This window comes from Acinonyx jubatus, chromosome A1 (assembly GCF_027475565.1).
Source record: "Acinonyx jubatus isolate Ajub_Pintada_27869175 chromosome A1, VMU_Ajub_asm_v1.0, whole genome shotgun sequence".
NCBI classification, from domain to species: Eukaryota; Metazoa; Chordata; class Mammalia; order Carnivora; family Felidae; genus Acinonyx; species Acinonyx jubatus.
The window spans coordinates 91,524,493-91,596,581 of record NC_069380.1 but is presented as its reverse complement, the minus strand read 5'-3'; the positions used below and the strand labels follow the sequence as shown (position 1 = coordinate 91,596,581).

Sequence of the window (72,089 nt, the reverse complement as noted above, 5' to 3'; positions counted from 1 at the left end):
TCTCTGTATCCATGCCCATTGGCTATCCCCCCCCCCCACCCCCCCCCCCACACACATACTGACACTGAGCTTGACTATGTGAGTTGCTTTGGCCAATGGAATATTAGCAAATGTGATACAACAGAGGCTTGAAAAGTGCTTGCTTACAAGGAACTTTTCCACCACCATGGGAAAAAGCCTAGGTAGCTTTTTGAGGGGTGTCACAGCATGTAGAGTAAGGTCCCTGCTTTTCCAGGCATCCTAGCCATGCCAGACATCTGAGCCAAAGCCCAACTGCATGTGTGAGCCCAGCCTTCAACTTGGGGAACAGAAATGAACTGTCCCAAGCTGAACCCAGTCCATATTGTCAACTTATAGAATTATAAGCAAATAAATGTTTGCTTTTTGAGCCTGTAAGTCCTGCTATATTGATACGTGTACTATAATTGGTAAAACCCTTAGACCTTCGATGGGGATTAAAGAGCACACATATCATGATGAGCACTGAGTAATGTATAGAATTATTGAATCACTATACTGTATACCTGAAATGAATATAACACTGTATGTTAACTGTACTGGAATTAAAAAACTGAGAAAAAAACCCTCATAACTTAAAGTGCCTACACCACTTAGTGTACATAGTAGGTGACCAATAAATGCCTACTGAATTTCTTAAAGAAACTAATCTAATTGTGCTGGTCATCCATTTGAATTACACTAAATGCATCTGCAAAATGATTTTTCCCATGGAATGTGAGAAAAGATAAAACATTTTACTGCAAAATTAATTTTGGTCCCCTTATTTTATTCAGGAGACATATAGGATGTCATCTTTCAGTTAGTCTAGCCAAGCTGTAAAATAGGACTTAAATAACAAATAAAGTAATTGACCTAAATGCTTAGTTCAGTTTCTGACCCTTGATATATGTTCTTGCTGATGATGCTGAGAATGACTGTGAGCTCCCCAAGTATAGGGGCTGTTTTAGTCCATCTTTTATTCATGGTACATTACTTAAAGTAGCATGGATATATTTTTAAAATATGAGGTTTGCGGGGCACCTGGATGGCTCAGTCGGTTGAGCATCCGACTCTTGATTTCGGCTCAGGTCACGATCTCACCGTCATGAGATCATAAGATTGAGCATGAAGCTGCTTAGGACTCTCTCTCCCTCTCCGTCTGCCCCTCCCCCCTCTCAAAAAGCTAATTCATTAATTAACTAATTAAATATGAGGTTTGCAATGAAGAGGATGATATATTAAATAACGGGAATAGTAGGGGACAGGGTTTTTTATTCTACTAGGAATACACTGTGATTCTTAAAATGTGACTTCCATCTTTCTTCACGTAAAAAATTCTTATCGCTTCAAACGTTATCTCTTCTCCCTTCTCTTTCTTGCATACTTTATACCGCTTATCCAGTCATCTTTATCTATGAGCTACTCTTTAAAAAATGTTTTTATTTGAGTAGAGTGGACACACAATGTTATGTTAGTTTCAGGTGAACAACAGAGCAAATCGACCAGTTTAGACATTGTGCTGTGTTCACCACCAGTGTGGCCACCATCTGTCACCATGCAACAACGATTGACTACATTCCCCATGCTGTGCCTTTTATTCCTGTGAATTACTTGTCTATTGATTGCTCTTTGCCTCTTTCCATCTTATCTGTCTGACACACTAGGGATTTCCCTTTAATGTTAGTTACTTAACTGATTCTCTCTTCTTCTGTACCTAATCCCCTATTTCACTCATCTCTCAATCTGTGAATTTCAAGGACTGCATTTTTGGTTTTTTTACACCTACGCATCTGTTCAGTTCCTCTTTCCTATTCCACCTGCTCTTTTTCGTACTATTTTGTTCCTTCATGGTGTGAGTGAATACTTTTTTTTTTATCTGTACACTCATACTAAATATTATCAGTGTATAATTTCTCTCTAATTTATGTTTGCATTTTTGGATACCAATTATTTTGTTGGTTGGATCTGCTGGATCTCAGTTATGTAATCTGTCAATTTTAAACACGAGTTCATCTTCAAGGATGAATATTTATTCCTTGGGAGTCCTATGCACTCTGGTTTATAAAATTTCTAGAACAGAGTGATTCTATCCTTGCTTATGCTTAGAGAGCAAAAGGTTTCAATGGTTCTGAATCAGTTTCTTTTTTTTTTTTATTATTATGTTTCTTTAGTTTTGAGAGGCAGAGAGAGACAGAGCACAAGTGGGGAGGGGCAGAGAGAGAGAGAGAGAGAGGGAGACACAGAATCTGAAGCAGGCTCCAGGCTCTGAGCTGTCAGCACAGAGCCCAACGTGGGGCTCGAACTCACGGACCACGAGATCATGACCTGAGCCGAAGTCGGACATTTAACCTACTGAGCCACCCAGGCGCTCCTGGTTTCAATGCCCAAGTACCTGATGGGGGCCCAGCCCTTTTCAGCTAAACTCTGGACACAATTCCCAGGCGCCATTCCAACTGCATACCTCCACAGCTACCTAACATAGACAAACGTATTCCTCCCCTCTCCCAGATCACATATCTTACACTCGCTGTCATTTCTAACACACTGACTCAGTTTCCACCACAACTACCCTTCCTCCCATGCTCTAGTCGATTCTTTCTTCTCCTCCATCTTCAGCTTTTTCCTTCACTTCCTGCTTTTTTGGTGACAAGTTTATCCAACCTGGTCTTCAGCTCTACCTCCAGGGCCTTCTCAAATTCCTCCTACTCCACCTAAAATATTGCAATGACTTCCTAAAATTCTATTTTAGAATTGTGAAGATATAGTCAAATGACTCTGCTCTCACACAGGAGTGCACACAGAATACATTTAGAATCATATGTACTTCATTATAAGATTTATTTACAAATCTAAAACTAACTTTTCTTGAGAACCTACTTAATAAAATCACCCTCCGGCCTATTAGCCTTTAATCTACTTCACAGAGAGATTGCCAAAATAATGGTTCTACAATGTTCTATGTTTTAAGGGGTAGAAGAATGATGGTGGCTCCAGAAAAACTAAACACTAAAAACAAGTCACTGTTCTAGAAGAATTTTTTTGCCTTTTCATATTTTTATTTAAATTCTGGTTAGTTAACATACAGTGCAATATTGGTTTCAGGAGTAGAATTTAGTGATTCCTCACTTACATACAACACCCAGTGTTCGTCCCCAAAAGTGCCCTCCTTAATGTCCATCCCCCCAATGTCCCTCCATCAACCTTCAATTTGTTCTCTACTCTTAAGAGTCTCTTATTGTTTGTTTCCCTCTCTCTTCCCCCCCCCTTCTCATATGTTCATCTGTTTTGTTTCTTAAAATTCAGATATGACTGAAATCATATGGAATTTGTCTTTCTCTAACTGATTTATTTCACTTAGCAGAATACATTCTAGTTCCATCCACATCATTGCAAATGGCACAATTTCATTCTTTTTGATGGCTGAGTAATATTCCATTGTATTTATATACCACATCTTTTTTATCCAGTCGTCAGTTAGGCTATTGTTGATAATGCTAGCAAGGTGCTTGAAAAAAAAATTGCACGGTCATGCAAAAGGGACCTAATTCTCTAAAATGACGGCAGTTATATTTCCCATTAAGCAAACTCACTAGAAATATAATAAGCATACTTTGTACTGTCTGGGCAGTGAAAAAAATTTTTTACTGAGTTTCTGAACTCAGTAAACTGATGTGCACAAAGCTCCAAGTCTGGAGGACCACCTGGAGATTTCTTGTTACTAGACAAGTCTTGAAAAAAGAAACTGAGTGAGTAAGGGGGATGTCAGGACCAAAGCAGAGGTCTCCATGCCATTATGCCCCATATCTGGGAGGAAGAGAAATCATGGGCAGAAACCCTCCTTGTGCAGGCACAGGAAAGATCCAGAGAGTGAAACGTCCAGAGATGGTCAGGGATGTGTCCATTCATTTAGCAACACCGAGAACCCACTGTGTGTGAGGCACCACCATGCCAAGCAGGACAGAAGATGTCAAGCTATTTCAGACTAAGGGTCTGACCTCTGTAATATTCTAATCTAGTGTAAAACAAAAAAAAGTCACAGAGAAGTCCCACATGAGTAATACCGCTAAAAAGCTTAAAATATCCAGCAGGTTAAGGGGTACCTGGGTGGCTCAGTCAGTTAAGCATCCGACTTCGGCTCAGGTCATGATCTCGCAGTTGATGAGTTCGAGCCCCGCGTCAGGCTCTGTGCTTACAGCTCAGAGCCTGGAGCCTGCTTCAGATTCTGTGTCTCCCTCTCTCTGCCCCTCCTCCCTTGCACTCTTGTCTCTCTCTCTCTCTCAAAAATAATTAAACATTAAAAAAAAAAAAAAGAAATCAGCTCCCTGGTCTCCTTCAGCAACTGCTCACATTCAGCCCTCTGAAAATCACCAATTTCTAGGGTGTCATAGGAAAGAAATAAAAAGCCTTACAAGTGCTTGTAAAATTCTGCAAGACCCTATCCAATACCATCATCCTGCCAGGGATCCTCCACCCTGATGGAACCTGAAACGGCCTGCCAGCAAAATTCAGCCTGGACTCCTCCCCCATCCAGCTGTGCACCTGCCAGACATAGCATTTAACCTCTCAGCTTTCCTGCCCAGGGCGCAGACAGCAGCACAGCCTAGATTAGCTCTAAAACCCACCTCTTCCTAGATCTTATTAGGCTAGGAGAGATTTTGAGGTAGCCAGTTAACGTCCCTTCTCTTCCCGTTCATTTGGTGACAATATTCATATAAGGTAATTTCAGTAAAACCACAGAGATACCGGAGCTGTCTTAGACAGGAATTTACCATAGACTTGGTTCTTTTCTGCTTTTTCCTGGATGTTCATAGCCACTGCCCTGCCCTCTGCTATTGGGTAAATGAGTACCATTTTTCTCCCTGAATCATCACACAGAAAGTCTCCAAATCCAAGTGCAAAATGGTGGCCCCTCAGAGGCAACACCATGCAATTATAGGTCTGCAGCTTGACATATTCCAAGCAAGCAATTTACAATGTCAAACAGCGTGCAGTTTCTTTGTGCTGCATAAAAAAGACACCCTATCCATTTGCAGAATTGCTAGTAAATCAACATAATTTGCTTTCCCTGAGACTGCGTTCTACTAGGGAAACCTCCCTCAAAACTGCTGAGATGACTACAATTATATAAAATTATGGCATCTCACAATAAGGAACTTCCCTATAATTGGTCATGCAAATGAAGGACAATAATACATATATAATTTAGACACAGAGGATTATCCTTGAAAAGCAGTCTGTTGTTCCCAAGCTAATTTCTCCAGGGTTCCCTCCGCTTCATAAAATCCCTGAATTCTACAATTCAGCAGCTATTAGCAGGGAAACACTCTTTGCTTGGGGGCAATATATTCATATATTTAGAACATAATGTACGTCAAGTATTTGCAGTATTTGAACGCAAACCCGCCATCCCTGATGATGTCTGTCACTGCAGAATGAAGAATAATTAGGCTTGGTTTCGAAGCGGCTGACAGGCAGATTTTTTTTTCCTAGAAGTCTAACAGAAAGCCTGAGGGCAAGTCAATGGTATCTAATTCCACACACTTGGCATCACCAAAGAAAACAGATCAGAGCCCACATTGGGGCTCTTTGTAATACACTTTCCCTGAGAGTGCTGCCCCAAGACAAGGAAAGATTCACCCTTCCTTGTACTGTGTTGGTTTACAGATCTGGATATGGCTTTCATCAAAGAATGTCCTTGAAATTCAAAAAGGAAGTTTATTCCGGGAGCAAGAAGACTTAGATAAAACGCAAGCAGCCTGGATCCTAGCACAGCTTTCGCATTGACTAGCTCTGCGATCACGATCAAGTCAATTTGCTTTACTACCCCGTCTCCTCAAGTGCAAAATGAACGAATTGAGGTATGTAATCCCTTTGCTATCCTTTCACTACAAAATATTATGAATCCGGGTGCCTGGGTGGCTCAGTCGGTTAAGCATCCAACTCTTGATTTCAGCTCAGATCATGATCTCATGGTTCGTGAGATCAAACCCTGCGTCAGGCTCCATGCTGACAGTGTGAAGCCTGCTTGGGATTCTCTCTCTCTCCCCCTCTCTCTGCCTCTCTCTCTCTCTCTCTCTCAAAATAAATAAACTTAAATATATATTATGAATCTGTTAAGAGGTTGCTGGGTTCTTGGCCTAGATTCAGCAAAGAATTGGAGACCCAAGACCAGAATGGTGAGACAGAGTTTGAGTAGGTAAGTACAGCACACTTTGCAAGACTGAAAGCGGATGCACTGCTGGAGTAGGAATGACGGTGACCCCAAGGAGCTCCACCTGCATTCTTTTAAGTCTGCTTTGTGTACACATAAACCTGGCTTTGGTTGACATTTTTGCTTGGCAGCTGGTGGTTTTTTCATAGTTTGGCTTCACGCATGAGCCTACCCATGAGGCATTCTGTTATAACTGGATGTACTCGTGTGCTGTATTCTTATGAGTGCCTAATGAGCTTCTGTTGTGACCTTCAAAGGTATTTAAGGGCTTACTTGCACCCTTTCTGTGCATTGGCTCAGCTCTTGGAAGTCCCCTGGTGGCTTTTGAGCCAGCTCTGTGGCTACTTAACCTTTCCTGTCTGGTTAGCCCTCAGATGTGGCTCTGAAGGTGTGGCTGTAACCCTCAGGGGGTGGCCTGAGGGTGTGGCCATCACCTGCCTCATCCCTCCTCATTCATGCCTAACTGCCTAATAAATGTTGGCTACCACACAAAAGGTCACTTTGTAGTTACAGCAAGAACGTGGCCTCAAGACGGACAGGCTGGGGGCTGGATCCCAGTTAGGGTATTAGCTACATGAATCTATACAAGGAAGCTCCTTAAACCTTAGCTTCTTCGTCTAAGAAATGAATTTAGGGGGGAATTAAGTGTGTACCTGATATATAATTACCATTAAAAATCTTAGCCTACACTCCGGGATAATTACAGCAACCCTAGGCAAAATTGTGCAATAAGTCAGGATGAAGCCCCTCTCCCTGGATTTTTCATTGTCCTTTAAGCTTATACTCCTGCTTTCATGCTGCTTCCTTCTTGCAAAAGGGATTATCCAGCCACACTAAAATAAGGGAGATACAATGTTTGAGCAGTATTTATTTATTTTTTATTTTACTGTAGTTGACACACAATGTTACATTAGTTTTGGGTACTTAACATATGATTCAACATCTCTACACCTTATGCTGTGTATGAACTGTATCTCTCTTTTTTTTTTAAGTTTATTTATTTGGAGAGAGAGAGCACGCGCGTGGGAGAGAGAGGCAGAGGGAGAGAGAAAAAATCCCAAGCAGGTCTGTGTGCTATCAGCACAGAGCCCAATGCGAGGTTCAAACCCACTAATGTGTGATCACAACCTGAGCCAAAACCAAGAGTCGGACGCTCAACCAACTGAACCACCCAGGTGACCCTGAACTGTATTTCTGCACAACACAGCACAGAGGCTAATAGCACAATACCTAGATTCAGACAGATCTGGGTTCGAATTCCAACTTCATCCCAAGTCACCCTGGGGAAGTTAGTTAATTTCTCCAAATCTCAATTTCTCCCTTTGTAAAAATGAGGATAATATTCTCTGCCTGTATACATTTGGTATAAGGACTAATGACGTTGATGTTCATCAATATCATGCTGACAGGCACGGTGATGTTCACGACAGGCTTAGTATTATGCTAGGTACTAGTGAGCATCTGATACACGATGGTGCTGGTTCTTATTCCCTCATCCTGATAATGGCTCAAGTTTAGCTTGTAAATAAAGACAAATTTGCTGTCTTCACACAGGAACTTGAACCACACTTCCGCTCTCTGCCCAGTTGTGTAAAAATTCATTGCAGTCTTCAGATTCTACCTTTTTCAAATTCACTTTGTTCTTTTGAGCCCTCTGTTTACTTCCCTTACTCTCTCTTCCAGTGTTCCGATAAAACAACAACAACCACAATAGTCTCTCCAGTCCCATTTACATAGGATTCCATCCTCAAATTTCTAGGTTCAAATTTCTAGGAGCCTGACACAGGGTTCGATCTCATGAACCATGAGATCATGATCTGAGCTGAAATCAGTCCTTTCTCATTCATTCTTCCACCCAACCAATCACGAGTACTATGATGAGTACTTTCATGAGTCTTTGGATGAACACCTCCTATTTGCCAGTCTTCGTTAGAAGCTGGGAATAGAAAAACAGCAGAGACTGTTTGTAATGGGCAGGTAATGGGCAGAACTGACAGAAGAGGCATACTTGAGAGACATCGAGGGGGCAACATCAACAGGACCTGAGGGTCCATGGATATGGCAGATCGGAAGTGAAGTTCACTCTCTTTAATTCCTCCCCAGGTTCTTCTAGAAGCTTTTGTCTGAATATGCTTTTGTCTGCATATCCTTCTCTACCAAGCACCATTGTAATGTAGATTGTACGATATCAGGAATATTAATGTAAGGGGGAGAAATTTTTTAACTTTTGGCAATTTGAGGAAACAAACTTTCCACTAGCTAAAACCGGCAGAAACTGATTTAGGGAAGGCAAGTGTCAAGTATTTGACTCCACTTAGTAATTTGGTTTGGGACCTTCAAAGTCTTTTTTTTTTTTAATTTTTTAAAAATGTTTTTATTTTATTTCTGAGAGAAAGAGAGAACATGATTGGGGGCGGGGGCAGAGAGAGAGGCAGACAAAGAATCTGAAGCAGTCTCCAGGCTCTGTGCTGTCAGCACAGAGCCCGACATGGGGCTCGAACCCACAAACTGTGAGATCATGACCTGAGCCAAAGTCAGATGCGTAACCAACTGAGCCACCCAGGCTCAGAACCTTCAAAGTCTTTAAGAATAATTCATTCTTTTAAGAGTCAGGGCTGTATTGATTAAAAAAAAAAAAAAAAAAAAAAAAGCCAAAACAGAACATCTAGATGTGCTTTACTCTGCAAAGGAAAACAAATGCTATTCTGGAACCACAGTTAAGTCAACAAGCAGCCACACTTAAAGTGTAAAAAGCTGACAATCTGGACATGGATTGTTTATTTGTTTATTGCTTCCTTATAAGGCAAATAAGGAAGAAGGTGGGGGCCTCTCGAGACCCCAAAATTAGAGATGAGAAAGTGCGCAAGAGACCAATGGCCTCCAACAACATGGCGGAAGTCCAGGAGCAAGAAGGAAAATGATCAGAAGGGGGCCCGTGTGCTGTGCACGGACAGACTCCAGAAGCAGCAACATGGATACCCAGTTTTGTCTTCCTTTCCTGCAGTGTAATCCACTTCTCCCACTCCTCCTTGTTGTCCTGACATCCATACAGTCTATCTAAAATCTCTCGTATCCATTGGAAGGGCTGTACCTATGCACAGAGAAACAGCTCAACAATATAGAAAAGCTTTCTGGAGGCAGGAAAAAAAACTGCAAGAGAATCCCCTACCAGTGACATCTCTTAGAGATACATGATGACCTCCCATCTCCAGAGAACCCCATCAAAGAATGACAGAAGCCCACATGACTGCCGTTTTTAAATAAAAAAGCAAACTGGAGACAGGTTCAGAACCAATAAGAAGGCACACTAAGAAGATATACACAGCTTCACTTTTAGATCACAGTTGTCCCAATTGCATACTCATTTTGAAACCTTCTTGAGAATGTCATTGTTCATTAATGCTCAGCGTTGGAACTCTCTATCAGTTGTATGCATCTGCTGCGTGCTGAAACAGTTAAGTGCTCAATTCTGTCAAACAGTGTTCTGTTCTTTAAAAAAAATCCTGAAATATTAAAAAAAAAAAATCCAGTTGTTAGAGTTGTTGCTCAGGGAACCTGCCAAACAGGGCTGTAATTTAACTGCAAACCTAAAAGCACAGTGATGGTCCAGGAAAGCTACTCTTGTTCTGGCCCAGTCACTAAGGACATCCATGTGCCCGATCTAATGACACTTTCTGACTTCATCTTATTTGACCCCTCATCAGCCATGCCCAAAGGAATCCTTCTTTGAAATAGCTCTTCCCTTCCCTTGCATACTTTAGCTTTCTCTCTTCCCCCTCCTCTATTCCTTCTTGTTCTTTGTCACCCACACCTCCAACTCTTCTTGTAAACTTTGACTCCTTGAGTTTCTCAAAGTCCATCTTGGGCCGCCTGCTCTTCTCTTCTTTGAAGCCCTCCCTTCTATGGTTTTAATTACCACATATGAGCCAAGGGCTTCCAATGCATAATTTCAGTCCAGACTTTTATTTGATGCCCCATAAAAATATAACTAACCAACTGTTGACAGCTCCATTTAGATATCTAGCAAGCAACCCCAACTCTACGTGTCTCAGACTGAAGGTGTCACCACTTTCCCCACAGCACACCCCTACACCTGGCAAATCTGCAAGCTGTGCTTCCAACATCTTCCAACATGTCCAGGCTCCAGAGTTGCTCTTGCAAGAAACCCAGAACCATGGCTGATCCCTTCTTCCCTGCACCCCTACAACTAGTCACCCACTTCTGTTAATTCTACTTCCTAGATTTCTCAAATACATCTATTTCTCTCCACTTTCCTTGCTCTGTCCTTGACCTCAGCCATGGTCTCCTCTCCCCTGGACTTCTGGAAAACCTTCTAACTGGTCTACCAGACCTTTTTTTTTTTTTTTTTTTTTTTTTTGAGAGCGGGGTCAGAGGGGGAGAGAGAGAATCTTAAGCAGACCCCATGCCCAGCATGGAGCCCAATGAAGGGTTCAACCCCAAGACCCTGGGATCATGACCTTAGCCAAAATTAAGAGTTGGATGATCAACTGACTAAGCTACGCAGGTGCCTCTCCCAGACCTATTCCTATCCTCTCCAATAAATCCTTCTCCTTGAGGGCAGGGTGATATTTTTAAACACAGTCACAATGTCACTCCCTTGCTTAAAACCCTTAAATGGATTTCTATTACATTTAGTCTAGAAGATCCAAAATCTTGAACATCACCAGTATGATATGGTCCTGCCTAATCTGGCTTATGTCCATTCCCTAACATCAGCTCCCCCAACCCTGCTTCTTTCGTTCCACATTACAGCTACACTGGACATTGTTCAGTGCCTCTAATGAATCAGGCTCTTTTCCACCTCACAGCCTCTGTATACATAGCTCCTTCTGCCTGAAATGCTTTTCTGCCTATTTCTTTTGACTACCCTCACTCTTGCTTAATGTGTTAGCTTAAATAAATGTCTCTTCTTCAGAGAAGTAGCTCTTGATCCCTACACAGAGTGTGGCAAAGACCATATCACCTACTACATATTCCAAGTATTCCCTCCACATTTTTCCAGACTTCCTTGCTGTAGAATAGAGTTTGTTAACTAGCTTCAGTCCACTGGCTGGGAGGAATGACACGCTCTGGTCTTTAATAGAAACTTCGCCATATGCTCTCATTAATGTAGCTGAAAGCAAAGACCTTCATGATAGTAGAATTGTAAGGTGTTACAATTTACTTATTTATTTTTGTTTATTATTTTTGAGAGAGACAGTGAGAGCAGGTAGGGGCAGGGAGAGAGGGAGACACAGAATCCGAAGCAGGCTCCAGGGTCCGAGCTGTCAGCACAGAACCAGACGCAGGGCTCGAACTCACGAACCGTGAGATCATCACCTGAGCTGAAGTTGGACGCTTAATGGACTGAACCACCCAGGCACCCCTTGAATTGTAAGATTTTAACATGAGTGAGAAATAAACCCTCGTTGTGTTAAGCCATGGTAAACTTGGGGTTTTTCAGCAGAACGTAGTTTAGTCCATCCTGAGTAATAGTCTGTTAGATTGTCTCGGTAGTCAATCTCACATCATCTTGCTCTGCTATGTGGCTGGCATCTAGCACAGTGTCTGACCTCTAATGGGCCCTGAGAAAATATTTGTTAAATCAGTAAATGGGTAAAATGCCAGAGTGCATACATTGACAATGATTTCCTTTCAAAGAGATTAAAAAAGATTTAAGACAAAAAAGATTTAAGATTCTTTGCTAGCATTCCTAGAAGACTCTGGAGATTCAAGGTCATCTGCAATGTGACCCTGAGCACTTTACTCTTCTTCCTGGGGTTAGACAGGATAAACGACAAGGACACCTGAAGTTACAATCCCTGAGAGATTCCCTTTTCAGAAGATAGAAGAAAAAGGCACCACAACCATTGTATATCTTATGCCCGCTTTGCACGAAGACATGTCTAGATTAACAATGCTAAGAGAGAGGTGCCTGGGGGGCTCTGTTGGTTAAGCATCTGACTTTGGCTCAGGTCATGATCTCATGGTTCATGAGTTCAAGCCCCACACCGGGCTCTGTGCTGACAGCTGGGAGCCTGGAGCCTGCTTCAGATTCTGCATCTCCCTCTCTCTCTGCCCCCTCCCCTGCTTATACTCTGTCTCTCTCAGGGGGAAAAAAAAATGCTAAGAGGGATTTCCTGAGTGAGGGGGAAAAATTATCAACTTTCCTTTTCAACTACAGACAGAAATATAAAAGACTATGAATGAAACTATGGTTTTTTATTCTTTCATTTATTACGATATTAGCTTAATACAAAAGTCTCATCGATCGTGTTAATAATAAAATAATAAATAATAGAAATAAATACCAATACTTTCTTTTGGCTTGAAAATAGTACAAATTAATATGGTACCCCAGGATTTGGTTTCAATAAATTGTTGCTCTAAAAGCACTATTTTGGTTCATCGTAAGTTGGGGAAGTCTAGCCATTTTGTTCTTAAAAAGTAGTATTTCGAAGTGTGAAGATACAGGGGAGCAGTTCCACTTCCTCTGGGAGGCCACCCACCAAATCTTCAGGTACACAGAGGCCTGGCTGTGCACCTGCCTCCGGGAACTCTGTCGAGCCCTCTGGAGAAGCACCAGGATCTCACAGTAGCATCTCTCTAAAAAAACCTGCAAAATTAAGACGACAAATGGACAGCTAATGTCACAGTGAGTCAAGCCCCAGAAAATATAATTAAGAGAATTACTATGAGGAAAAATGTGGCAATTACAAGCCAACATCACCCTGTAAGGACACCATGTCGAAGGCTGCCATGCCCATAGTAACCATACACAACCTCAAGGAAGTAGGGGATCCATTCCCCTTGACATCTATGAGCAAAGAACATAGGCAATTCTCCTCCTTTAGCAGCACAAGGAGTAAATATATCCTGCAGGCAGCCTATGCATAGAGAACATGTGCAATTAAAAGCAAAAACAGTCCGGGCTATGATACAGCAGCAAGGAAAGATGGGCAGACCGTGAGACTGGGAGTGAGGAGACCTGGCTTTGGACATGTTGTAGCTACTAGCTCCTTGTTTGACCTTGAGCACTAGACTTCCACTCACTGGTTCTTGGTTTTCCTGTGTGCATGGGGAGAGCCTTGAAAAGGACCCACTTAGGGCACCTGGGTGGTTCAGGCACTTAAGCATCCGACTCTTGGTTTCACCTCAGGTCATGATCTCACAGTTCGTGAGATGGAGCCCCGTGTCGGGCTCTGTGCTGACAGTGTGGAGCCTACTTGGGATTCTCTGTCTCCCTCACTCTCTGCCTCTCCTCTGATCATGCATACATGTTCTCTTAGTTAATTAATTAATTAATGGACCCACTGTTTTAAAACTGTCCTCAAAACTCCAGCCCCAAATTCTTGGAGGCCTCCATACTTCCTTTCCTCTTCATCCCAAGCAGCTCCACCTTCACATGTGAAGACCTGGAACTCAAGGTGGAACTCCATTTGAACAAAGGATGTTTACATAACCACCGTGTTAACTAACGGTCTTTTTTCTTCAACAAGATTGACTTCATCTCATCCCCCTTGGCCTCATATAACCGGCTGACCCAGCATCCTTCACCGGATGAGTGGAGTCAGATTCAGTTCAACTAGGCCAGCCCCCCAAAACAAAACCTAGAGAGGATACCACCCCAGCCAGAAGGCTGGTCTTTGATTTCAATCCATCTGTGTGAGCACCTTCCTACAATAAGCTGCCTGGGGTGACAAAGATGTAAAGATTATCCAAACAAGCCTACCTTACTGAGAGGCCCTACTTGGGCTGTGTATCTTCCATTTGCCATTTTAAGTCCCCTCTTCAACCTTCTCCACCCAACTCTCTGCTCCAAGAGGTAGAGAGCCTACCTCTTGGAGCAGAGAGTTGGGTACCTGTAGCACGGGTTCTTTGTTACTGGTTGGACTTAGCAAATAGAGGGTCCCAGCAGGAAGTGATAGGGAGGAAAGTCACACTGGAATAGGTATCTTCCTTCTTCCTCCTTGTAGGGTAGAACCAAAAGTTACAACTCCTCACAATATGGCTTTTTCTTTTTTTGTTTTTTAATTTTTGTAAGGTTTCTTTTTGGTTTTGAGAGAGAGACAGCGCACGAGCAGGGGAGGGGCAGAGAGAGAAGTAGACACAGAATCCGAAGCAGGCTCCAGGCTCTGAGCCATGAGCACAGAGCCCAATGCAGGGCTCAAACTCAAGAACCATGAGACGATGGCCTGAGCCGAAGCCGGACGCCCAACCAACTGAACCACCCAGACGCCCAACCAACTGAACCAGCCAGGCGCCCCACAAAGAAGGCTTTTTCTAAATGACTCTCTTCTTCTGGTTCCAGGGGCATTTCTTTTACCTTTTTCACTTTTTATTTTAAGTTTGTTTTTTGTTTTTTTTTTTTTTAGAGAGAGAGAGCGAGCATGACCGGGGGAAAGGGACAAAGGGAGCAAGAGAGAGAGGGGGAGCGAGGAGGGACAGAGAGAGAGAGAGAAAGAGAGAATATTAAACAGACCCCAAGCTCAGCATGGAGCCTAACACAAGGATCGATCCTACAATCCTGGGATCATGACCTGAGCCAAAATCAAGAGTCAGATGCTTAACCAACTGAGCGACCCAGGTGCACCCCCTTCTTACTTTTTATATTTTTATTTTATTGTGGTACCAACATTTAACATGAGATCTAACCTTTTAACAATTTTTTTAATGTTTATTTATTTTTGAGAAACAGAGTGCAAGCAGTGGGAGGGGGCAGAGAGAGAGGGAGACACAGAATCTGAAGCAGGTTCCAGGCTCTGAGCTGTCAGCACAAAGCCTGACATGGGGCTTGAACCCATGAACCGCGAGATCACGACCTGAGCTGAAGTCAGATGCTTAACGGACTGAGCCACCCAAGCACCCCAACCCTCTTCACAAATTTTTAATAACAAAGTGTTCAGTACTGTGTTGTTAATGATGGCACACTATTGTATATTAGATTTCTAGAAATTCCTTCTCCTCCAGCTCCTGGTAATCACCATTATACTCTCTGGTTCTATGAGCTGGACTATTTTAGATATTTCATGTAAGTTGCAATCATGCAATATTTGTCCTTCTGTGACTGCCTTATTTCACTCCGTATAATGTGCTCATCCATACTGCTACATATTACAGAATTTCCTTCTTTTTTAAGGTTGAATAATATATAATTATAATCTGCATAATATAATATATATTTATCACATTTTTCTATCCATTCATCTGTTCCCGAACATTTAGGTTGTTTCCACCTCTTGGCTATTCAATGCAATGAACATGGGAGTGCTAATATCCCTTTAAGATTCTGATTTCAATACTTTTGCATAAATACCCCGGAGTACAAAACAGGTACTGTTGGATCATATGATAGTTCTATTTTTAACGCTTTGAGGAAACTCCGAACTGTTTTCCATAGCATCTACACTAATTTGCATTCCCACCAACAGTGTACAAGGAAGTATTCCAATTTCCCACATCTTTACCAACACAGGTTGTCTTTTGTAATTTTTATAACAACCACACTGACAGGTGTGAGGTGATATCTCATTGTGGTTTTGATTCGCATTTCCTTAATTGTTAATGACAATGAGCATTTTTTCATATACCTTCTGGCCATTTGTATGTCTTCTTTGGAGAAACATCTATTCAAGTCTTTATCCCATTTTTAAGTCAGGTTATTAGGGGTGTTTTGCTATTGAGTTGTAAGTGTTCCTTACATATTTTGATATTAAGCCCTTATCAGGTGTGTAGATTGCAAATATTTTCTCCCATTCAGTAGGTTGCCTTCATTTTTTGATGGTTTTCTTTGTTGTGTAGACGATTTTTAGTTGGATGTAGTCCCACTTGCTTGTTTTTGCTTCTGTTGCCTTTGCTTCTGGTGTCAAATCCCAAAAAGTCAATGCCAAGACTGATGCCAAGGAACTCAGCCCTATGTTTCTTCCAGAAGTTTTATAGTCTCAGGTCTTCAATTTAAATCTTTAATCCATTTTGAGTTAGCAGTCCAGATTCAGTCTTTTGCATGTGGCTGTCCAATTTTCTCAGCACCATTTATTAAAGAGACTGCTCTTTCCCCATAGTACATGCTGTAGGCTTTCATACACACCCTTTATAATTTGAGATAATTTCCTTCTATCCCCAGTGTTGTTGAGTTTGTTTGTTTGTTTTTTGAGTTTTTATCATAAAAAGGTGTTGAATTTTGTCACATACTTTCTCCGCATCTATTGAGATATGGATTTTTATCCTTCATTATTATTATTTTTTTAAATAGGCTCCAGTCCCAGCATGGAACCCAACATGGGGCTCAAACTCATGACCTTGATATCAAGACCTGAGCTGAGATCAAGAGTTGGATACTTAACCAACTGAGCCACTGGGGCATCCTATCCTTCATTGTACTAATGTAATATATTGTGTTTATTGATTTACCTAATTTGAACCATCCTTGAATCCCAGGAATAAATCCCACCTGGTCATGGGGTATGATCCTTTTAATGTACTGTTGAATTTAGTTTGCTAGTATTCTGTGGACGATGACTAGTATTTTTGTTAGCTAGTATTTTGCATTTATATTCATTAGGAATATTGGCCTGCAATTTTCTCTTCCTGTAATGTCTTTGTCTGGCTTTGGTATCAGATAATGCTGGCCTTGTAAAATGAGTCTGGGATGTTCCCTCCTTTTCGATTTTTTGGAAGAGTTTGAGAAGGACTGATGTTAATACTTCTAAAAATATTTGGAAGAATTCACAAGTGAAGCCATCTGGTCTTGGACTTTTCTGGGATGTTCTGGATCACTGAATCAATTTCCTTATTTATTATGAATCTGTTCAGACTTTATTTCTTCATGATTCAGTCTTAGAAGGTTGATGTTTCTAGCAATTTGCGCATTTCTTAGAGAATATCCAGTTTATTGGGGTATAATTGTTCCCTGTAGTCTCTTGGGATCCTTTTTAATTTCTGTGACATCAGTTGCAATATCTCCTCTTTCCTTTCTGAATTCATTTTAACTCACTCTCTTTCTTAGCTAAAGGTTTGTTAATTTTGTTTATCTTTTCCCCAAAATAACCACCTCTTAGTTCTGTTGACTTTTTCTATTTGTCTTCCTATTCCCTCTTTCACTTATTTCTGCTTTAATCTTTATTATTTCCTTCTCCTAACTCCTGAGTTTAGTTTGCTCTCTTTTTGCAAGTTCCTTGAGACATAAAGTCATTTACCTGAGATTTCTTTTATTGACATAGAGTTGACATATGACATTATATTAGTTTCAGGTGTGCAACATATTGATTCAACAACTCTATACAGTACTCGGGGCTTATCACAGGTGTACTCACCATCAGTCACCATACTATTTTATTACTCTATTATTGACCGTGTTCCCTAGGCTGTACTTTTCATCCATGTGACTTATTTATTCTATGACTGGAAGTGTGTATTGCTTAATCCCCTCCCCCCATTTCACCCATCCCTCCACCTCCTTCCCTCTGGCGGCCACCAGTTTGTTCTCTGTATTTATGAGTCTATTTCTATCTACTTTGTTTGTTTTTAGATTCCATTTATTTATTGACTCCTGCTTTGCCTTTTCTTTGTTACATCTTTTCTTCTGATTTTCCATGGGATGTTTTTTCAAAGGTCTTGAGTAGAATGCGTAATTTATTTCCATTCGTCCTTGTTTAGGAAGAGTGTAAAGCTACAAATTCTCTTCTGAACTCATAAGTGGCCTTTGCTAGGAGTTTCTATATGGAATGTGACAATGATAACTGTATTCTTTTTTGAAATTTTCAACTGTATGGGAGAGGTTTTTGTTTTGTGTTAACTCCTACTTTTACTGCATTGTGATCTGAGAGTAAGATCCCACGATTTCTATGTTTCCATGTTTTAAAAAATTTATCAAGGTTTTCTTTGTGACCTAACAGAACCAGCAAGGGTAAGCCAGAAGGCCGGAGACCCAGAGAGGATCTGTAGTTTGAGTCTGAAGGCAGTCTGCTGGCAGAACCTCCCTCTTTAAGAGGAGGTCAGTCTTTTCTCTGTTAAGGCCTTCACAGGACTAGATTAGGTCCACCCCCATTAGGAGGATAATCTGCTTTACTCAAAGCCCATGGATCTAAAACATTAATCTTATGTAAATATAGCACAGAAATATCTAGAAACATCTAGAATAATTTTGAACCAAATATCTGGGTACCGTGGTGTAGTCAAGTGGAGGTATAAAAACCATCATATCCATACTTCCGAACAATCTAAAGAACATATTCTTCCAGGCCTATGGTTTTCAAACTCTACCAAATGAAAGATTTACCTAGAAAATACATTAAATGGCACACTCCCAGGCCTAGAAGACGCATAAGCTCCTATTACTGGAAGCTACTATCAAGTTACTATGTTAGTAACAAGTTACTAGCCAAGAGAAAACTATATTTCCTCAATATTTTCATACACGAGAAGCTTGGTTAAAAAAAATATTGATCTTAGGGGTGACTGGCTGGCACAGTCAGCAGGGCATGTGACTCTTGATCTTGGGGTCTTGAGTTCAAGGAGTAGAATCCAATGATTCATCACTTACCTGCAACACTCAGTGCTCATCCCAACAAGTGCCCTCCTTAATACCTGTCACCAATCTCCCCCTCCCCCTTCAACCCTCAATTGTTCTCTGTATTTAAGAGTCTCTTATGGTTTGCTTCCCTCATATTTTTCCTTCCATATTTTTTTTTCTATTCCCCTATGGCCATCTGTTAAGTTTCTCAAATTCTACACATGAGTGAAATCATGTATATCTGTCTTTCTCTGACTGACTTATTTCACTTAGCATCATACCCTCCTGTTCCATACATATTGTTGCAAATGGCAAGATTTCATTCTTTTTCATCGCTGAGTGGTATTCCATTGTGTATATGTACCATATCTTCTTTATCCATTCACCAGTTGATAGACATTTGGGCTCTTACCATAATTTGGCTATAGCACTGCTATAAACACTGGGGTGCATGTGCCCCCTTCAAATCAGGACTCCTGTATCCTTTGGATAAATTCCTAGTAGTGCAACTGCTGTGTTGTAGGTTAGTTCTATTTTTAATTTTTTGAACCTCCACACTGTTTTCAGAGTGGCTCCACCAGAGCAACCCAATTTCTAATGGCAGGGAAAGGCTCTGGGGCCGTTGATCCTTTCTTCCCCAAACAGGATCCTCTTCCCATGCCTCTATAGTTAGCTCCTTCCACTGAATCAGAAGATTCCTTCCTGCAGTTGTGAATGAAGTAGTCTCAGTAGCCACACTGAAGGGAGGTGACAGAATACTACCTGGTTTGCATCGAGTACCAGAAGCTGCATTCCTGGGGAACAAAGTACTAGGAAGACCCATGGCTTCCCAATGCGCTAGCCCTGCTGGGCACCATTTGCCCCGAGGTGCATGCGCATGCAGCATGGTAAGATAATGCAGGTGTTAGACCTCGCTTCCAAAGATGCGTTTCTTGGCACATTGGGAAACCAACAACCTTAGAGGTCAGTGTTCTGCTAACAATGACAATGGAAGCCTGTAAGCTAGCTGTTGATATTATCTTATTACTTCACATTTCAATAGCCACAGAGAACAAAGGCCCTTGAAAATGTCTGAGAAAATGGAAATAATACTACTCTACTGCCAGTGACACCCGGACGGCCATTAAAAATTCAGTTGTCAAATAAACAAAGTTGCAAGGGCGTCCTCCTCTTTCAGAATAAGCCGGGCAGGAGGTACTATTTAAATCTCTTCGCTGGAAATCTGTCTTATCAGCTTTCAGTGACATTGGATGTATGCATTTATCTGGAAATCAGAAGTGATTTCTGTCAATCCCTTGCTGTAGTCACATTTCAATTAAAACTCTAAAGGAGCCCTCTTATCAGGCCCTGGCATTCGTCTGAGTCATCACCAAATACACTTTCCCTGGAAACAGGATTTGTATTTTCTCTTTCATTGACTACCGAAGTTATTCCAGCTTAAATCTGGTTTTGCTCACCAATTTACTTCTCAAAATAAGAGATAAGGTTTTTAGTTAGCAGGATACATTGCCTTCCTCTGCCAAAGTAAACCCAACCGCTCATGAATATATTTTACATAAACTCCAGAAAAATTGAGATTCACTTAATAATGATTTGTTGAAATAAATTAGTTTTGTTTTAATTTTTTAAATGTTTATTTATTTTTGAGAGAGAGAGAGAGAAAGAAACAGAGTGTGAGCAGGGGAGGAGCATAGACAGAGAGAAGGAGACACAGAATCCGAAGCAGGCTCCAGGCTCTGAGCTGTCAGCACAGAGCCTGATGCAGGGCTCGAACTCAGGAACCAGGAGATCATGACCTGAGCCAAAGTGGGACTCCTAACTGACTGAACCACCCAGCACCCCAAAATAAATTAGTTTTTATTAACTTAGGGCATTTAAATGCTGGCCCTTAGCAAAGCCCATCAACCCAATAAATAAAAATGATCATTATTTTTATTTTTAATGTTTATTTATATTTGAGAGAGAGAGAGAGAGACAGAGTGCAAGCGGGGGAGGGGCAGAGAGAGAGGGAGACACAGAATCTGAAGCAGGCTCCAGGCTCTGAGCTGTCAGCCTAGAGCCTGACTTAGGGCTCAAACCCACAAACCGTGAGATCATGACCTGAACCTAAGTTGGATGCTTAACTGACTGAGCCACTCAGGCTCCCCAAATAAAAATGATTATTAACGAGAGTACCTACTTGTTCTATCACACAGAAAATGTATCTAATATTTATAATGTCAATTACCAAATAATTACCAAATGTTCCTATATTTTCAAGGAAAGCTACTGTTAATGGCATATTGGGAGGGGGAGGTTTCCAAACCTCACAACTTCTAAAATCTTGGTTAAGTCTGTAAATATTCAATACTAAAGAAGATATTCTATACATCTATATTCATACTCATGTACATATTCACATGTAAATAAAGCCCTTTTACTTTTGAACATACCCACTCGATCCAGGGTATTTAAATCAGGAGGAGGGATGCCAAGAATGTTACTTCCCTGCAAGATTTTGATGAGTTAATCTTAGAATTCATAAAACTTAGAGCCTCAAGGCATGGAAAATCTTGGTAAGCTTACTGGCCAACTTTAACGACAAGAACACAGAGACTCAGCAAGATCGTATTTGAGATATAGTCAGACGAGAGCGGCAGCTTCCAAGCCTAAAGGACCTACCTGGGTTCAGGTCCTTCATCTACCAATCAGTTTGGGCAAGTTACAAAAACCCCTCAGGCTCAGCTTCCTCATCTATAAAACCAGGCTAATAAAAGTTAACTTAAAAGTCATTTTAAGATGAGGAGAGGTCCACCTGGGCGGCTCAGTAGATTAAGTGTTGGACTCTTGATTTCAGCTCAGGTCATGATCTCATGGTTCATGGGGTCAAGCCCTGCATCCAGCTCTTCCCTAACACTGCAGGGCCTTCTTAGGATTCTCTCTCCCTCTCTCTCTGCCCCTCCCCTACTCCCGCTCTCTCTCTCTCTCTCAAAAATACACATCAAAAAAGAAAAAAAAAAAGATGAGTAGGAACATTAGTGAACACAAGCTCTCAATTAATTATGATACCAATTATTATCACATGTGCCTGGTAACCTAGCAGGTGCTGCTACTTTAAGTAGCAAAGTGGCAAAATATAAGTGCAAAGGGAGGCTAAAAATAACTTAAATTTTTTTTCATTAAGGTATCATTGACACACAATGACATTAGTTTCAGGTGTACAACACGTTGACTCAACTTCTCTGTACTTACGTGGTGCTCACCGCAAGGGTAGCCGCCATTTGTCACCGTACAATGCTATTACAATACCACGGACTGTATTCCACCGTTAAGAAATTTTATTGGATCTGAAGTTGAGAAAATATTGGATAAACTGTGAATGGGGTGGTGACCCTGAACGAGGAGAGTAACTTTGAGACCGGGAGGAGAAATGGCTTTTTCAGCTCCTACAAGAAGCTTAAGAGATAAGGCCTAAAGCCCAAGTAGTCTCTGATTAAAACAAGAGTAGACTGACCTCCACCCTCTATGTCCACGGTACATCCCCTGGCCTCCTGGGGTGCCGTGTGAGCTCATTTTCCGTCCAGTTCCATGCATTGTGTTTCTCAGTAACCGTGTGTATCACTAACCACAATTTTACCAGGATTAAACCTGCACCGGGCTAGACACAGGCCCTGACCCTGATCATTTTTCACATTGTTGATCCTGATTTCTGTCTGGTACTTTATCACTGACCCTAACGGAAACTGTATGGAGCCATTAAAATCATGGAGGAACTGAATGTACTTTTCCCTTATTTGCAAAAGTGCTAATAAATGAATCTATACATTGCAAAAGGTAAGAAGACTGAAACACTCCAAAAGAAAGGCTTTTTAAAGGTTATTTATTCTGGAGAGAGAGAATGCAAGCAGAGGGGCAGAGAGAAGGAGAGAGAGAGAATCCAAAGCACTGTCAGCACGGAGCCCAATGTGGGGCTCAAACCCAAGCACTGCAAGATCACAACCTGTGCCTAAAGTTGGATCCTTAACTGACTGAGTCACACAGGAACCCTATAAATGTTTTTTTTTTTTTTTATGAGGATTCTTTCTGTTGTCTGTAAAAGATGCTTTTTAAATGGAGAATACTGCAGTCAATTAAACATTTAGAACATACTATGGGCTCAATATTCTAGAAAATATAGATCACCAAAGGATAAGCAATTTCAGGATGTTTACAATCTGACTGGAGATAGGACTAAGACACAGAAAAACATTACTGAACTACTAAACTCATTAGGATATCCAGTGTGAGTTAAAGAGATAAGACAACAATGACACCACTTTCCATGGCTCTTTTACATATTATAATTTCAGTTGACGTACATAAAAACCCTGGGAGCAGTGCATTAATATTCCCACTTGACAGGTGATAAACTAACTCAAATCACTTCAGGCTGTGACTCCAGCCTCAGGACACCCAGTTCCGAAGGGACCACGTAATGTAAACACAGAACTTTCCTACCCAACATCCATCCCTGCCCCTTTTTTCTCCTGAAAGCCAAGATTTTGTGTATAGAAGGGTCTTCTGGGAAGCTGGTCCCACCCCACATCCAGGGTACACCTGACAGCTTTGTGATAATACATTCCTTCACCAGTAACTCATCCAATTCTGTCCAGTCCTGCTGTGATGCCTGCCTCCTGTGATTCGTAAGAGGGAATTAAAAGACACATAGTCTCCCTCTTCCACTGGTCATTGCTGGATGTGAATGCTGTGTCCAGGAACACCATGGCCATCAAGCTGCTGGGCCTAGGATGCCATTAACACAAGGGTGGAAGAATGGAGGGATGGCAGGACCTAAGTTCTCAACTGCATCTTTGAGGAGCCAACCGCCATCTCTGAAGCCCTACTCCCTTTGGGAAGTCCCATTACAGGAACTGAGGAATTACCTTATTGGTAGACGAGTTGAGAGCGCTTTCATGTGTTCCGATTTTTATTTCAACTAGCCACTAAAAGCATCCTAAACTTTTCCTGAAACACAGAACCAGGATTCCAGCACAGGCCAACAGAGAGCCTTCCACCTGTTTTCCCACCGTTCAATGTTCTTCCTCCTCCTTGGAGTTAACACGACGCTCACTGGTGGGTCAGGACTGAGAACGTGACTTTGAAGCTGACGATGGGTATGCCTGCAGGTGGAGGAATCAAAGGGCTGAGGGTGAGTTAGGATCATGAAGCCACAAGCACCATGCTCTGGGCAACCAACTGAGCATTTCCTTTGTCCTGAATTGAAGATTCTGAGTAACAGGCAATATTATGTGCTTTTGTTTATTGCCATCACCAGAAGATTTCAGTCTTTTTTACTCCTCCTTCTCTTTCATGAGCAGGCTGGACAGATTGTGTTCCTGTTCTGCCAAACTGAACAGGAGTTGGTGAGTTCATCAACCAGCCACTGATCCCACAGTATCGCTTAAAAGCCACATCTCATGTTGGGCACTATGAATGACTACTATTGAGAACACTATCTGTACCCTTGGGGAGACCATGCTGTGGTCAAGACACAAAATGGCAACGATAATAAAAATAACCCTCATTTGGGGCACCTGGGTGGCTCAGTCGGTTAAGCATCAGACTTTAGCTCGGGTCATGATTTCATGGTCCGTGAGTTCAAACCCCACATCGGCTCTGTGCTGACAGCTCAGAGCCTGGAGCCTGCTTCAGATTCTGTGTCTCCCCCTCTCTCTGCCCCTCGCCACTCCTGCTCTGTCTCTGTCTCAAAAATAAATAAACATTAAAAATTTTGAAAAAAATACCCAAATAAAATTAATTTTTTTTTTAAATAACCATCATTTATTGGTTCATACTAAGTGCTGGATATAGTACCAGGTGTTTTACCTACATTTCTCCCTCATACACACGTGGTAAATGGTAAATATTAGAAGAATATATATAAGCATTTAACACAGTGGCTCTTCATACTGATATTTAGACCAAAAAAATCAACATCTGTTCCCAAAAATACTTATTGCATAAGGGCATGGAGATGGTGAGTGATTTACTACTTCTTTTTTTTCCAAATTTTCTGTAATGTTTTATTGTTGGGTTTTTTGTTGTTTTTTCAATTTTTTTTATTTTTTTTTAATTTATTTTTGAGAGAGAGAGAGAGAGAGAGGCAGAGTACAAGCAGGGGAGGGGCAGAGAGAGAGGGAGACACAATCCAAAGAAGGCTCCAGGCTCTGAGCTGTCAGCACAGAGCCTGATGCGGGGCTCGAACTCATGAACCGTGAGATCATGACCTGAGCTGAATTCAGTCGGAGGCTTAACCAACTGAGTCACCCAGGTGTCCTTATTATTGTTTTTAAAACTAAAAATGCATGAATCTGATTCATTGTATGAGTAAATTTCTCTGAGTCGTTTCATCTGAAAAATGAAGATGATTCTCAGCTACTAGGTATTTGTAAGGAGAGTTTTACATGATAAACTACATGCAAAGAGCTTATATAAGAATAATGAATTCTTAATCAACATTAATTCCCTTTCCTCTCTGGCAGAAGACAACATTTCATTATTCTCCCTTGCAAAAATGCCAGTACTAAATTTGGATAATCCAATATCATTGATTCCTAATGGAAAGCATTAGCATAGATGAAAGGAAAAGCCAACTTTTTTTTTTAATCCATTGCAAGTGTTTAAAGCCATGAAGCACAGCAGGGGGAAATAATCTATGACAAGAAGAGGTTTCTTGATTGTCAGTGGTAGTTCCATTTTTTAAATTTCCTCTCAAGTCAGGTGATTTCTCTTACCAAAGCATAGCTGCTAGAACATCAACACCATCAATATACCAACAGTACATACGTATGCCGAAAAACCAGAGGATCATCTCAACAGGTACAGAAAAAGCATCTGACAAAATTCAATAGTCACTAGTGGTAAACAGCTCTCAGTAAACCAGGAATAGAAGGGAACTACCCTAATCTGATAAAGACTACCTTTAAAAAAAGTATAACTAATATTGTACTTAATGGTGAAAAAATGCTCTCCCCCTAAGAGCAGGAAGAAGCCAATGCCTACTCTTACCACTTTTTTTTTTTTTTTTTTTGAGAGAGAGACAGCATGAGTGCGGGGAGGGTCAGAGGGAGGAGAGAGAGAATTTTAAGCCAGCTCTATGCTTGGTGCTAAGCCCAATGTGGGCTCGATCTCACAAACCATGAGATCATGACCTTAAGCAAAATAGGCATTCAGCCGACTAAGCCACCCAGACGCCCTTCACCATTTCTACTTAACATTCTATTAGAATTTCTAGTCACCTTAATAAAGCAAGCAAAAAAAAAAAAAAAAAGACAGAGAATGGAAAGAAAGAAGTAAAACTGTCTTTATTCCCAGACAGCATGATATCTGCATAGAAAATCCTAACACGTCGGGGTGCCTGGGTGGCTCAGTCAGTTAAGCATCTGACTTCGACTCAGGTCATGATCTCACAGTTTGTGGGTTTGAGTCCCACATCAGACTCCGCACTGACAGCTCAAAGCCTGGAGCCTGCTTCAGATTCTGTGTCTCCCTCTCTCTCTCTGCCCCTCCCCGGCTTGCACTCTCTCTGTCCCTCAATAATAAACATTAAAAAAAAATTTTTTTTAATAAAAGTAAAAAACAGAAGAGGGGAAAGTGGGTGATGGGCATTGAGGAGGGCACCTGTTGGGATGAGCACTGGGTGTTGTATGGAAACCAATTGGACAATAAATTATATTTAATATAAAAAATTAAAATTAAAATAAAAATAAATAAAATCAATTTTCATTAAAAAATAAAAAATAAACAAAAATCCTAACACGTCTACAAAAACTTTTTAGATCTATTATACAAGTCTGCAAGGTCGCTGGATACTAGGTGAATACATGAAAATCAATTATACATAGATTAGCAAAATGTGAATTAAAACAGATTTTAAAAAACCATGAACAATATAACCGACATCAAAAAACAAGAAATATTTGGGACCGATGTAACCAACTCTGTGTAAGAGCTGGACCCTGAAAATCAAAGATCTTGGTAAGAAATTCTAAAAGACATAAATAAATAGGGGCTCCTGGGTGGCTCAGTAGGTTAAGTACTTGAGTTCATCTCAGGTCATGATCTTATGGTTCATGAGATCGAGGCCTGCTTCTGGCTCTGTGCTGACGGTGTGGAGCCTGCTTGGGATATTCTGCACCCCCCACCCTCCATGTGCCTTCTTGCATGCGTGCACTCTCTCTCTAAAAAAATAAATAAACATTAAAAAAAAAAAAAAGATTCTCTCTCTCCCTCTGCCCCTGCTCTTCAAGTGAGCACATGTGTTCTCTCTCTTAAAAAAAAATTTTTTTTAATTACGTTAAATTAAATTAAAAGACCTAAATAAATGGAGAGTTATGTCCAGAAATGGAAAGATTCAATGTCGTCAATTCTCCACAAGGTGATCTGAAGATTCAGCACCCCAAGGAAGCCAGGGGGCTTCCTTTAGAGATATTGACAAGTTGATTCTAAAATGTATATGAAAATCTAAAGAACTTAGAATAGCCAGACTAATTTTTTTCAACATAAAGTTGGAGGACTTACACTAATTGAGTTATGAAAAAGCTACCTGGGTCAAGACAGTTTGGCATCAGGGGAAGATCCAACACAGAGATCAGCAGAACAGAGCTCAGAAATAGACCTGCATATATACAGGCAACCTATTTCGACCAAGATGCAAAGGTAATTCCGCAAAGTATGCTGTAACAACTGGATGTGCCAAAAAAAATTAAATTAAAATAAAGAGCGTTGACTCTTAACTCACACTCGTTCGGTTTCCAAAATAAATCAGTTGCGACTTTAGGAACCACCTCCAGTAACTTAAGCCTGACTCTCACATAGCTTAAACAGAAAGACCTTTCTTTCTCTTCTTAAGTTTTTAAAGTATGCCTTACTCACTTGACATTTAATGTCGTCACCTACGTTCTCTCCTGTTGTTGTTATTGTTGACGTTGTTGTTTTCAAAAATGCAAATTATAAAAAAGCCCAGGCAATAGGCTTGAGTGACCAGTTATTTTCACAAATTGCTATCATGCTGAAAGGTATGTCTTCTTGGGCTTAGTTTTTTGCTCATGTAGGGAGAGGCTGACAGAGATACCCAGATGCCCTCTCTTAAACTATCTCACAGGCTCACCCACATGGTTATCAGGAGAGCACAGCTAAAGTTGCTGTGCTTCCTTTGGTGTGACCCTCAGAGTGGTGGCTTTCTCTACAATCAGAACCAAGCTGTGGTGCTTTCACATATTTATTTTTAAAGACTTTATTTTTAAGGAATCTCTACACCCAATGTGGGACTCGAACCCACAACCCTGAGATGAAGAGCTGCATGCTCCCCCCGCCTGAGTCAGCCAGGTACCACCTGAGCTGTGATGCTTTTAACACTGCCTGTCTGAACTACCCTATGACCCAGCAATTGCACTACTAGATATTTACCCAAGGGATACAGGTGTGCTGTTTCAAAGGGACACATGCACCCCAGTGTTTCTAGCAGCACTATCGACAATAGCCAAAGTATGGAAAGAGCCCAAACGTCCATCGATGGATGAATGGATAAAGAAGAAATCTTGCCATTTACAACTACGTGGTTGGAACTGGAAGGTATTATGCTAAGCGAAATTAGTCAGAGAAAGACAAATATCATATGACTTCACTTACATGTGGAATTTAAGACACAAAACAGATGAACATATGGGAAGGGAAGCAAAAATAATATAGAAACAGAGAGAGGGACAAAATATAAGAGACTCTTAGTTACAGAGAACAAACTGGAGGGGTTGTGGGAGGGGGGGATGGGCTAAATGGGTCAGGAGCATTAAGGAAGACACTTGTTGGGATGAGCACTAGGTGTTATACGTAGGCGATGAATCACTGGAATCTACTCCTGAAATCATTATTGCACTATATGCTAACCAACTTGGGTGTAAATGAAAAAATAAAAATAAATAATAATATAAATAAATAAATAGATAAAAAGTAAAACTGCTGTCTGAGTCCCACCCGGAGTTACTGAATCAGAGTCTCTGGGGATGGCTTTAGGCATTCGCATGTACAAGTTTGTCAGAGAGTTGCTTTTACTCAATAACATTTGAAAATCACAAGAAGGTTGGATATATTAAACCATGATTACATGAAAGGATCTTATTTTTAAATATCTTCATGTTATAAAGATTTGTTTATAAGTAAAAACAAATATGTTTATAAAGATATGTTTATAAACATAAACGTGTATTGACAGAAAACAGACCACAGAGTAAGTCCTCTGTTGGTGGGACTCATCTGGGGGCCTGGTAACATTCTCGCATGCCAGGCTCTCCAGCTTGGACTTTATTTTGTGGGCCAGTTGTTCTCAAACTTCAGCATGACTCAGAACCACCTGGAGGGCTTGTTCAACTAGATTGCTGAATCCCACTCCCACAGTTTCTGATTTAAGGGGTCTGGGGTTAAGTCCAGTCATTTGTCATTCTAACAGGTTGCGGGCAATGCTGAAGCTGTGCAGGACCACACTTTGAGAACCACCAAGAAGCTTTAAGATACTAAGAGTGGGATGCCTGGGTGGCTCTGTCAGTTAAGCGACTGACTCTCGATTTCAGTTCAAGTCATGATCTCACTATGAGATCGAGCCCCGAGTCAGGCTCTGCACTGACGGCTCAGAGCCCGGTTAGAATCCTCTCTCTCCCACTTTCTCTCTCAAAATAAAATAAACATTAAAAAAAAAAAAAACTAAGATATCAAGAGTGAGTGTGACATAATCAAATTTACATTAAAAAAAAACTCTTTGGTGCAATGATTTTCAACTTTGGCTGCATATTATATAATCACTTAGGCCAGGAGATCCAAGAGCTCTTAAACAGAAGCCCAGGGCACCTGGGTGGCTCAGTCTGTTGAGCATCTGACTTCGGCTCAGGTCATGATCTCACATGAGATCACATGATCTGCTGTCAGCACAGAACCCACTTCAGATCCTCTGTCCCCCTCTCTCTCTGCACCTCCCCCACTCATGTTCTCTCTCTCTCTCTCTCTGTCTCAAAAGTACATAAACATTTAAAAAAAAAACAACAGAAGCTCTTGGTAGTGGGGGAACAAGTCTCAAGCGTCAGTATCTTTTAAAGCTTGCAGGTGATTTCAATAAGCATCCACATAATAACAACCATGCTTGCTCTGTAACAAAGGTGTTGGAGGCAAGTAAGACTGGCCCATGAGAAGCCACCTGAGACACTGCTTTATAAACCGAGTTGTCCAGAACGTAGGGATAGACACATGGGCAGGACTCCAGGCCCATTTCCATAGTTACAATAAAGCAGTTCTGCTTTCCTCTTTTCAAATGTTCACTCAAAAAGGGTCTGTGGCTCTAACCCAAAATGAACAGGTTTGGGCAATCACAGAGGCAGGAGTGTGTCAAAATAAGCTTGGCTCCCAGATTGTCTGGAGACATTAAGAGTCGCTCAGGGTTGCTGGGATTTTATGTCTCCTGAAATGTCGACCAGCAAAGGGCAATTGCCAAGGGAGAAACTCCGTCTGCAATGAGGAGCTCAGGCAGGCTACTGCCAAGGTCTGGCTCAGGCACTGTACTTTGTTATCATTCCCTAGGCAGGATCATCAGCACTAATGGAACTGAGGGTCGGGCAAACTGTTGGAAAGGAGGGTTTGGAGATTTCATGTCTGTTACTGTGGCCATTTATCCAGGGGCCAGCTTTAGATATTACGGAGGCATTTTCCGGGTAAATTCCACAGAAGCGGAAATTCCTCTGGTGCCAGGAATATGACCATTTTTCCTTCTCATAAGACAAGTGAAGGTGAATTCTGTAAGCGTTATTCATCATTCCCAAGGAAAGTGTGCCAAAGTCACAAAACTTTCTATGAATGATAATTACGTATTTACCTTGAGGAAAACATATAACAAATAAGGATATTAAGGATATTGGTGGCTTGCCCTACAGCAGTGGCCTGCAAACTTGAAAACACGTACATTTTGAGGGCTATTAAGTTTTTCCAAGGGAAAAACGAGCGACCAGCATGGTGGGTTTTCAGGGAAATCCATCCAGACTCAATTCTTACCTCTTGTTTCATAAATGGATCAGCTGACTGCAATATATACAAATACTGAATCCTCATGTTGTACACCAGCAACTAATAAAATGTTCTAAGGCACCTGGGTATCTCAGTCAGTTAAGCATCCAACTCTTGGTATTGGTTGAGGTCATGATCTCACAGTTTGTGAGTTCAAGCCCTGAGCCGGGCTCCATGCTGACAGTGCAGAACCTGTTTGGGATTCTCTCTCTCTCTCCCTCTCTCTGTCCCTCCCCCCTCCAAATAAACTTAAAAAAATTTTTTTAATAAAATAAAATGTTCTATATTAATTATATCTCAATTTTAAAAAATGGAGCAGCTAAGAATGTGTCTCGATTGGAGACATCATGCTGATTCTCTCCTTTCGACCCTCTTCCTCCTTCCCAGTCACCCTTTACCCTTTACAATTGGAAAGAGTATCTCTCACCCCCAATTCTACTAGGGTGCATCACTTCAGGGTTTAAAAAACTCTAGGAGGGGCACCTGATAGGCTCAGTTAGTTAAGCATCCAACTCTTGATTTCAGCCCAGGTCATGATCTCACCATTGTGGGATCAAGTCCCGCATCAGGCTCTGTGCTGGGCATAGACCCTGCTTAAGATTCTCTCTCTCCCTCTCCTTCTGCCCCTACCCCCCCAAATAATAATAAATAAAATAAAAAGGTCCAGGATGCCCAAGGACATGACCTCTTCTTTTTTTTGTTGTTGTTTATTTATTTTTGAGAGAGAGAAAGACAGAACATGAATGGGGGAGGGGCAGAGAGAGAGGGAGACCACAGAATCTGAAGCAGGCTCCAGGCTCTGAGCTGTCAGCACAGAGCTCGATGCGGGCTCGAACTCACTAACCGTGAGATCATGACCTGAGCTGGTCAGATGCTCCAGTGACTGAGCCAACCAGGCGCCCTGGACATGACCTCTTCCATGCCCCACAATTCTGTCCTCCCTGAGAGGGAATCCCTAGAGATCAAGGCCAGGAGGACACTGTACGGAAGACTGCAGATCCCAGAGCCTTACTGCCTCTGGGCACTTTTAAAAGTATTAAACCGACAGAAGTGTTCTTAAATCAATAATATTTCTGTTTTCCAACGCTTTCTGGGGCTACATTCAACAAGGTCCCAAAAAGTAAAGAATCATGGGTACAATTAACAATCATTGGTAAGTCTTGATAAAGTTTTTTTTGATATGCATTCCTGAAATTGGGAGGGAGGATAGGTCTAGTGAGCAGGTAATAAATCCACCTGGAAGGAAATCAGATAGTTTTCCGTTCCTCAATTTCAACAAAATTGAAGTGGCACCTAATCAAGTTATCAGCTGGTACGTTAAAACTTTATATATTATATACTTATAATTTATACATTAAGATTAATTTTTGATGACCTATAACTAACTATGTGATTTGGATGCACAATTTGGAAGGAATTCAAAAATTCATTGCTATACACATAACACAGCTCCTTCTATATATTTATGGGATATGGGTATGGGAACAGGGCTTTGGTGCTCGTATCTAGAAAAGAAAAATATAAATAAAAGTGATGTTCAGTCCTATTTTTATTCCAGCAATAAGTAATATTTATCGATACTCATACACGAACTGGACAACAAGTCCTATTGGTTTTATTAAGAGAAAAGTGTCTTCAAAAATATTATCTTTTGTGTTTACAAGTCACACATCAATATTTTTATTTATTTTATTTTGATTAATTGTGCAGAAATAATCAAGTTTGCGGTTAAATCAATCTGAAAGAAACTTTTTTTTCCCCAGAAATCATTCACAAAGAATATCATAGTAAAGTCAAATTTAGGAAGAACAATTTACTTTCAATTTATATAAATATTTTCTTGCACAGACATGTGGTAGAATGATCAGTAAAAGAATTCCAAGCCTAAAATATACTACACTGGGATAAAATTCCCTGCAGGAAGTATAATGAAAATACAAGTCCAGAATAGATGGAGCAACAGATGTGAAATTCCTGTTAAGGAAACTTCTTGCCCGCGCCTGGGTGGCTCAGTCGGTTAAGTGTCCGACTTCGGCTCAGGTCATGATCTCACGGTTCAAGAGTTCGAGCCCTGCGTGGGGCTCTGTGCTGACAGCTCAGAGCCTGGAGCCTGCTTCATATTCTGTGGTCTCCCTCTCTCTCTGCCCCTCCCCCATTCATGCTCTGTCTTTCTCTCTCTCAAAAATAAATAAACATTAAAAAAAACTTTTTAAGCCCAAGAAAAAAGATGCCAGGCTCCCGCGTGCATGATACATTGCCTTACTTTATATGAGGGAGAAAATCACTTTTAAAACACTCCCGAAAAACCCTCTTTCTAACGAACAAGTACTTGTACCCCTGTTGGGTTAAAGCTTGGTCTGGCAAAATTTCCCTCTCTCTTTTGCTGGAGACGGGGGACGTATGTGGCTTCCTTTCCTAACCTTGCTGCTGATCAAAGCAGAGAAAAAATTCCCCTGTGGTTTTACTGCTGCACATGGCAAGTGACTCCTCCCCCCCAGCAAAAGGCCGCAGAAAATGATACAGGATTCACTTGTAATTAAATCTGTAGATAACAGGTCAGGAAAAATAAATCCAAACCTTCATCAGAAGATTGAATTGACAGAATGGAAAAACATACCACCAAGCTACTAATATATCATTTTCTCAAAAACAATTATGAGGCAGCATATTGGTCCTGGCTATAAACAGAGAACCAAATATAAATAGATAATTGACTTTTCTAGGATCTGGTTTATAAGGGGGGGGGGGGCCTTAAAATACACATTCTACAACATCTGCATCCAGATACAAAGTAGATTCATCCAGACGAAAGAAGGAAAAAGCTGACCGACCAACGGGATAAGAGAGAGAGGACTGGAGATTAAAATAAGAGAGGAAAGCCAGAAGGGATAATATGAAGAAGACAGAGCAAAGCACCAGCCAAGCTTGACAACAGGTGGTCATTTGTGTCCCAGTGAAAGAAAAGCAGAAGAGGTTTAAGGAAGGTTTCTGCACTACTTTGAATTTCCAAATGGATTGTGATCTCCAGGTTAAGGGAACATGCTTGAGTGGAAACCCAGAGGAGCCAGCGGGCCAGCTACCTCCTCCTGCCCACCGGAACCAGGGCATAGCAAAGAGGGAACCACGAGGAGAAGGAGGAGCACCAGTGGCCCAGCATGGCCGCTTTGTCTCTGTTTCCTATTCCAAGTGTTACCATGTAAATAGGGAACCGAAGACTGAGCAGATCAGCTGACCCTGAATTTCTCTTTGCCTCCAGAAGAGAATCTCATCATTGAGTCTTACTGAGGGACTATGCCCAGGGGATGGATGCCCATGCATCTTGGGATTTTTAAAAATTTCTCTTAATGTTTATTTATTTTTGACAGACAGAGACAGACAGAGCATGAATGGGGGAGGGGCAGAGAGAGGGGGAGGGAGACACAGAATCCAAAGCAGGCTCCAGGCTCTGAGCTATCAGCACAGAGCCCAACGCAGGGCTTGAACTCACAACCATGAGATCATGACCTGAGCCAAAGTCAGACACTTAACTGACTGAACCACCCAGGCGCCCCAACCTCGGATTTAAAGTATTGTCAGGGCACCTGGGTGGCTCACTTGGCTCACTCTTGATCTCAGCTCAGGTCATGGTATCGCGGTTTATGAGTTCAAGCCCCACATCGGGCTCTGGGCTGACAGCACAGAGTCTGCTTGGGATTCTTTCTCTCTCCCTCTCTCTCTGCCCTTCTCCCCCCTCTAAAATAAATAAATAAATATTTTAGAAAGTTACAAAATAAAGTATTGTCAATAAACAGTACTATGTCATGAGTCTGAGGATGTCCTGTGTCGGAATACTTCTGCAATCGTATGGGAGGCTGCTTTAAAAACTGTGGGGAGGGGCGCCTGGGTGGTTCAGTTGGTTGAGTGTCTGACTTCAGCTCAGGTCATGATCTCATGGTTTGTGAGTTTGAGCCTCACGTCGGGCTCTGCACTGACAGTGCAGGGCCTGTTTGGGATTCTCTCTCCCTCTCTCTCTCTCTCTCTCTCTCTCTCTCTCTGCCCCTCCCCCGCTTATGCTCTCTCTTTCTCAAAAATGAATAAACATTAAAAAAAAAAAAAACCTGTAGGGATTATCTTATCAGTATCCTAAAATTTAGGATCACTGTGGGAGTTTCCCGGGATTGTGTGACCTCTGCAGTCACGGCAGCTCTTGGGCAAAGCTATAGTTATTATTTCATGCTAGGGACTCAGGTCTGCGTTTATGATGAGGGAGAGTTTCCCTGTTAACAGAATTGAATACATCTCACGAACACCACGCTTCCACCCATTGATTTCAGGGAATATCCTGGACAGGACTGGTAATTACTTCCCAGGTCCCTGACTATAGCTTTTCATTTTCCCTACAATCGTTGCCCATAACTTCAGCCTCTTCCTTCATCAAACATTAAAATCCATTGGCTTAATTAAGTCACTCCAGCATTTACAAAATGAGGTGTCTGCTTAGCTAATAAGACATAACCAGCTGTTTTGAAACCCAGTAACTTCGAAATTACAAAACAAGACGTACTTAAAAGGCACCCTCTGTTCTCCCTATATTTTCTGTCTCCACAATTATTCTGATCTGAGCTGTTTCCTGAGACTGACTTTGGACCTTCCCCAGTTCTTCATGCTCCTCGCCTCAGGGTCCCTTGAGACCCCATGGCTTTGCAATGGGACTGTTGTATATTTACATATCCTTTGGATGATATCACCTCCCTCATGGAGATCATGACCCACAGCAGCTGGCATCTCCAAGCATGTCTAGGCCCTGCTCCTTGGGCAGCTGTCTGCATGCCCACATCTGAGGGGAATAGCAGAGTAGCTCTGCCCTGCTCAGGGTCACTCTCCACCCCATTTCCTTCACTGGGAACATGGAAGTGAGACTTAGGGGCTGTAAGCCTGTGAGCTCTGACTTTAGAGCTCCCTAAATATGCAAAAAGTTTGACCTACCTACTTGATCGTGTCCTCCTCCTTCAATCCTTCAGTGCACTACCTCCTAGGTGCAGAGCCTGTGAACTTGTGCGTGGCCCCATCTGGCTGGTAGCCAGCACTTGGAAAGGCAAACTTCCACTCTCTGTGATGTCACCATCATACTCAAGAAACAAGGTATGTATCTAATAAAGTGGGAGTAGAGTGTCTTGATGACTAATATGCCTTTCTGAAAGATTTTCTTTCCATTAACAGTTGAAACAAACCAAACAAAACCAAATGGGATAGTTATTCCTGATTCATTTTGACAAGTAAAGAATTTATCCTTGAAAACTCACTGGATACTTAAAAAAATTTTTTTAATGTTTTACTTATTTTTGAGAGAGAGAGAGAGAGAGAGAGAGAGACAGAGTATGAGTGGGGGAGGGGCAGAGAGAAAGGGATACACAGAATCTGAGGCAGGATCCTCAGAGCCCTGAGACATGGGGCTTGAACTCATGAACCACGAGATCATGACCTGAGCCGAAGTGGGACGCTTACCCGACTGAGCCCCCCAGGTCCCCCAAGAGATTTTCAATCCCATTTGAACTCATCACATATGTCATTAGGAAATGAGGAACAAAACTTCTGCAGCAAAGCCAACAACTAGACTGTTAGACCCCAGGACCCTTAGTATTTATAGTTTAAGCTGAGCGGGGAACAGGTGCCAAAAACTTTCCAGACAAAACAGTGCATTTCTTTCATGAATATGGCTTCCATGTTCGGCATGGAAGGAAATAACTAACAGTTGCTTAGCAACCATAAAAGATAGACAGCTTGGTGATTATTTGTTGAGAACTTCCCTTTGCCCGAAAAGTATTTTTCTTTTTAAAAACTGAGTATAAAACAGAAAAAAGAATTGAGGGAAGTCCTAGGATTCCTCAAAAGCTTAAATATCTGTTGTTTCATGTAAGCTGACAACAGCATCGTTGGGCTACCTCTGTCGGTAGTGCACTGGCAAGCGAGGAATCAGGGCTCGGAAAGGTGAAAGTGACAACACCAGAGCACACAGAGAGAAATGTACCGTCTTCCATTTCCTCTTTACATCCTAATCCTTGAAACATAAAATGGAGACCAAACAGGAGCCCACATTCCCCAAAGCCAGGTACGTCACTTTCCACTACCCGACAAGGGTTCACTCTTACAAAGAGCTCACACTTAAATTTAAAGGTATTTCTCATGTATGAGCAGCGGATAAAATAAATGTTTGAATTATATCAACTTCTGTAGCTTTTTAAAAAATTTTTGTTAGTGGTTTCCCTAGAGTTTGCAGTATACATGTTCAATTAATCGGAGTCCACTCTCAAACGGCATCTCATGGAGGGTATCTCATAAGAGAGCATTCACAATCCTCCTTCCCATCCCTTGCAACGTGGTCTCCATCCTTCCACTTACCCATATCCTATATTCAACTAATACATTATGCTATAATTACCTTGAGCAGTTATCTATTAGACTATCTTCTACACTTCTGGTGGATGAACCAAAACACATTCCACATGCCACGTTATGGGCCCTAAATTCCAAGGGGGCAGAAGCTCCTTTGGTCGGGACCTTGCCCTATGTATCTCTTTATGTGGCTATTGATAGCATCTAATATCATTTGTACTAAATGGGTACTCTAGTGAGTAAATGAGTTTCTGGAGTTCTGGAAGCTCCCCATCTGGAACTCTCCAAACCACACCCTTTTGGGTTTCTATGGAGGCTTCAATTGGCATTGTTGCTTAAAATCATCGGCCACTGGTGACTGATTGGAAATCCAGCCCTGTTCCTAGTCCCATGGTTGGTTTCCCCAGCAACCAGCCTCCCCCTTCATTTGGGGTCCAAAAGTCACCTAATTAACATAGCAAAAGACTCCTCTCTATATGGGGTGAAGACCAAATATATATTTCTTTTTTTTTTTAAGTTTATTTATTTTGAAAGAGAGTGTGCAGGGGAGGTACAGAGAGAGAGAGGGACAGAATCCTAAGCAGGCTCCATGCTGTCAGCACAGAGCCCAACACGGGGCTTGATCTCACAAACCATGAGATCATAACCTGACCCAATATCAAGAGTCAGATGCCTGGGTGGCTCAGTCGGTTGAGCAACTGACTTCAGCACAGGTCATGATCTTACAGTCCGTGGGCTCGAGCCCCACGTTGGCCTCTGTGCTGACAGCTCAGAGCATGAAGCCTGCTTTGGATTCTGTGTCTTCCTCTCTCTCTGCCCCTCCTCTGCCTGCACTCTGTCTCTCTCTCTTTCTCTAAAATAAACAGTAAAAAAAAAAAAAAAAGAGTCACACACTTAACAGACTGAGCCACCCAGGCGCCCTAATATATTTCTTATTATAAAGTTGTTTATTTGTTTTGTTTATTTTTTAGAATCCAAAGCAGGCTCCAGGCTCTGAGCTGTCAGCACAGAGCCTAATGCATGGCTTGAACCCACGAATCATGAGATTATGACCTGAGCCAAAGTCATGACCTGAGCCTCAGCTTAACTGACTGAGCCATCCAGGTGTCCCCAATATATTTCTTATTATAAATCACAATATTACAACAGGTAAAGTTTCCCCCACTCTGGCTTCATTCAATATTCTTTCTTTGGCTTTGGCTTTCTGCAGCTTGAATACGGTATGTTTATGCATCAATTTTTTTTTTTAATTACTTATCCTGCTTCTCATTCTCTGAGCTTCCTGAATTTGTAGTTTGGTTTCTGTTATAAATTTTGGGAAGTTTTAAGGTATTATCAGTTGAAGAAAGAAGGAAGGGAGGGACAGAGAGGGGGTAGAAAGGAGAGAGAGAAATGGATTCACAGAGAAATGGATTCAGAATGTGAGGCACAAAGCAGACAGGAATACCATTTAGGACATTTGGCCAAGATTGTGTTAAGCCTCACATAAAAGCAGAGCCCTGACAGAGCCATAGCGAGGGCTCCCCAAAGATGCCCCATCTCCCAGGGTACCTGTCCATCCTTCAGGATCTCTTTGCTTTGTTGATTCTGAGTTTACTTGACTGACAGCCAGGTGAAATGAGTAAGGGGGACAGTCTACAGTGGAATATAACTAGCCCTCCCCTGCTCACTACAGCACAACTAAGTTGGCCTCTCTCCTTATCCTGAGTCCCACCTCAGGGCCATTATCTGTGCTATTCTTTTTGTAGTAATGTCTTCCTCCACCCACATACTTTGTCATTATATATGTTATTTGCATGCCTGTTGGATTTCTGTTTTCCCCACTACGCATAGCCTCCAGGACGAGCCACTAAGTCACCCACAGTGCATGAAACATGCTAAGAACTTGTGAGTATTTCATAATGAATGGCTAAGTTGGCCACTGTGCTAAGTGAGAATTCCTGCCCCTTTTGCACAATCACCAGAATAGGCCATGGGGTGAAAGATACCATCAGAGCTGAGGGAGAAGAGGGAGGGAAACTGGGGGAGGTGGTAAGGGTGTGGTAGAAGGAGAGTCAAGTGACAGCTGAGACAGACTGGAGCATTTGTCAAGGAAATGAGGTACTGGAATAACCATGAATGCACTGATAAAACTAGCCATGGTTGGGAAGCCAAGAGAATTGAGAGGGAATAGAATAGATAGAGTATGGAATGCTTAGGATAAGGGTCAGATACCCAAAGGCCATACAGTGCCAGGTGGGGGGGAATTTCTTAATGGCCTACAATTGCCAAGCCACCAACAGGTCAGGTTTCCATTTGATTTCATTGACTTCACAAACTCATGTCGCCATGTTGGAAAACCAAATTCCCCAATAAGATAACTAGAAACACAAAGACTTGGCCTGGAGGAAACTAAGGGGTATCTCATTTTCCATAGTAACAAACATAAGTATCCTGTTGAGAAAAGAAAAACTAAATCTTTGAATGAAGTAAGAGTACCTCAGGAAGAGCGATAAAGCTCCTTCCAAGTCAGAACTGCCTAGTGGCATTATTTGAACTTGGTTATCAAGGTTGGAACTAGAAAAACTTTAAATCTCTCACCTAGATTGCTGGTCAGTTAAATGTACCTACTTATTAAGATAATTGAGCTTAAAAAATTAATTGAAAAACTAAAGTTTGATTTTATTGAGTCAATCCAATAAGACTTCTGTCTATGATACTGCCAATGTTTGACTCCGGTGAAGTCAATTAGACACTAAATCCTTGAAGTCCTGCTCCTGACATACACAGAAAGTAAATTTCTCTCCATATTATTACATATTCATTAGTTAGGAAATATTACATATATGACCTCTACTAAGAGCCTCTAAAGGATGGTTATCCAAACCGAAGGTATTATGTATATGCATACCTAATGAGTAACTTTTTATCCCTAAATTGAAAAATGAAAGTCCAAGGTTACCCAGCTACTAAGTCCCCAAATCACATTTCATCGGAATCAGGTTTTCCCATTTTGTCATTTCAGAATATCCTCATATCACACATTTAAGGTCATCAGTTGAATGCCATCAATTTCTAAACACATTCAGGGATGAATTTTGTTGTTATAAACTTAGGAAGCTAAGGTTGGCTTTATCAAAATATTCTAGAACCTTGAAGTTCATCTTTCAAGTTGCTTTCTCTTTCTTTCATCTGATAGCAGTGAAGTCTATAAAAATAAAAATTTGGTTCCATTCACCCTAAGGAATTTACAACCAAATGTTAGCTCTATTTGATAAGATAAAAAAGATGCTTCCCCCACCTCCTTCTCTTCACTCTCACCTCATGTTTACCAGAGATAACACTTAACACCTTTGGAAGCAATTTTTTTTTTTTCTAAATTCTCCTTGCTGATAATCGGAGAAAATTCAGGGCCTTGAACCTACAAAATAAACTAAATAGAGAGCAGCTGGAATGACTTCAAGCGCAGACACATTGCACCAATGCCCAGGTTTACTGGATATAAGAGAAGGGATTGATGAAAAAAGTTGACAAAGTCCTGGATGTTCACCAACATTAAGTGACAGCTTAAGGAGTCAAGACACAGGAGGAAGAGGGGTGGGCCTGGGGATAACCTGGCTGAGGATCTAAAACAGCGGTGGCTGGAGATATTTTTGTTTGTCACAATGACATAGATGCTCCTAGCAGGTCCTTCTCAAGGATGTTGCTAAGTATCCTACGGTGCACACGACAGTTTCACCCACCAAACAGAGAATTATACGGCCCCAAATGTCAAGGCTGGGAAACCCTGTTCTAAAAGATTCAGGGCGCTGCTCCTGTCTATTTTACTTCCCCTAAATGTGTGGGGAAAGTTGACCTTTTGGGTTCCTCCTTACTTGGTCAACAAGTAGGACTAAAGTTTCCACAATGCCATCACGCTTCCACAACGTCAAAGTTAGACAGCAGATTGCTGGTCACCCGTTTTCTGTCCCCAGCTCCACCATACAAGCTAATTCCCCAATCCAACCTAATTCTAATGCCCAGCTGGCACATTTATGTGCCTGATGACAATAAACAGGAAGTAAACTTCTTTTTTATATGTATTTGTATTTCCTAAGAAACTGGAGACTAGACCATGTCTTCCTTGAATGACATTCTACAGCATCAGTCAGGAGCTTCCAAGGCCTGGGAATAGACCCAGTGGAGAAAGGAGGAAGAAGGAAAGGGGGTATTGACATAATGTCCTGATTCAAAGTCCTACCAGCTACACCAAGGGTACACTCTTAGCAGGGAGCAGCTGTCAACATGAGGATAAATCTGCCACTTCCCATGCTCCCCCACCCCTCAACCCACAGGTAAACAAGTTATTCCAGAGAATTCCGAGGCTTCCTTGAGGTCCTCATCAGAGTATTAAGCATTAGCAATGCCTGCTCTATAATGGATGTTTCTACTTTTAAAACACAGAAGATAGGCAATGGAAAAAATATTCATGCATTACCCACAGTCCTCAGTTTTTCAAGATCTCATCCAATCTGAATTTAGACCTTTTTTTTGAGAGAAAGAGTGCACAAGCAAGGGAGGAGTGGGGGGGGGGGGGGAGAGAGAGAGAGAGAGAGAGAGAGAGAGAGAGAGAGAATGAATCTTAAGCAGTCTCCATGCTCAGTCCAACACAAGGCTCAATCTCACAATCCTGGGATCATGATCTGAGCAGAAATCAAGAGTCAGACACTTAACCGATTGAGCCACTCAAGCGTCCCAACCTGATTTTAGACTTTACATGAAATAATAATGATCTTAAACACATTTTAGGGAATAGAAACTTAAGAGTTATGTTCCTCAATTATGAAAACATGGACAAACGTCCACTTGCTACCCTTCTGCTTTGATTAGGAACAAAACTGCTGCCATGTGTCAGATTTTGTCCTTCACCAGCTTACACTCCTTTATTGGCATTTTACTGCCCTACAAGTAAACTCTAAATTTCTAGAAGTTCCTGCATGATGGTTGTTATTTCTCATGTTCCTCCTTGCTTCCCATGCTCTGTCTCCCTATCTCATGTTACTGAAGTATCCCAAGCTCTTTCTTGCCTTGATATCCTAGAATTTGCTTTCTTCAGCCTGCACTAGAATATTCTTCCTTAAGGTTTTTCAGCATGACTGAGTCCTCCTGTTCTCAGGCCTTTGCTCTACTGACACCTCTTCAGAGAGACCTCCCAGACCATCATATCACCACATAGTTATTCCCAAGACCATATTTCCTTTCCTTTCAAGAACTTATTACAATTATCATTAACCTTTTCATTTTTTTTTTAATTTTAATGTTTATTTATTTTTGAGAGAGAGAGAGACAAAGACAAAGTATGAGTGGGGAAGGAGCAGAGAGAGAGGGAGACACAGAATCTGCAGCAGACTCCAGGCTCTGCACTGTCAGCACAGAGCCCAACACAGGGCTTGAACACACAAACCACAAGATCATGACCTGAGCCGAAGTCAGTGCTCAACCAACTGAGCCACCCAGGCGCCCCAATGATTAATCTTTTTAGTATGCTTTTTACTACTTTCCACTAGAACATTAGTTCCATAAGCACAGAGATCTTATCTGTGTGTTGTCTGCTTCCCACATAGTTCCTAACACACAACTACAACTGACCAGATTTGTTGCATAAATTAAGGAACAAATCCATAAAGCAAGACATTCTCCATAAGGAGGCATTATTCAAACTGTACCCTCCAGAAATTTCAAATGTAATCACATAGCCTGAGCTATTTAGAGGAGTCAATATAGAGACAGAAAAGTATGAGCTCCCCAAGTTCTGAAATGGAGCGGGATGTAGAAATCAGCCAATATACTGACCTCATTGATTAAGCCACACAAACAACCCAGTTTGCCAGATGAAGGCAGTCGGTTTGCACTCTTCCAATTCATCCAGGAAAGTAACACAGACTGGTCTCATTTCCATATCAGCACAAACAATTTGGATGTTTTCATAAAAGCGAACATTTTATAAATCACTTCCACCAAGCTGATATTACAAAGAAAATCAAAATTGTTCCAAAGGACCCTATAAATATCATGCCCTCAAGGAAAGTTAAATTATTAACAATGAATTACCACAAAGGAAGGTCATTGGGAAAGTCATCAAATGCTCACTAAATACACACAGATGTAGGGCACCTGGGTGGTTCAGTTGGTTAAGCATCCAACTTTGGCTCAGGTCATAATCTCATGGTTAGTGGGTTCGAGCGCCATATCAGGCTCTCTCTTGTCCGTGCAGAGCCAGTTTTGGATCCTCTGTCCCCTCCCTCACTGGTTCTCTCTCTCTTTCTCTGTCTCTCAAAATAAATAATAAACTTTTTAAAAAACAGACATAGATGTGTTTTGTGTCTGTACATGTGCAAGACAAGAATTTCCAAGTTACAACACTGCCTGCCACACAACAGCAGTCTAGATACAGAAGGAAAGGTCACACCTCTCATGTGAGAACCTTAAACTACTATCTGACAAATTTCACTGGGAACAAACAAGCTTAAAATGTGTCTTTAAAAAGTAACAATATCAAACTTCCAAGCCCATAAGGCCCTCGGGCTTATGGCCACTGCTCCACCACAAAATGGTGGCTTTGATACCCAGACACTCTGGAAAGGGTGTTTCCCTGAACTAGGACCCTTGTGTCTTAGTCAAGTGTTTCACACGTGGTGGGGGATGGGAGGGGGAGGGGTAGCCTGTGCAATTACTGACACTTTTCATACTTTTAGTTTGTATGAAGATTTTGTTTCTGAATCTAGATCCTACTCTTCCCCTAGCTGCACACACTACACTCACCTTCAGCTATAGTGCTGCATTTCTTTTACAGTATACTCGAACATCACCCCAAGTATAGCAATGCAATTGTTAGCAGCTATAAGCAAAAAAAAGAAATGTATATTATATATGTTATATATATGTATATGTAAATATATAAATATATATATTTTATATAAATATACATTTATATATAGTATATAATTATTTATATGTATTATTTATATTATATATTACACATTATATATAATATAATATATTATATATTATATGTCACAAATTATATATATTATAATATATTATGTATTATATATTACATATTATATATTATATATTATAAATATATAATATATAATACATATTGTATATATACAATATAATAATGTATATTATTATGTCATATATTATATAATATGTAACATATATTATAATAATATATATTATAAATATATATAAAGCATTTATTTGTTGGGTTTGTACCACAACCAGCTGAAGAGCCAAAGAACTTCAGTATCAGAATCCGACCACCCTCTTTCCCTTTCTCCCTTATTATTTATTAATTTAAGCCTTCCTAGAGCTCCCTACTCATGACTCCTACTCATCGACCTTCAATGATAAACTTTGGTTACAATATAAATATGTCACGTGAAATGCACAACGCCAACTTTACTTCTTAGAACTCAAATCCCCTCAGGAAGGGAGCCACCTGGCTGGTGCTACTATATCCCAAGAGGCATGATGAGGCTCGTTCTTGGAAAGCTGGGAAAAAACAGCTGGAGACCTGAACTAAGTGCACTGCCAAGATGAAGAGGCCTTGCTGGCAGGAACAAGGAGCCAACTGGACAATGTACACCTTCTCCCTCCACCAGCCTTCCGGTTGCTCTCTAGTGCCTCCTATAGGCAGACCTACGGGAAAGCTAGCATCCAAAAGAGAAAGCTGTCCCACAGCATCACAAAGCAGGGGTACAGACAGGTGCATTTGTAACTGGGAAACAACAGCACACCCGTCTCCCACCCGATCTCAGGTCTCAGATACGTGTTCACTCTGGTGGCTGCTTGGCAGCTACTTGAGGCCGTTTGGTTGAAGAGTTCAACTTGTTTACCTCTGGAAACAGATGTGGACTTCTAGTTATTAATGTTGAAACAGGGCACACGAGTCACCCACTAAATCTCCACCAACAGAAACAAGGAGGCTGACGCCAGAGATAATTAACACAACCTTGAGCATATGAAGCATCTTACCTGCCAAAATATAAATATAAATTGGGCTGTACCACTCTGAGACTTCAAAGAATAACAAAATCAATCCCAGTAAGTCACTTTGTCCCAGTATAAATGGTCTGCCTCTCCTCTCTGCTCTAAAGTGAATACAGATGGCTCAGTAATTCAAGGACTGATGAACTGGGTGGTAGATTTTCACAGTTTATTTCTCTTCTCCCTTGCTGCCTTTCTCTTTGGCAGACCTGAACACCCACTCAGCTGCTTCATCCTGGGCTCTCTGAAAGGCTCAGTGGGAACGATCACAGAACCACTGACTACAAACTCAGAGGCCTACCAGCCAAATCCCGTGAAGTCAGGATTAAGACAAGGGAGTGTGCAAAGTACCCTACCCATGTCTCAAGCAACATACTGTTTTGGGGGGAAGAATTGCCTCTACTCTTCAAGGTCCTTCCAGCTGGACCATGAGTCAAATCGACATGAGAACAATTAACAAGGGAAAATCAAATGTAATAGCATATGTAAAGGGAATCTACACAGACATGGAAATTGCAAAACCAATCAGGCAATATGATGCTTCCATGAGCTAAGGAGAGGGGTTGGGGCCCAAGGACACAAACAGGAGAAAGACCATGAGCAGGAAGGTGAGAGGAAATGTTTAGAAAACAAAGAGGCTCTGCCCCGTTACGTAGATACGTTGCTTCGGTAAAGGGGAGTCTGTGTTACTAGCTCTTTTCCTGGTAGAAGCAGGTAGTTGAGGGGGAGGTAAAGAGCTTTTCCTGAGTCTGCTGGGTTTTGATTGCTTTTAAGTCAGAGTAAAGTTCCATGCCAAAGTGGCCCATCTTGGGGCGGCCTGCCCTTAGCCCCTACAGTACAGATTTCCTCAAAACTTTACAGCCAGCACACACATTGCTTCTGATCCTGTGACATGGGACATGCCCAGCACCATGGAGAAACTGTGAAAGCTCCTATAGATACCTGGCAGGGGAGGCGGGGCTGAAGGAGGAACCATGTTGCCAGGCTACTTCTAGCATCCGAGCCAAGGAAGCTCCCATAGACGAGGCTGCGTGAAGACAAGGCAGGGGTCAGGAGCTGACAAATCACAGTACTGAAAGACTCTCACCTAAAGGACTCATGGGAAAAAAAGAGAAATAACACATTTCAGGGGGACACTTTAAGATAGAAAATCACAGTAGACATTTAGGACTATCCAGATAATTTTTCCTCCTCTTGGGCACCAACCCACTCCCTCCCCACACCCCGTACAGGTGGCCAGGCAAACTCAGAGATGAATAACAATCACAAAAGAACCAACCTGGACATGTGCATTTAAAACTCTGTGGGGCACCTGGGTGGCTCAGTTATCTGAGCATCTGACTCTTGATTTCAGGTAAGGTCATAATCCCAGGGTCATGGGATCATGTCCCATGTCGGGCCCCACACTGGGCATGGAGCCTGCTTAGGATTCTCTCTCTCTCTATCCGCCCCTCTCCCTCACTTGCATTCTCTCTAATTTTTTTTAATCTAAAAAAAAAAGGAGGGGAGGATAAAGGTGGAATAAAATACAAGCAACAGGCAAGTAGAGAACACATTTAAAAGGGGAACGGCCGAAAAGAAAGCCAAAATGAATCCAGAGTAATAGTCATTCATAGCCTCAAAGAAACTGCAGAAAGCTTACTGATTATTTAAAAAGAGGTCAGGGGTGCCTGAGTGGCTCAGTCAGTTAAGCGTCTGATTGTTGATTTCAGCTCAGGTCATAATCTCATGGTTTGTGAGATCAAGCCCCACATCAGGCTCCATACTCGGCACGAAGCCTGCTTGGGATTCTCTCTCTTCCTCTCTCTCTACTCCTCCCCCACTCGTACTCTTTCTCTTTCTCTCTCTCAAAATAAATAAACTGAAAAAAAAAGAGCTCAAATTAGAAATTCCATAGTTCAAAGAAGATATTATGAGTTAGCATGAATGGATGAAAAGGCAAGCAGGTAGAATTTGAGAAAGAAAGGGGGAAAAGAGATAAAAATATTACAAAGAAAAGCCACACATAAACTGGATCCAACATACACATAATTTGTGTTCATTACTCAAGCCAGAGACTAGAATTGATGAGAAAAAATAAAAGAATAACTTAAGCATGCAAAATAACAAATTGGAAAAATATATAAGGAAAAAGAAAGTACACATAGGTAGGAAGAGATGAATAAAGTGTTGAAAAGCTGATTTAAGAAAAGAGAAAATACAAACAGTAGAAAGGATAAACAAAACAAAAGCTCTAGAAAAGAAAGTGAACTAAAGATTTTTTTTCAGTAACCTCTACCCCCAACATGTGGCTTGAACTCATGACCCTGAGAGTAAGAGTCGCATGTTCCACGAACTGAGCCAGCTGGGTGCCCCACAAAGAAAGTGAATTAAATAAATTCCTAGACAAGCGAGAACACAAAATGAACAATATTAACTACAAAAAATGCTATAAAGTATAGAAGATATCAGAAGACTTACAAAAGAATATCATCTGCAATTATCAACATTGCTGAAGAGCCAAAGGACTAGGATGATTTTCTAGAAAAATAAATAGTAGGTCTGAAAAGAAGGGGTTTTTGTTTTGTTTTGTTTTGCTTTGTTTTGAAGTAAGCTTCATTCCCAGCATGGAGCCCAAGGCGGGGCTTGAACTCAAGTCCCTGAGATCAAGACCTGAGCTGAGATCAAGAGTCGGATGTTTAACCAACGGAGCGCCCCATGAAAAGCAATTTTTAAGATCTACCATTTAAGATCCTCGCCTCAAGTATTCTTATTAGTGAGCTTTGTGAGCAGGTTAAAATAAAGCTTTATAAAACAGAAAATTCCTAGTCTTATAATAGTGAAACTAGTTCAGACAACAGCACAAAAAGAGAGTTATTTGTAAAGTTAATAATGCCTTCACATCAATATTAGTTAAAGTATGTAAACTGCACTCGTGAATACAGATACAAAAATTCAAAATAAAACATCATCTAATTAAATCCAGCAGCATATTGAAACAAGACACCATGACCAAGAAGTATTTTGTTGGAGGGATGCAAACACATATAAGACGCCAGTGCAATGATTACATCAGCAAACTGAAGGAAAGAAAATTTATAAAATCCAATAGTCATTTTGGACAAAAACTGAGGTGAAACAGGAATAGGAGGAAACTCCTGAAATATGACAATCTACCAAAATCAACACTGACCTAGCAAATGTACGTTAGTATTTCTCCTGAAAGCAAGAAATGTTTGAATGTGCAACTCAAAAGCCTATACCAAGTGCTGTGAAAAACAGTGAATGATCGACTATCGAAGGAGTTTCTGGGCTTCAAGTACATAAAAAAAATTGTATAGACATTTACACCTATGAAGCAATCCCTATAGAGTGAAAAAACAGATTATTGCTAGTGATGTCCATAAATCTCCCAAGGAAAGAAAGTTTGACTCAAGACTTCTTGCAAGAAAGGTACTTTCTTTTTTTTTTTTTAAGTTTTATTTATTTATTTTGAGAGACAGAGAGAGAGAGAGGGAGAGAGAGGCAGAGAGGGAGAGAGAGGATCCCAAGCAGGCTCCACATTCGGGATGGAGCCCAATGCGGGGCTCAATCTCACAACTGTGAGATCACAACCTGAGCAGAAATCAAGAGTCAGATGCCCAACCAAATGAGCCACCCAGGTGCCCCAAAAGGCATTTTCAATGTATGTAAGAATTAGGGATTCCAGTTCCAAACACTCATTTTTACAAATACACATGTGCACATACCTACACACACACACACACACACACATACACACACACACACACACAGAAACATACTTGCATACACATGTACACATATACAGGCATACACTCATACAGACACGTGCAAACACAACATCACATGTGCCAAGTGCATACACAGATACATACATACATGTACATCTTCATTTTTCCAAATCCCACAGAGTGAAAAAATATTTACTGGATTTCAGCAATTCCTTCATTTAACGTTAGTGTCTCTTCTGCAGAACGAAGCAAAAGTCAAGGGAAGTTTATTTGATATATTTTATTTAAATTAGTATGTAACATATGATCTCAGTTTTCCAGATGATTCCTATCTATCCTGCCTGAACATGTGAGTTAAAACCCCTGTAGAATAGGGTTCACCAAATATTAAGAACAATCCTAAATGGGGCTTTAAGCGATTCCATTTTCCTTTCCTTTATGACTTGAATTTCTAATAAAGTTTATATCCTTTTTACAAAACCAATAAAGTCCACTGTCTGCAAAATGAAAAATAAGAATAGGAGTAAAATGAGAAGAAAACAATTAGCATTACCATGATGAGTTTCCATTATAATGTGCTCAGTGTGTCTGTTGGATGAGTCAAAGAAAACACTATAATGGAGTTTCCATTCTGTAAATTTGATTTCGCTACAGGAAACACGAGCTGAGACAGCCATTCCAATCACTTAATGGGCATCCCTGTCTTCTTCTTATTCAATAATACCAATTATAGCTGGAGAAGGCCTCCCCATCTCCTGTCAATGTTTCCTGTGTGTATTCTCTGGGGTTCTCTTAGTTCAGTATTAAATGACTCAAGTGTCAGGGTTTCATCTATTTCCCATTATAGAAGCCAACCATTCTCTTACATCTACAGGGTGACAAATACGCTATGATGTGAGGAAAGGTCATCCGTGGCTTATTATTGAGTTCTAAGAGGACCTCCTGGCATGCCACAGTTCCCTGGATATCTGATTAAGCAACAATGGTACCATAGATTAGACTCATTGATGGATATTTCCAGTAACAAGAAGAAAATCTAGGAACCACCTCTCTTAACATTCATATACCCTTGGTCAGGCTGCCTTGTTAACAGTATGGAGAAGCTTGTGAAATTATAGTTATTCAGATTCTCTCTTTGCCCTACCTTACTTGGAAGCAGAATTCCAAAGCCTGCTGTCCTAGATCCCACCTCCATTTTCTGATCACATTGTGTCTCCTTCCTAAATTACACACACACAAAGCGCGCCTGGGTGGCTCAGTCGGTCAACTCTCCGACTTCAGCTCAGGTCATGATCTCATGGTTCATGGGTTTGAGCCCCATGTTGGCCTCTGTGCTGACAGCTCAGAACCTGGAGCCTGCTTCAGATTCTGTGTCTCCCTCTCTCTGCCCTTTCCCTACTCGTGCTCTGTCTCTCTCTCTCAGAAATAAATAAACATTAAAAGAATAAATTACACACACACTTTCAACCACATTCATACATGCACACCCCACAGAGGCAGCTGCCTTCCTGAGAAGCAGTGTGGCCAACAGAGCTCTGATGAAAATATGGTATTTGCTTTCTGGCCAAGACAATAAACATGAAAATACACAAAGTAAATGAAGAATACAAGGTGATGGCAATTAGCAAAAGGGGCTAAAGCAAAGTCTAGAGCACACAAATATTAAGTGATTATGGCTTTAGGTTAGGATTTTAGAGGATTTCCAGAAAAACGTTTTTTTTAAGAATTATTTTCTCCCTTTTTGGACTTACTCCTCTTCCTCACCTTCTTTGCAGAGAGTTCTAGTGCAATTAATCCCTATTCCTTCTATTCCTTTCATTCCTTTCTAAAAGAACTCTAGTAGAAAACATGGGGGCACCTAGGTGGCTCAGTTGGTTACACATCTGAAACTTGATCTCAGCTCAGCTCTTGATCTCAGGATTGTCAGTTCAAGCCCCACACTGGGCTCCATGCTGGGCATGGAGCCTACAAGGAAGGAAGGAAGGAAGGAAGGAAGGAAGGAAGGAAGGGAGGGAGGGAGGAAGGAAGGAAGGAAGGAAGGAAGGAAGGAAGGAAGGAAGGAAGGAAAGGAAACAAACTTAATAGCTCTGAAAGAGCCTAGAAGCACAAGTGGCCCAGGAGCATTGAGCACATCTAACAGCCAGATCCTTGTTTCTATTACCATTCCTCACTAAGAGAAAGCAAGATGGTTTTAAAAATAGCTATTCCCAGTCTATCGCAGAGAAAGTACAAGATGAGTCTGGAACTTCATCTTACACCAGAAAGGAGAGAAGTCCTCAAAAACAAAGGATGGGGCATGTCCCAAGGACACAGGCATCAGCCTGTTGGGGCGACCTCGAGACAAAGACAAGACAATGTAAGTGCCAAAAACAGTTAAAGGCATTAATAAATTATAAGCCCTTCATGGGGAAATGGGACTCAGTGAGTTGAAAATGATAACAAACAAGGCAAGAATGATACTGGCACAAGGGCGGACACTTGCTAATAGAAGAAAGCCAAGTACCAAGTAGCAAACATGGAGAGAATGTTGGAGCTAGCAAATAATTTTCTTGTTTTTTTAATTTTTTTCATGTTTATTTATTTATTTATGAGAGTGAGAACGTATGTGTGAGAGAGGAGAGGGGCAGAGAGAGAGAGAGAGGGAGAGAGAATCCCAAGCAGGCTCTGTGCTGTTAGTGCAAAGCCTGACTTGGGGCTCGAACTCACTAACCAAACACTGAGATCATGACCTGAGCGGAAATCAAGAGTCAGACGCTTAGCCAACTGAGCCACCCAGACTCCCCAGCAAATCATCATTTTCTAACCCTAACAATGAAGACCGGTTCAGGGCAGAATCATAAATGGGTGCTAAATATAGGAGGGAAATTGCCAACTTTATAAAGGCAAAATTGCCACATAATAAGGTGCACCCTTTATTTGTAGAGTTTGAGGAGTTGTGACAGATTTATACACCTAGGTGGCCACCACTAAAATCAAGATTAAAATCTTTTCCATCACCTTAAAAATTCCCACGTGCCCCTTGGCAGTCAACACCCCCCACACTCCCAGCCTCAGGCAACCACGGATATGTTTTCTCTCAGTAGATATTAGTTTTCCCTTTCCTAGAATTTCACATAAATGGAACCACACATCCCATATTCTTTGGTCTCTGGCTTCTTTCATGGAGCATACCGTTTTGGAGATTCATACATTCTGTGGCATGTATCAGAGTATTGTTCCTTTTCATTGCTGAGTCTTATTCCATGGTATGAATACACCACAATTTGTATCTGTGGTCACCTATTGATGGACATTTCAGTTGTTTCCAGTTTGGGCCAATGATAAGCAAAGCTGCCATGTATGTATTTCTGCACAAGCCTTTGTATGGACGTAGGCTTTCATTTCTCTGGGATAAATAACAGAGAGCAAAGTCCTAGGTCATATGGAAAGTGCATGTTTAACTTTCTTAAAAACTCCCAGATATTTTGCAAAGTGGTTGCACCATTTTACATTCCCACAGTAATATAGGAAAATTATAGTTGCTCTGTATCCTTGGTATTGTCACTCCTTTTTTTTTTTTAATTTTAGCCATTTCTAGTGGGTGTGTGGGGAGTAAACTTTGATGAGGAACAGGATATCTGCATGGTCTGAAAACGTCTCACCAAAGATTGCTTATTAGGAGCCAGGGAGAAAATAATATCATCTAGTAGAGAAATCGAGCTACACTGATCAAAATCATTGTAAGTTAAAGGCAATGGAAACTGTTGTCTCTGGATGACACACCCTGAGAAGCACACAGTATCACTTTTGTAGTATTCCTTTTTTTTTTTTAATACAGTTTATTATTTATTTATCATTTCAGAGAGAGAAAGAGCACAAGTGGAGGAGGGACAGAGAGAGAGGGAGACACAGAATCCAAAACAGGCTCCAGGCTCTGAGTTGTCAGCACAGAGCCTGATGCAGGGCTCGAACCAATCCAACCATGAGATCATGACCTGAGCCCAGGTCGGACGCTTAACCAACTGAGCCACCCAGGCGCCCCACTTTTGTAGTATTCTGACTGGGGGGGGGGTGCATAACCTAAAACTGATCAAGACAAAACATACACAAACCCTAAATGAGGAACATTCTGCTTTGAAAGGGGACCGCAGTCTTACAAATTTCAGTGTCATAGAAGAAAAGGAAAGACTGAAGAATTGTTCCAGATTGTGGATACTAAAAAGACATGACTGTTAAATGCATTACTTCATCCTAAGCCGGATCCCGTAGTGCAGGGGATCTTATTCTTCGGAAATCTACAGTGAAGTACTTAGTTATACTCTATGCAGCTTTCAATTGGTTCCAAAGTTAGATAGATAGATGATAGTTAGATAAATAGATAGATGATAGATACATATGTATATATATACACGCACACATACATTCAAAGGGCAAATGACAAACCAAATAAATCAAAATGTGCCAAAATGTTAACAATAGGTGAATCTGGGAAAAGGGTGTGCTGAAATTCTGTGTACTATTTCTTATTTACAAACAAAAACTATTTTAAGTAGGGGTGCCTGGGTGGCTCAGTTGGTTGAGCATCCAACTCTTGGTTTTGGCTCACGGTTCGTGAGTTCCACTTCGTCATGGGGCTCCATGCTAATGGCGCGGAGCCTGCTTCCGATTCTGTCTCCCTCTCTTTCTGCCCCTCCCCTGCTCACTCTCTCTGTCTCTTAAAATAAATAAACTTAAAAAAACAATTTTTAATAGAAAAAAAACAATTTTAAGTAGCTAAGCAGATTGGATCAAGATGGCACCTACCTCGTCCTCATATCTAAAATCTTCAGAAATTACAAAAAAGAAAATGAGTCTGGTTTTTTTTTTAATTTTTTTTTTAACGTTTATTTATTTTTGGGACAGAGAGAGACAGAGCATGAACGGGGGAGGGTCAGAGAGAGGGAGACACAGAATCCGAAACACGCTCCAGGCTCTGAGCTGTCAGCCCAGAGCCCGAGGCGGGGCTGGAACTCACGGACCGCGAGATCATGACCTGAGCCGAAGTCGGTCGCCCAACCAACTGAGCCACCCAGGCGCCCCAATGTTTTTTTTTTTTTAATCAATAACAGCCACAGGAAAAAATGAGGGACATCTGTGAACCAAAAATGGTGTTGTCCTAAATAATAATAAGCAAATTAGAATAGAAGTCATAACTCGAAACAAACAGATACACTTCCCACTCCTCCATGCAAACACCAAAATCCAAACCCAAATAATGGCCAGCTGGCTTCGAGTTAGATGCAAGTACATGAAAGTGAACCTTGAACTCTTAGACAGTAACCTGGGCTCCAAGGAGAAAGCATTTACAAATTCAGGATTTGCAGTGATGGCAGTAATGTGGTTCCATCCTCTGTCCTGATAAGGGGTGGAGCTCTTCCAAGACCTCTGGCTCATTCCTGGCCATAGTTAACAGCCATGGGCCAGGAGGCTCCATGACCAACAGGAAGGGAAGCGGGGGTGGGGGTGGGGGGAGCTCAGAGAATCAATAGCTTCCATGTTCAGACCACCCATTTATTTCCCTGGCCCCTCTTTTGCTGTCTGGTGCTGCTCTCCCAATCCTCTATGACCAACTGTTCATCTTTCATCTCTAGGGGGTCTGATCCCCCTTGACTTACTATCCTGCCTGCTCCTCTCTGACAAAGCCACCACTAAATATTTGCCAACCCTGTGTGGCCAAACCTGTCCTGTTGCCGCCCAAGTCTTTTCCTGAAGTCCCCATCTTACTCTGATTCACATATCCCCAAGGCTCACGTCCTCAGACTCAGGTCTTCTAATCTGCTTCCCTCCCAAATTCTTCCCCTCTTTGGTTCTTGGCACCACAGATCATGTTTCCTTCAGTTCCAGACGTTGTGAGTCGTTTGTTAGAAATTTTTAAGCCTATCATCCTTTTCGGCCCTCACGAGCCAACCTTGCTCATTTTGCAGACAGTTGCATTTCTCTTCCATAATTCTCTTCCAACCAAGGCAAAGTTTTGGAAGCAAGGTCCCAAACAGGCACTCATGATTCCAGTCCAAGGTGAGCCCCCTGGAACCTTTTTTAACTACAGATCTGGAAAAGTAAAAGGATCCCTTTCCCTCAATCCTCAAATATGTCATTTCATAATAAACAAGAAAGGAAATAAAACCAGGAACAGCGAGTAATGAATTGGCCTGAGTTTTAGGAGTTTTTACACTGGCTTCCAAATATCATATCGAGATCCAGCTGAATTTTTTTTAATGTTTATTTATTTATTTTTGAGACACAGCACAAGCTGGGGAGGGGCAGAGAGAGAGGGGGAGACACAGAATCTGAAGCAGGCTCCAAGCTCTGAGTTATCAGCACAGAGCCCTTAGGCGGGACTCGAACTCACCAACCACAAGACCATGACCTGAGCGGAAGTCACCCAAGTGCATGCCAAATGAATCTAGTTGGCCTCTTTCCAGGACACACGACATTCAAAACTGATGTTTATGACTTCTCGTGTCAAGTCCTCTGGCCTGTTTCTTTGTTCAGTTCTCTCTCCTAGAAGTGTAGACTCTGGCTCTTTGTGAGAGCTGCACTACAGATTCATTTGTTTGGTAGAAATCTTACGTTATCACTTCCCCATTGTTCTAACCTGGGTTAGACTCACCGTTGAAAGATCAACATGACATCTGTGATGACACACCATCTTGCTCCTGTGTCAGTGTCTGTCTCTTGAGTGACAAGCCATAAGACACATCCCAGAGGCTCTGGACTTCTACTAGGCTATCAACACGGGCCAACCAGCTACTCTACCCAAAAGCAGGATACCTGTGAAGACAAAATTTTTAAAGCAAAGCAACAAAGATTTAAGAAAGGCATTTCTGCCACGTTTACCCCTTCTGGCTTGTTTATAATGGCCTCTGTGAGGCGCCTGGGTGGCTCAGTCTGTTAAGCATCTGACTTCTACTCAGGTCATGATCTCAGGGTTCATGAGTTTGAGCCCCGTGTGGGTCTCTGTGCTGACAGCTCAGAGCCTGGACCCTGCTTTGGAATCTGTGACTCCCTCTCTCTCTGCCCATCCTCCGCTCATAGTCTGTCTCTCAAAAAAAATAAATGTTAAAAAAAATTTATAATGGCACCTGTAACAAAGCCGGGTTCCAAGAAAATTCTAATACAGCAACATCAGTAAAATGGAATGAGACACAATGTGCAGCCCTTTATTTTTTTTATTATTGTGATTACATCCCCAAATATCAATGAACACAGGCTTGTAGGATTTCTCCTTTAATAATTGTTATTAGAGGGGTGCCTGAGTGGCTCAGTCGGTTAAGCGGCCAGCTCTTGGTTTCAGCTCAGGTCACGATCTCATGGTTTGTGGGATGGAGCCCCATGTCAGGCTCTGTGCTGACAGCTCAGAGCCTGGAGCCTGCTTCGGATTCTGTGTCTCCCTCTCTCTGTCTCATGCTCTGTCTCTCTCTGTCTCAAAAATAATAAATAAAAACATTTTTAAAAATTCAAAAAAAATTGTTATTAGAAAATATTTGTTACAAAGGCCCCAGCTAAGTGCTTTATTTGTAGGACCTCACTGAATCTCTGCAGCAGTATTCTGAGATAAACAATTGTGCCTTCACTTTACAGATGAGGAGACTGAGGCTTAGCAAGGTTCAATAAACTGGCCAAGTTCACACAGGTAATAAATGGCTGTGCAAGGACTCAAAGCCAGGCTGGACTGACCGTCACCTGTGCCCTCACCACTCTTCTTACTTTTCTCCCTCTTTTTGTTTTTTTTTTTTATTTCTGCACCTGTGCGTGTTATCTCCCCAGTCAATACAGTTGGATTTATTAGAACCTCCCTGCCAATAGCCATTCCCCTTAAAAATACCTCAAACTGCTCTCTCTCCCACAATACTTTCAAAATGAACTGCCAACAAGTATGTAAATGAGCTAAGTGGCGTCCTTAGGCTTGAAGAGGACACATCTGCAGGCTTTACAGCCTCGTATTCCTTCCAAAGTTGCAAGCGCTGCCCCTTGCTGCCCCCGATAGCTGTTTTACAAGATCTTCATGCCTTCATAACTGTTCCGGCTTCTCCATTAAGTTTTCCTTGTGAAGACCGATGGTCTGCATGCCTGTAACGTTGGAATAATAAAAGGAAATGGGAATGCTCTACCGGAGCATCCTCTGTTCCCAGTACCAATACATCACTAAATTAAATGCTCCCGTTCCGGAGCGCTGTCAGAGCACACCACCTCTGCGGCGGGCCAACTCATACAATTCTGCAGGCGGCAGAAGCCAAGAACAGGTGAACAGAGTGCCAGTCCGTTTCATGAACCAGGAAGTGCGTCTACCACAGAAATGGTCTGTGCCGCCATTGCTAAAGGAAGCCACGGATATCACCCTGGGGCTTAGTTGGGTCAAGCCACAGGGCCTTGAAGCTAGAGCCGTTTGGGGATGGATGGAGAACAGAGAAGGAGGAGATACATCTGGTGGTACAGAGCACACAACACTGGCCTTACCTTGTTGGGTGCTGATACTTATGGATTTCTGTCCATGTTCTTGAGCTTTATTCTGGGATACAGGTAAGTTTCCTGGCGGCACCATGATTATCAGGGCTCTTATAGCTAAGCTTTGGCAAAAATCAGACCAACATGTGGTCTACAGTTAATTTTGTTCCATGACACATGAAACATGATCCCCTGGGTCCAGTATGCCAAAACCCTATGATTTATGAGACTGTCAAGTAGGGGCATTGGGAATAGGTAGTATCCCCTTCCCAAATGTGAGCACCTAGGATGTGTCCCTCTGATCTGTTAGGCTGGTTCTTTCCCAGCCATGACAGTTCCCTTACACGTACGTGTGAGTCGGTACTCTCCTGTGTACCAGACTGACTGTCTACAGAGATCCAGCGTTGCTCTGTGCACTTTTATCTTTCCAGTCCTCTTCTTTAAGAATTCTGTCCCTTTTAACCACCCTGAGCTCAGAGGTGCATCTTCTCAAAGTAGGCAGACCACCAGGCTCAGCCTGAGTACCTCTCTCTGCACTTCCGACTGGAAACCCTCCAAGCAATCATCTGGGACCACCTCTCTCAAGGACTATTCTTCAATGCCCGTGTTTGATATCTTGAGAACCATTGTGTTATTACACCTTGTCCCATTGATTAGTTGTTCCAGGCAAACCTTATCCCTTTACCCATCCTCAATTAGAAGTAGATGTTTTACAGGGTGCCGGGGTGGCTCAGTTGGTTAAGTGTCTGACCTTGGCTCGAGTCATGACATCACAGTTTGTGGGTTCAAGCCCCACGTTGGGCTCTGTGCCGACAGCTCGGAGCCCGGAGCCTCTGCTTCGGATTCTCTGTCTCTGCCCCTCCCCCACTCACGCTCTGTCTGTCTCTGTTGTTTCCGGGCACTTGGGTGGCTCAGCCGGTTAAGCATCAGACTCTTGGCTTCAGCTCAGGTCATGATCTCACAGTTTGTGGGTTCGAGCCTCTCATCTAGCTCTGTGCTGATGGTAAGGAGCATGCTTGGCATTCTTTCTCTCTCCCTCTCTCTCTGCCCCTCCCCCACGTGCACACACGCTCTCTCGCTCTCTCTCTGTCTCAAAAATAAATAAATGTTTAAAAAAAAAAGTAGATGTTTCTTTTTCTCTTAAAAATGCTGTTTCCCAAGCAAGCCTGGAGCTTACCTGTGTTCCATGCCTCCCTCACAGTTACCTCCAACCAGAAAGTTGTTTCTCACCCTTCCTCCCGTCTTCAGATCCTATCCTGCAGGTAAGACCCAGCTGAAACACCACCTTCCCCTGTGAAGTCTTTCCTGCATCCACCAGAAGTAATCTCCCTTCTCTGAATTTTGTTGGCAAGGCCCACACTCTGTCACATAGCAAAATATGCACGGATTTTATCTCCCTCCTAAACAGTAATCTCCTTACACACAGAAATCAGTTTTTCTGCAATACCTGTAACTACTCAACCCTACTAGCTATTAGCAAATGTGAATGGATGAACAAATACAATGGCAGATAGTGTCATCCCATCACAGATTCACCAGCCACAATTGGCAAAGTATAGGGAGACAGACTACAATTTACATATGGCAGGGACATCCAACCTGTCATTCATGAATATCCTAGAAGTAAAGAGAACAAGGGATGTGTTATGCTCTTTTGTCAGTCTAAGTCTCACCAGGTGTGCCCCTAATGTTAACAGCTATCCTTCTGGGGTGCCTGGGTGGCTCAGTCAGTTGAGCTTCCAACTCTTGATCTTGGCTCAGGTCATGATCCCACAGTCGTTGGGCTCTGCACTGAGCGTGGAGTCTGCTTAAGATTCTCTCCTTCTCTAAAATAAAAAATAAAAATAAAAACTATCCTTTCATGATATGGTCCCTATATACAAGCCAGATATTTCTTCAAGTGCTTAACTAAGGAAATAGTTGCTGATTGAATGCTGGAAGAAAACCTCGTGGTTGAATTGAGAGATGATGTATGGACGACAAACATGGGGCCTTTCTAGGGAATTCTTGAAAGTAATTTTGATCTCATGGGTTAGTTCACCTTAATCATGACTTCAGAACTAAACATTGGCTCAATATATGACTCCCTTAATTTTCGGAAGAATGAACCACGTGCTACCCAACTTGTATCCCCCGTGCCTGGCAGAATGTCTGATATGCTAGGGGATGGGTATATACGTGGTTCTGAGTTGAACCAAATCTGACTGCAGTGTAAGCATCCATCCTAGTGCAGGTTGTAGTTGGTAATTATGCCTCTTCCCTCCAAGAATTGTGCAAACCCTCTGCCCAAAATGAATCATGTATTGATTAATATACAATGCAGTTGTTAGGTTGCTACTATTCAAGTATCAAAGAGCTGAGTAGTAGAGCTTCCAGTTCTCTTTAAGCTGGTCCTTATTCCTTTTTTCCCACCACTTCCTTTATATGCCTTGTGTTTCACAAGAGAGACACCTCAACTACCACCAATTCTTCCAAAACTCTGAACCGAACTAGGCCATTTGCAACCCACTTAAGTTCCATATTGGTAGGATAGTGTATGTTTGAATCTTTGTAATTAACATGATTGACACCATTTTGAGTTGTGTACCCACTGAGATGTAAAAAATGATCAAGGATCACTAAACTCGGGCCAAGGTCCGGCTTCAATCACTAAACTCACCAACATACCAAGGTTGACAATTACAATGACAATCACCACAAACTCAGTGGCTTAAAATAACAGAAATTACTTCTCTCACAGTTCAGAAGGTCAAAAGTCTGGCTGGATTCAGTACAAATGAGCCCAAATTATGGCATCGGTGAGCCTTTCTGAAGGCTCTAGGGGAGAATCCACTCCTTGCCTCTTTTAATTTACGGTAGCTGCTGGATTTCCTTGGCTTATGGCCACAGCTTTCCAATCTTCAAGGCCAGCATCTTCAAATATCTCTCTGCCTTGTCTTCACCTGGCTTTCTGTTTCTGTGTTTGTGTTCTCTCTCTCTCTCTCTCTCTCTCTCTGCCTCCGTCTTATATGGATACATCCAGTAGCATTTAGGACCCACCTGGATAATCCAGGATAACCTCCCCACCTCAAGATCCTTAATTTAATCTACAAAGACACTTTTTCTATTTAAGGTAACATTTGCAGGTTCCAGAGGTTAGGACCTGATATCTTTGAGAGACACTATTCAACCTATTATATCTTTTCTTAAAATTTTAGATAAATTAAGAATATTCTGGAGGGTTCAAGTAATGGGTGCTTACTAGAATCTAATAGTAGCCAATGCTTTGTCCATTAAATAAATCAAGGCCAATTTTCTCCTCATCTCTGTCATATGTCAGGGGATTAAAGGAACTGGTTTTTGAATATATAGATGTATCTCATCTTCCATGAGCAGTCTTGGCTCATGTATCTACCATTAGAGCACCCTCAGCCTTGTGTCACATTCCCAACCAAACAAAACCAATTTCATTGTGAGTAATACAAACTTTACTGAAGATTGAAGTTGGGGAGGGAAGGGAAGAATGGTGGTGGAAAAGGAAATTTACAACATGCAACCAAATTTCATTTAAACAAATTCCTCCTGGGGCGCCTGGGTGGCTCAGTAGGTTGACCTTCTGACTCTTGATCTCAGCTCAGGTCATGATCTCACAGTTCGTGGGTTCTAGCCCCCTGTCAGGCTCTGAGCTGACAGCATGGAGCTTGCTTGAGATTCTCTCTCTCTCTCTCTCTCTCTCTCTCTCTCTCTCTCTCTCAAAATAAGCATTTTTTTAATTTTTTTTTCAACGTTTATTTATTTTTTGGGGGACAGAGAGAGACAGAGCATGAACGGGGGAGGGGCAGAGAGAGACGGAGACACAGAATCGGAAACAGGCTCCAGGCTCCGAGCCATCAGCCCAGAGCCTGATGCGGGGCTGGAACTCCCGGACCACGAGATCGTGACCTGGCTGAAGTTGGACGCTCAACCGACTGCGCCACCCAGGCGCCCCAAAATAAGCATTTTTTAAAAAAATTCCTCCTGAAAATGCCAATCCAAACCACAGTGAGCTATCACCTCACATCTGTCAGAATGGCTAGCATCCAAAAGACAAGAAATAACACGTGTTGGCAAGGATTTGGAGAAGAGGTAATCTTGGTGGTGGGAATCCAAACTGGTGCAGCCACTATGGAAAACGGTATGGAGGTTACTCCAAAATCAAAAATAGAACTACCATATGATCCTAGCAATTGCACTTCTGGGCATTTATCCAGAAAACACTAACTAGAAAAAATATATGCACCCCTGGGTTTATTGCAGCTTTGTAATCAAGATATGGAAGCAGCCCAAGTGTCCATCGATAGATGAGTAGATAAAGAAGATGTGGTATATATATAACAGAGTATGACTCAGTCATCAAAAAGAATGAGATCTTGCCATTTACAACACCACGAGGGAGCTAAAGAAAATCATGCTAAGTGAAATAAGTCAATCAGAGAAAGACAAATACCACACGATTTCACTCATATGTGGAACCTCAAAACAAAGGAACAGACAAACACAGAAACTGACGCTTAAATACAGAGAACAAACTGGTGGCTGCCAGAGGGGAGGTTGGTGGTGGGTGGAAGGGGAGGCAAAATAGATAACTGGAATCAAGAGGTAGAAACCTCCAGTTACAAAATAAATAAATCACAGGGATGAAACGTACAGCCTAAGGAATAGGGTCAATGATATCATAACAGATGGTAACTACACTTATCATGGTGAGCACTGATTTATGTATACAATTGTCGAATCATTAGGTCGTACACCTGAAATTAGAATATTGTATGTCAACTATACTTCATGATAAGCTTTTTTTTAAAGGAACATTTATAAAATAAATTATATATATAAAAAAAAAATCCTCCCAAGCCCATGCTTTCTCCTCCTTCACCTCTGCTCTGGTCTCTGAACAGTTTACTATGCTCCTCTCTTTTCTTCTTCCAAAACTTTCCCTGTTGTCATAAGCAACTCAATTCTTGCACCAAACTTGCAAATTTCAGTCAACCAAACAAGAGCTTCACAGTTACCTAACCCTCCCATCCTTGGCCCAAACATGCTTTTTCATGCCTCACACACCAGCTCCAATCATTTATCAGCTTACTCATCAATCAACACACCTCCTTCTAGAAAGGAGTCTGCTGGGACACCTGAGTGGCTCAGTTGGTTAAGCGTCTGACTCTTGATTTCAGCTCAGGTCACGATCTCACAGTTTGTGAGTTTGAGCCCCACATTGGGCTTGATGCTGACAGCACAGAGCCTGCTTGGGATTCTCTCTCCCCTGCAACCGTGTGTGCGCACGCACTCTCTCTCTCTCTCTCTCTCTCCAAATAAGTGAAATAAAATAAATAATTATTAGAGAAGAATCTGCTGCTAAGTAAAATACAAATTTTAATCATTACATTAGGACAGTTAATCATTGTTTATCCCTGTTTTCATAGTAAGTTGGGGGGAAAGACTCCCCCATTTCATCAGAGACTCCATACAGATGACAAAGTTTCACAAAAAGTAATTCTAATTTCTGTTCCTCTCAAAAACAAACAAACAAAAAAACCTAACCTTATTGCTTCTTTGTTATCACCATCCTGAGAAAACATTTTTGTACTAAATGCATTTTTCTTATTCAGGCTTTGTGAGAGTTAAGACAACATTCTTGGGTGTCTGAAACATGTCTTGTGGGCATTTCCTTTCACAAGCTAGTCAGTTTCCAAGGGTTTTCCAAAATTCTCCAAATATGCCTGGCAGCATTGTGGAAATAACAGAACCTTGGAATGATTCCCTGGATCCAATTCTCCACCTACCTTAGCTGGAAAGATTAATTCCTCCGATCAATAGTTTAGTAGCTAGAAATCCATAAATGAAATGATTTTGCCCTTTTCAATTGTGCATGAATCATTTCCCCAGCTGACACATCACACTTTTTATAAGAATTAAATTAGCTGAAATCCCAGTCTGTCAACTAGTCACTGTAGAGGGTATGCAAATGAGAGAGACCATCCTCGCCCCCAAGAAGGATTCAGAACTGGGGAGCACAGACAAGGGAGAAGTTTGCCCAATACTGACAAAAGCACAGGAACATAAAGTCGTTGGTAACAAATGTTGCACTGGGAAGCCTTTTTATCAACCTATTTCAGGACCAAACTGCCTTCCACATAGAATAGAAAACCCACATAGATTTCCACCCGGATTCTTTCCACATAAATCATAATCAGGTAGTTTGCGCATGCAGCCTAGCCTTTTTTGGGCCAGATACTCCAAAACATCTATCTCAAAAGCAACAAAGAGTGGGCCATTTGTTGCGTTTCAAACCCGTGAGAGGGATTGGAAATACCTAAAAGGACTAGAAGGGACAGCAGGTGGAGGAAGAAAAAAGAAGGAAGAAAAGCAGAGAAGTCTAAAAGGATTATAACCCGAAGACATAGCAGTGACAACTCTTGTGTGTTACCGAACACGTTTATAATAAAGCCCAAATTCTGCACCGAAAACGACCAGCTTCAGATTGAATTCCTCATTAGAGTCTACTCAGGGGCATCAGAGGATCAAGAGGCTGGTCCTAACAAGGAAGACCTTTCCCAATTGCAATCTCAAATCCTGGGGTCGCTGGTCTTCTCACAGGCTACCAGCCTGAAGATTAAAACAAATGAGGTCAGCCACCTCGGTGGGGGGGTTGCGGGGGGGCATGTGTCATAAACAGGAAGCCTGTGAGTATTTCTGACAATCTCTAAAAATGAAAATGCCTTTGGCTATTCACTGATCGTTCCAGAAGCTTTGCCTCTGAACAAGGACAGGGCACTCTTCACGGCTGACAGCTTTTTGGGAGCAGAACGTTGCGAAAATACGATTTCTCTTCTTACAGAGCAAACTCGGATGCCTCCTGACAGAGAACCGCATCCAGGAGCAGAAGGGGCGCCTGCTAGTTGCTGGCCTGCAGCGAAGGGCATTGGCGGAGACAAAAGGTATTTTCCCTTCTGCGGCAGAGAGGAGCCCATCTGTCATCCTGCCCCCGGCGCAGTGCCGGGGAAATCCTTCATGAACAAGAAGCCTCCTGCCAGAGTTCCCTGGAAACACTCCCCAGACGATCCCGCCCACGCACGCTTCTTCCCAGCCTGCGTTTTTGTACTTTTCCTTTTTATCGCTCCACGGGGCTAGGCAGAGAAGGGCGCCCGTAATTTCCAGCCAGCCGGAGGGTCTGCCTTCAAAGCTGTCCGAAGTGTGCGGTGGTGTTTAGCCCCAGAACAGCACCGACCGCCTGAATTCAGAGTCACACCCAAAACGAAGAACGGCGTCTTGCAGACAAGCTGATGGGAGGTGGGAGCTCGCCAAAGCTGTGTGTCCCCGCGCTGAAGCAGAGACCCTCCAGAGATCACAGATAGGATCAGAACACAAGCAGGGTCCCCAGGGAGGATGGGGGCTGCTGCCACCGCCACGTGTCCGTCTGATAGCCAGGTTTCTCTGAACCGGGGCGAAATGACAGTCTGAGCCCTGGACGCAGGAATGACTTCTCCCTCTGGTCCCAGAAGGGAAGAGGAGGGAGATGCAGGCTAAGAACCCTGTGCACCCAGTAGTTTCAATGGGGAGCCCTCAGAACAGAGAGAAACAGCAATGGTTCTCTGCTTGGGGCCCCCAAGGCACACTGAGTCTTGCCCGGGAGGCAGGTGTATACAGCTCTAGTCTTGTCTTTGGACCACATCTACACAAAATGCCTAGAAGCTTCTCCTCACCTAGCCTTTGGGAATGCACAAATCTAACCACTCCACCCCTTTGTAAGCTCTGCTCTCCTTGGGCTTTTCTTCAAGAGTTATTCATGTTTTTCCCTGACCTGTTCTGTGCTTTGGGGACTGTAGGAGGGCTTTCGGAAATGAATGAACTAAGCCCCGGGGCTGCCTCCACAGATCAGACTATCAATCAGTTGCTGGTATCTGATCCCTCCCAGTAAAAGTGACACCAGCCCAGCCAGTTCGTCTTGTGGGGCGCCAGGCACGGGAGCCAGGAAGACGCCAGCAAGTCCTCCCCTGACCTTTGCAAGTCATGGGCTTGTGTCATGGTGTCAGACAGTGCTCTCTTCTTCCTCTACCTCTCTGCACATGTTGATGACCCCGGGAGGGGAAAGCGGGGAGCTGTTATGTGCAACAGGGAAACAAGAATAGGGCAGCAGCACCACCGTTCTCAAACTTGCAGAACTGCAGGAGAGAACATGAAAGAAAACCTAGATGCATGAAGATGGTGCTTTCATTAGTGCGTCCACTGCCGTCTGAACTACAGGAAGAAGTCATGTGGCTCACGTTGTAACTATCACACAAAACAAGAAAGGGGGAGTTTTATTCATCACCCATAGAAGGTAACCAATCCGTATCCAGTCTGGATATGCCGATAATAAAACTACGGGAAAGATTTTCACCTTTTTGGTTTTCAGTTTCTTGATTATCTACAGAGATCAGAAGAGTTGTGCAGGCACACCTTGTTTTGTTGCATTTAGCTTTATTGCCCTTCGCAGATACTACATTTCTTACAAAGTGAAGTTCTGCGCAAGCCCTGCATCGAAGAAGTCTATCCGCACCCTTTTTCCAACAGCAACAGCATTTTCCCACTTTATGTCTCTGTGTCGCATTTTGGTCATCCTTGCAGTATTTCATTATTTTTCATTGTTAATTGCTTTTCATTATTATTTGTTCATTATTATTTCATTTCTCATGGTGATCTATGATCCGTGGTTACGACTCACTGAAAGCTCACAATTAGCATTTTTTAGCCATAAAGGATTTTTTAAATTTTTGTTTAATGTTTATTATTCATCTTTGAGAGAGAGAGACAGAGCACAAGCAGGGGAGGAGCAGAGAGATAGAGAGGGCGACACAGAATCCGAAGCAGGCTCCAGGCTCTGAGCTGTCAGCACAGAGCCCAACGCGGGGCTCGAACCCAAGAACTGTGAAATCACGACCCGAGCCAAAGTCAGACGCTCAACCGACTTAGCCACCCAGGCACCCCAACCATAAAGTATTTTTAAATTAAGGGATGTACACTGTGTTTTAACACAAAATGCTATTGCACACTTAACAGATGACAGTTTAGCATAAATGCAACTTTTATATGCCCTGGGCAACCAAAAAATTCAAGTGACTCCCTTTATTGTGATACTTGCTTTATTTGCTTTATCGTGGCATTCTGGAACTTAACGTGCAGGATCTCCAAGGAATGCCTATATAATGAACAGATCTTTTTATTCAACTCTGTGGAAACAGCAGCGTTTTAGGCTACTCAAGGAAAGTGCTCTGAGAAAAGAACAGAATTCATTCTTTTACAAAAATTATAATGTCAGTCCCATCATGGCCAGGACAGGATATTTTTGTAGAAGTAGCTAAGCCAGTCCCCAGCCCATAGTGCTCTTTAGTGTATGGCATATTACTTTTGCAAAACTGAAATCAAAGTCTGGGTGGAGAAGTCCAAAGAACAGTGTTTCTGTAGGTGTTGTATATATAAGTGATGAATCACTGAATTCTACTCCTGAAATCAGTGTTGCACTGAACTGTATGTTAACTAACTAGAATTTAAGTGAAAATTTGAAAAGTGAGGGGAAAAAAAGAACAGTGCTACTGTCACAGTGTGGACCAGATTGAGAAAATTCCCCCAAAATGACAGATCCAAAAGAACTCCAGTCTGGGTCTTCTCTCCCAGCATAATTGATGACTGGTTCCCTAGGACATAAAGACAACAAAGAGCCAGAAGCTGAGGGAGAAGAATGTCCTTTCTGGAATATGTAATGAGTAGGAGGAACCAGCAGTGAAACATTTGCAGGAGATTGGGAAGAAATTTCCCAGTGCAAAGAAATACCTAATAATAGGAAGAGGGGTGCCAGGGTGTGGCTCAGTCAGTTAAGCATCTGGCTCTTGATTTCTGGTCAGGTCATGATTTCACAGTTCATGAGTTCAAACCCCGCATCGGGCTCTGGGCTGGCAGCATGGAGCTTGCTTGGGATTCTCTCTCTTCCTCCCTATCTGCCCCTTCCCCACTCATGCCCTCTCTCAAAATAAACATTTTTTTAAAAAGATAACAAGGGGGCAACCTGGGTGGCTCAGTCGGTTAAGCGTCCGACTTCGGCTCAGGTCATGATCTCAAGGTACACGAGTTCAAGCCTCACATCAGGCTCTGTGCTGATAGCTCAGAGCCTGGAGCCTGCTTTGGATTCTGTGTCTCCCTCTCTCTCTGCCCCTCTCCCACTCGTGCTCTATCTCTCTCTCAAAAATAAATAAAAACATAAAAAAAAATTTTTTTAACGTTTATTTATTTTTGAGACAGAGAGAGACAGAGCATGAACGGGGGAGGGTCAGAGAGAGGGAGACACAGAATCTGAAACAGGCTCCAGGCTCTGAGCTGTCAGCACAGAGCCCGACGCAGGGCTCAAATTCATGGACCGCGAGATCATGACCTGAGCCAAAGTCCACCGCTTAACCAACTGAGCCACCCAGGCGCCCCCATAAAAAAAATTTTTGAGATAACAGGAAGAGAATACTGCATATCCTCCCACATTGCCTGCTCTGGCACGAAAAGAAACCCTATTTTCCAAATCTTGAGGAACCTCGTCAAATTCTCATCATCTGAATTATCCATGTGTTCCAGGTGAGGAAACTGGGCAAAGGTACAACCACGAGAAGACGTTTGCAGATTACCCAGCCCAACCCTCTCATTTACCCTATAAGGAAGAAAAGCCCAGAAAAGGGAAGTAATTAACAAAAATCATCGGAGGAATAAACATCAAGCCCAATGCTAGAACTCTGGTCTTCTTCTTCTTTTTTTTTCATGTTAATTTATTTATTTATTTTGAGAGAGGGAGGGAAGGAGAGAGAGAGAGAGAGAGAGAGAGAGAGAGAGAGAGAATCACAAGCAGGTTCTGTGCCATCAGCCCAGAGCCCAATGTGGGGCTCGATCTCAAAAACCACAAGATCATGACTGGAGCCAAACTCAGGAATCAGATGCCCCCACTGACTGAGCCACCCAGGCGCTTCTAGAACTGTAGTCTTCTAAGCCAAGAGCTCTGCAGTACCAATTCAGGCTTCCTCTGGAAATGGTGTTACTTCCTCCTACCCTGCTTGCCCTGCCTCCCTCACCGAGCTACAGGGACCAGCAGAGAGACGTCCCTCGGCATATCTTAAGCCTCTGGCCTATCACAGCTCTCTACACTAATAATTGCTATTATTTCTCTCATTCATATTTAGCTCTTCCTCTGTACTCCCCTGTGACCCCTCAGATATTATCATCAGCAACATACCTACATCACTGCACCGTAAGACTTGACCTTGCTATTTGCATTGCTGCTTTATACCTGTCTTCCTCTCTAGACTCTAAGCTCCTTGAGAATGGACAATATTTTTATGTCTGCCTCCTAACACCTAACACAGGGCCCAATGAACAATAATACTTGGTAAATAAACAGAGTATTGTTATATAAAGTTTGCCTGTTTAACTGATTCATTTTTCATGGGTATATGCATTCTGACTCCCAAGCAGATTTCCAGCTCCTTGATTTCAAGCCCCTTTATTTTCTCAGTGTCCTACAATTACTGGGGTATAGGACGGGGAGGTGGAGTGAGAAGTCAGGGGGAATTGTCAGGTGCATATTTTATACCTCAGGTTCTTGGGCAAGAGTCTGAATGTCTCCCACAGTTGTGTCTGAATTCTGCCACATTCTTACCACCCACCTCCACCACCCCACCCCCCACCCTGTGGCCCAGTAAGTGGGAAGAACTTCTTAACTCCAATGCCGCAGTGCATAGATGGACTTTCGGACTTTGCCCACCACATGGCTCTGGAGAGGAACATGGCAGCCACAAACCTGGACGAGTCAGCTGAGTCAGCTGGCTATCCCAGAGAAGCAGGGTTTTTTAGGTGAGCAGGACTCCATTCCTTAGCCCTGCCAAGGGAGGAAAGAGGCAGTCTCTGAAGAAATAAAATAGAAGAGAAGACTTGAGGGTAAGGCCATTCCTCACTCCCTCATCCCGACTATAATCATTTTTCAGCCAACGCAAAGGGGCAATCTTCTGCAGGAGGAAGGATGGAGAATGGGTTGGCCTTAGTAATATTTCCAGAGTGATTTATCTTTTAGGCTTCCTCATGATGTTATTGTCTTATAGATTGTTTTGGTTCAATAGTTAGAAAAGGGATAATACACATATCTGTGTCTATTTATTGAGCTTTCTCTGTGGTAGACACTTTGCTAAGTGCTCTACATAATTTATCTCATGTAATACAATCACCAGCTCCTGGAAATGGGCACTTTTTTCATGTCGTTCACTAGAGGAAATTGAGGCAAATGACGTTAGGCACCTTGTCTGAGATCACATGACTAGTAAATGGGTTGGAAGTTCTTAATTGCCCTACTTGCTAGGCAGGTAGCTCCAGGAAAGTAGAGATAGTGTCTCCATTGTTTCCAGCTGTAAACACTCACGAGCAAACACCATAGTTCCTGGAGCATAGCAGATGTTTAATTAATATTTGTTGAAGGAACGTGGGGCTCCTGGGTGGCTCAGTCAGTCTGCAAAGCATCCAACTCTTGGTTTCACCTCAGGTCATGATCTCACAGCTTCATGTGTATGAGTCCCACATTGGGCTCTGCACTGGCAGTGTACAGCCTGCTGGGGATTCTCTCTCTCTCCTCTCTCTCTGCCCCTCCCCCACTTGTGCTGTCTCTCTCTCTCTCTCTCTCTCTCACACACACACACACACACAATAAATAAATAAGCTTTTTAAAAAAGTATTTGATGAAGGAACGAATAAACAAATGAGTGGAAAAGGGTTGTCTCAAGACTAGAAAAACCAGATGGAGAACCATCTATCATGCTAACGGTTGCCAAAACAAAGCCAGAGTAGCCATACTTATATCAGACAATCTAGATTTTAAAATAAAGACTGTATCGAGAGATGAAGAGGGGCATTATATCATCAGTAAGGGGTCTATCCACTAAGAAGATCTAACAACTGTAAACATTTATGCTCCAAATATGGTAGCACCCAAATATATAAATCAATTAATCACACATAAAGAAACTCACTAATAATAATACCATAATAGTAAGGGACTTCAACACTCCACTTATAGCAATGGACAGATCATCTAAACAGAAAATCAACAAGGAAACAATGGTTTTGAATGACACACTGGACTGGATGGACTTACCAGATATATACAGAACATTTCATTCTAAAGCAGCAGAATACACATTATTCTTGAGTGCACATGGAACATTCTCCAGAATAGGTCACATACTGGGACATAAATCAGCCCTCAACTAGTACAAAAAGATCGAGATCATACTATGCATATTTTCAGACCACAACACTATGAAACTCGAAATTAACCATAAGAAAAAATGTGGAAACATAACAAATACTTGGAGACTAAAGGACATCCTATTAAACAATGAATGGGCTAACCAAGAAGTTAAAGAGGAAATTAAAAAGTACATGGAAGCCAATGACAATGATAACACCACAACCCAAAACCTCTGGGACACAGCAAAGGCCGTCATAAGAGGAAAGTATATAGCAAGCCAGGCCTTCCTAAAGAAGAAAGAAAGGTCTCAGACACACAACCTAACCTTACACCTTAAAGAGCTGGAAAAAGAACAGCAAATAAAACCAAAACCAGCAGAAGACAGGAAATAATAAAGATTAGAGCAGAAAAAAAAACAGGAGAACAGATCAATGAAACCAGAAGCTGGTTCTTTGAAAGAATTAACAAAATTGATAAACCTCTAGTCAGTTTGATCAAAAAGAAAAAGGAAAGGACCCAATAAATAAAATCAAGAATGAAAGAGGAGAGATCACAATGAACACAGCAGAAATAAAAACAATAAGAGAATATTATGAGCAATTATATGCCAAAAAAATGGGCAATCTGGAAGAAGTATACAAGTTCCTAGAAACATATAAACTACCAAAACTGAAACAAGAAGAAATAGATAATTTGAACAGACCCATAACCAGTAAAGAAATCAAATTAGTAATCAAAAGTCTCCCTAAAAAACAAGAGTCCGGGGCCAGATGGCTCTCCAGGGGAATTCTACCAAACATTTAAAGAAGAGTTAACATCTATTCTTTTGAAGCTCTTCCAAAAAATAGAAACGGAAGGAAAACTTTCAAACTCAGTCTATGAGGCCAGCATTACCTGGATTCCAAAACCAGACAAAGACCCCACTAAAAAGGAGAACTACAGACCAATTTCCCTAATGAACATGGATGCAAAAATCTTCAACAAGATCCAACAGTACTTTAAAAGAATTATTCACCACGACCAAGTGGTATTTATACCTGGCATGCAGGGCTGGTTCAATATCTGCAAAACAATCAATGTGGCACATAGTATCAATAAAAGAAAGGACAAGAACCACACAATCCTCTCAATAGATGCAGAGGAAACATCTGACAAAATACAGCATCCTTTCTTGATAAAACCCTCAAGAAAGTAGGGATAGGATTACACCTTGAGATCATAAAAGTATATATGAAATACCCAATGCTAATATCATCCTCAATGGGGAAACACTGAGAGCTTTCCCCCTAAGGTCAGGAGCACAACAGGGATGTCTACTCTCACCACTGTTATTCATCATAGTATTCGAAGTCCTAGCCTCAGCAATCAGACAACACAAAGGAAGAAAAGGCATCCAAACTGGCAAGGAGGAAGTCAAACTTTCACTCTTCACAAATGACATGATACTCTATATGGAAAACCCAA

General features: G+C 42.0%; 1 long non-coding RNA gene across 2 annotated transcripts; it reads right to left on the bottom strand.

The window, feature by feature from the left end:
• Positions 1–12,480: 12,480 nt before the first annotated feature.
• On the bottom strand, positions 12,481–37,449 carry LOC113604577 (uncharacterized). Of its 2 annotated transcripts, none has more exons than XR_008297243.1 (3): positions 37,201–37,449; positions 23,624–23,860; positions 12,481–12,827 (listed from the first exon to the last, which is right to left on the bottom strand). It is a non-coding gene; the product is annotated as an uncharacterized LOC113604577 (long non-coding RNA). The 2 variants fall into 2 exon arrangements; XR_003426556.2 differs by lacking the exon at positions 37,201–37,449 and adding an exon at positions 35,748–35,881.
• Positions 37,450–72,089: the final 34,640 nt, after the last annotated feature.